At 45.0% G+C, this 72,089-nt stretch overlaps 1 protein-coding gene across 1 annotated transcript; it reads right to left on the minus strand.

Annotated features, from left to right (window-relative positions):
• Positions 1-25,228: 25,228 nt before the first annotated feature.
• On the minus strand, positions 25,229-57,426 carry STBD1 (starch binding domain 1). Its single transcript, XM_069626324.1, has 2 exons — positions 56,993-57,426; positions 25,229-27,017 (listed from the first exon to the last, which is right to left on the minus strand). Exons 1-2 carry the CDS (start codon positions 57,324-57,326, stop codon positions 25,372-25,374), a joined length of 1,980 nt encoding a protein of 659 aa, XP_069482425.1. The 5' UTR covers positions 57,327-57,426; the 3' UTR covers positions 25,229-25,371.
• Positions 57,427-72,089: the final 14,663 nt, after the last annotated feature.

Genomic DNA, 72,089 nt, shown 5'->3' on the forward strand with positions numbered 1-72,089 from the left:
TTATCAGTTTTGATATTGTAAAATTTTGGGTTAGTTAGAAACCAGTTGGTGTATTCTAACCTCGTGCACTAATTTAGTGGTATTCATTTATCAGATTAGATGCTGTAGATACCTTTTGGAATATTCTAACAGTTTATATTTTTTTACTGTAAGTTTACTTAAGGTTTAAGTACAGTTTAGTTAATAAATTTTGGTTTTAACAACATTAAATAAGCGTAAGATTTGCTGGTTATCTCTGCTTTAGAGTAATGGTACTATCATTACATTAAAAAAATCCACCTTTCTTTTTTATATATGCAGTGTAGTGACCTGAATTGGTTGTGGCTCCTGCGTGGTAGATTATACCTATTGTTGTGAAGGTTTTCTTACCAAGTGATACTTGACCATGTGTGAATCCAGTCAGCTTGCAGTTGTTTTTGGTACCATCTGCATTGTAACGTAGAAGGATTAGTATTACGTATTTACTATGTGTTTGTATTAGTAAGGTGGAGTGATTATCCGAATTGCAGGTAGTACATAATCTACCATGGTTTGCATTTTGTACAAGATGCTGAAATGGAATGGATTCACAATTAAGTATTAATATATATACGAAGCGTTCATTGGGGATTTGTTCTTGTGACACATTGTGTCAGAGAGTGCATGTATGTTTCCACATGTATGAAATCTGGTAGATTCCATTTATAGGTATGTTTATTTTCCAGTACTTGTAGTAAGTACATTAGAAATTCTTGTGGATCTTGTGAGTGTATAGTGAATTTCACCATTCCAGCACAGTAGTCCAATTGTTGTCTTATTCCATAAACACTATATGTGTTATCAGGATTGTTTGTTGCATTTCTGTGAAGTACTAACATTTGCAAACACAATTGGTCTGTACTGTGTAAGTAAATGTTGTCAACTATTGGTGGTAATTGAAATAGAACATTCATTGCTACATTTGCGTAGCAACTTACTCCAACTATATTTGAGGACCAGGTAGTTCTGTATCCGATTGTTTTTTTTTTTTAGTTTGTCTTCCTTCTTTGACGAAGTACCTGGTTTACTTGCCCTAATGGGTTCTTTTATGTTTGTGGTACTTGATGAAGTTTTAGTTTCTTTTACTCTCTTTGGAGGATTTGCAGTGACACCCTGTTGCATTTCTGTTTGATTTAGTTTTCTTTTACAAAGTTTTACTTTTTGTGGTACAGAATATGTGTTTAGATGGGGGGTGTATAGTGAGCGAAGTCTATTGTATTCTAAAATGCAAGGAATATCAGCGTTTACTTTACTTGCATCAAAGTTGATTAGAAATAGACCGTCTAGTGTACATAAGCGTGATAGTGCTACGTAGCTCCTGCCTTCTTTAAAGACTGTGTTGCCAATGTATCTTTGCTTTGTCTAGGGTAAGACCTTGTGATTTATGAATGGTAACTGCGTATGCAAGAGTTAGAGAAAATCGTTCTCTGTGTACATACATCTCTTTGAAGAGAAGGAACCGAGCTGTTGAGCGTCCTATCCTTTTTACTTCTGAAAGTTTGTCAAAGAGAATATTGACAAACTGAATTTTGTTGTCACATGGGTATGTTTGAAAGCAAACAACTATACCCAGTGCTCCATTAACTAGTCCTTGGTCCCCCTTAAGGTTACGTTTAAGCATTACTCTGCAATTTAAGGATAATTTTAATATCTTTTCCAAGCCAGCTGTGTTTGAGATTGAATTTCTAAACTATTTAGTCTTGTTGTGGCTTGCTCACACATGGGTAGTGTCATACCATGTACATCTAGTTTGTCTGTGGCGCTAATTTCCATTATTGGTTGCATTTCTTTACTTTATTTCATTGAATTTGAAACAGCTTGCAAGAGTTTACAATTGACATTTTATGGGCTAATTGTTCCATAACATCTGTAGAACATGCATTATCGCCATAAAGTGCATGAATGTGCCGGGTTTTCAATATTGCTTCTGCTTCTTTAGAAAGTATACCAACTCTGATACTTTAAGATGTTGGCATAAGTGAGATCTGCAGATTGCCGCATGTTTTCTGTTAATTCTCTGTATTGGAAATGTTGCCAAAGGTTGACATTTCCAATGCTGCCAACTGTTTTATGGCAGAGTTTGTGTCCTAATGTTTTAAAACTAGACTCACCTTTTACTGGTGTCAATTGAAGATCTCCGAAAACAATACTGTGTTTTCCTGCAAAGAGCTCTTCGTAGTTTGTTTCGAGTACTTCTTGTAATCTGAGGTGAATCAAAGCCAACATTAGGTTGGACACCATGCTCACTTCATCTATTAGTAGCATTTGCATTTGTTTTAATACTCTGCGTAGTTCCATTGCAACTTCTGTAGAAAGTTTGTAATAGTCTAATTTGTTTTGGTGTTCTACTGGCAGGAGTAGTAATCGGTGTAAAGTGACACCACCTATGTTGTAGGCAGCTAAACCTGTGGGGGCAGTGACAACAGCCGACAGTCAGTTGTTTGTCAATTGTTGAAGGAACTTACTGATGATTTTGATTAGGAATGTTTTGCTAGAACCAGCTTCACCAATGACGTACAGTAGTATAGGTTTGTAATTTTGGCAGGTGCATTCTTTGTTTTCATGTTGTACACCATGTGCAATTTCTTTTGTTACTTCTTGAGAAATGCTACGTTGCTCATTGTTTAGTTTTGATTGTAGTATAGTGAAGTCTTCTTTATCTTCATACTGACACATGGTGTTTTCTACTTCTATCATAGCCAATTCTGCCTCATTTGTTATTAGTGGTTCTCCCAGTGGTTCTTGGCTTCCTGTTACAGAAGGTTGACTACTGTCAGCAGTGTCCTTATCTAGTTGGGCCTGGAGTTCTTCGTGTTGCTGTTCATTGTGCAATATTGTTTTGTACTGTGTAAAGTTTACATCAGTTACAGTGCTTTCATTTGCTTTGAAAGCATCTTCATACGAGTCATAGTTATCTAGTATTTCTTCTTCTTTTCTCCATGGTTTAAAGAGTTGTAGCAGGGACAAGTAATATACTTCTTTATGAGGCAGAAACTGAAACAAAAACAGGAGCATTAGGTGTTTCAACAGGATTTGTATGAGGTGAAGAAGGGATGAAGTCTCATCAAAACGTTTTGGTTCATGGAGAGGGTTTGGGGATAATTGACTGGGATATGGTGAGGGGGACAGGTACATGTGGGACAATGGTACAAGGTTTTTGGTTTAAAATGATCTTCCTCAAAAGTTTTCAATTATTAAAATTAGCCAACAATAAATCCATTATTTGTATATATCAATGACATTTGGATTGTCATATTTGATGTTGTGGGTGCTTAGCTTACCATAACAGGCGAATTTCAGGGGCTTTTTGGTTTTACTTCAAACCATAACGTCCCTTTAACAAAGTTTTTTCACTATATATATAGCCAGGAGAATGGCTCAGGTGCAAGGCGCTGGTCTTGAAAGCAAGACCATGCAGAGCAGCACAGGTTCAAATACCAGCCCACACTAGAGACTGGTCTCCAGAATGGAGCACGTTATAACGCTGCTGCTCCTCCTATGTGGGGAAACCCACATTCGTTCTTCTCATCACAATTGTTGATAGTACAGTTCCCTCATCGTGGACTGCCACTCATCTTATTCCCATGTACACCATTCATAAATACACTACAGATTGAATAGAAGTACTGTTCCACTTTCTCCTTTTTAAAAAGCTGGATAACATTTTTGCAAGTGTTTTATGATGGCAAAACCCCATTGGAAAACACTCTGTGAATTAGGCCCTTTATCTTCAATGCAAATGCTTTCTTGAAGGCCACTGGTATAGTATGCAATTAACAAGTCATTGAATGTCCCAAACCACTGATGTATACTTCAGCATCTGTCCAGGAGGGTATAAGTGCTGTGGCAGAAATTAAAATCATCCAATCTGGACACTGGCTTAAAGTGGAAGTTATGGACAAATGCTGGCCAGATTTAAAAAAAAAAAAAGATTAGCATTCTGTTTTCAATTGCCTATGGAAAATAAGTTAAAATGGCCCTCCAAGCCCATCTTTCCAAGGACTAGTAAGCAGTCATTTCCTAAGCAGACCCAGTTTCATGTGTTTGTTTTAATAACTGTGCTCACACTGCAACAATCGAGCAAAAACACTCTTCTGGGAGCTTGTACTTATTGATGCTAGGGTGCAGAGCACTTTTCAGCAGGCAGGCAGCAGCGTTTTCGTTCATCGGTAAGCTTACTTGAAAGGGGATTGCTCGGGCTTTTTAAAAGCAAGATAGTTAACTCGAGCCCAACCCTCCATTGCCAGCCTCAGTGTGCGTTATAATTTCTGCCCCCAAAGCAGAAGCTGCACATTTTCCATTTTTTAAATGTCCTTTCAATGCAAGTGTGCCAGGGTGTGTAGACATAGCATGCCCATTTATAATATTAACAACCTAGGCAGGATGCACTTGACCCACCTGCCAGATCAGATGGCATTTTACCGCGCTTGCCCAGCTGGGTGTTTGCAAAATGCTCCTGGTGCCATGCCTGGGTTTGCATTCTCTGCTTGCTCGGATTGTGTCTTTTTATTCAATGACTATTCTGTGTTGTTAGGCAAAATCCAGTGCAGTTCCCTTCGGGAGCAGTACACCAGATTAGGAGTACATGTGAGAGCAATAAATCCCCTTTGGTATCAGTCTGTACCACAAAGATTAACAGGCCGATTCATGGAATTAATGTGCGTGGAAAAAACGGCGCACATGTGCGAAAACGTGCGATTCACAGTGAAATAGCGAAAATCGCAGTGAAAGTGCGATTATCGCACATCTATTCATGGAAGTCCGTGCACGCGCAAAATGTGGAATGTGCGCTGAAAAAGTGCGCGGCGCACGCTGGCGCACAGGTCATCGAATGCCGTGCGATAAGGCCACAGCGAATTCGCACATAGCGCGGCGCACATAACAAAAGTAGGCGTAACACGGGCCGTCACACGCAGAATGGGGAACAACTCATGAAAATGTGGGCGTCACGGGGGAAGTAAAGGAGGCAAGTGCGCAGAACGCCCACACGCTCGCCTACAACACGTATTCATGGAATCGAATAGGGAAAAACAGCGCACGGCCAAAGAAGAGCACGGCCCATACATGTCCACCACACGAAAGCAGGCGGTAGCGTCCCTGCGCAGGAAAAAAATGTGCGCCAAAGTTCTACACACGCGAGAAGGCCCACACGCGATCGGGCCTGGGGGAGCGTGTGCGTGTATTTCAGAGGTGCGTGAGAAGTTTCACATGCGATCGGGCCTGGGGGAGCGTGTGCGTGTATTACAGAGGTGCGCGAGAAGTTCCACACGCGATTGGCCTGGGTGCGTGTATCTCAGGGGTGCGCGAGAAGTTCCACATGCGATTGGCCTGGGCGCGTGTATTTCAGAGGTGCGCGAGAAGATTCACACGCGATCGGGCCTGGGGGAGCGTGTGCGTGTATTACAGAGGTGCGCGAGAAGTTCCACACGCGATTGGCCTGGGTGAGTGTATCTCAGGGGTGCGGGAGAAGTTCCACACGCGATTGGCCTGGGCGCGTGTATTTCAGAGGTGCGCGAGAAGTTCCACACGCGAATGGGCCTGGGGGAGCGTGTGCGTGTATTTCAGAGGTGCGCGTGAAGTTCCACACGCGATTGGCCTGGGCGCGTGTATTTCAGAGGTACGCGAGAAGTTCCACACGCGAATGGGCCTGGGGGAGCGTGTGCGTGTATTTCAGAGGTGCGCGTGAAGTTCCACATGCGATTGGCCTGGGCACGTGTATTTCAGAGGTGCGCGAGAAGTTCCACACGCGAATGGGCCTGGGGGAGCGTGTGCGTGTATTTCAGAGGTGCGCGTGAAGTTTCTCACACGCGATTGGCCTGGGCACGTGTATTTCAGGGGCTCGCGGGTGTTTTCACACGCGATCGGGCCTGGGGGAGCGGGGTACGTGTATTTCAGGGGCTCGCGGGTGGTTTTACACGCGATCGGGCCTGGGGAGCAGGGTACCACTCACTGTCTGCCTTGCGTGTAGAAGAACGCGTAGCCAACACCCACCCACTGTGAAGTAATAGCGTGTGAACCCCAACGCCTGCAAGACACACGCACCACACCCCACCCCACGAAAATCAACGCCCGTGCGCGATACGTCACAGACACGCATACGCGCTAAGGGCCTTTCCTCGATTCACACGCTGATGTGCAGAATTTTCACGTGCCAAATCACTCCGTATCAAGCTGGCCACGCGTAAGCACACGGAAGACCACGCTCCTGCCCAGAAGGCCGAACTATTGCCCCCCAGAGCCCCGAGCACGCTCCCACCTGCCATCTGCTGCTGCCTGACTGCATGCTGCCCACGTGCCCTGCCATTTGCTGCCTGCACATCAGCCAGGGGTGCTGTTGCTGTGACCACCCCTGCTGGAACCGAAGACTCCCGACTGGGATTCCATCGCTCCACAGCCCAGCCCCAGGACCCAGTTGCCCACCCACTCCTGCCTCTGGGGTTGTCATGTCGGGCACTGCAACATCTGGCACCACTGACAACCCCCGGCCAGAGAGGCAGAGGGGCACCAGCTTCAGTGCCACCAAAGTTGGTGTCCTGGAGGAGCAAGTCCTGGGGCAGTATGATGCCCTCTTCGGAAGTTCCGGCGCCGACAAGGAAGGACGGACTCAGATCTGGACTGACATCATGACTGCCATCAATGCGGAGGGGGTGGCAGTCCGCGACTTCCAACATGTCAAGAAGCGCTGGGAGGACTTCAGGTCTAGGACCCTGAACAAGGCCCGGCGCCTCTTGAAGGCAGCGGATGCCAAGGGGCGCCGGGGCCACTTGTCAGAAGTTCAGATGAGGGTCATGGAACGCATATCCCCAGCGCTCCACGTCCAGGTCCTTGAGAGGCAGACCCGTCTGGAGTTGAGCGTTAAGTGTACATGCATCCTGATTGTGAGCTGTGCATGTGGTGATGTTTCAGTAGTGTGCAGGTTGCACATCTGTTTGTATGGGGTCGAGTATGGGTGGGGGTGTACAGGGCCGTGGGGCTAACACATGCGAGGGCTGTAATGTGTGAGACATGGATGGTGCTTGTGTGTGTAGGCTTGCATGCCAGATGCAGTTGTGTGGGCACACATGTTTGGATGAATGTGTATGTAAGTAGACATGTCCGTGATGTCACGCATGTATGTTGTTTTCAGCTGCATGTATCAGCACTGTGTACATGTGCATTTGTGTGTATTTGACAAGGGTGCAACAGTGATGCAACATGGATGCATGTGACAGCGGGATGTGGAAGCCTGATTGGCAGATGTGACATGGATGCCCATCTGTACACTGCGACACTTAGCAGAGGTGTACACATGCATGCAAGTGTGGTGGTGTGTGTACATGTGTGGTGCACTTCCTGTGTTGCATGTGATGTCTGGCTCAGCTTTGCCTGCTCATGCTGTTATGTGGGTATGGATGGTGCTGGCAGTTGCATTATGGCTGTGGTATGGCTCATGTGTGCGAGTTGAAATGACGTGTGTTGGGGATTGTGATGGCATGTCTGAGGTTTGCCAATGCCACTCATGTACAACTGTCATGTGTGTATGTGTCCATTGTACAGTGCCCTGATGCCTGTGTTTTATTTCTCCCTGTCTGCAGCGTCAACTGATGAAGAGGGCGGAGAAGGTGCTGTGGAGCACAGCGGCGGGGATCCCACCGCCAGCCGGAGACGCAAGGCCTGGCTCCCCTCCCATGTTGTCATCTCGTCGGGGAGTGAGGAGTCCGGTGCCGCGTCCCAGGCCGCAGCTGCCGGGGGGAGGTCCAAGAGGCGGAGGTTGGAGTTGGACTCCTCGGCAGCAGAAGGGGCTGCTGGGACCCCACAGGGCCCAACGGGGGAAGATGGCACGGAGTCATCCAGGTTGGTGGGGGGTTTGGTGGAGGAGGAGGCCGTGAAAGCAACAGAGACGGGGTCTGGAGGTGGGGATCCCACTGGTGCTAGTGGTGCAGTGCAGGACCAGGGACAGGAGGCAGCACAGGCCGCCGCGGAGGTGCCTGTGTGAAATCCTGTCCCTGATCCTGTCCCTGCATCATCTTGCACCAGCAGGGATGCCTACGTCCAGACCCGTTTTCAGGCAGGGGATGAGCAAACGACAACTGGCCTTCCTCTGCCTGCGGACGTGGCTATCCGGGTCCGGGTTGAGCCTGTCCTGACTGGTGTGGCGTTGCATCAACGGGCCATGCGAGGTGACCGGCAGTCTTTTCATGAGGAGACTGCACGTCATCTCGAATGGCTCGTTGACCACGTCAGCCTGCTGGGACAGGTCACCCAGGCCGGATCCCTCCGTTTGATGGGGTTTGCTACGACCCCCTCCTCAACTGAACCCCCTACGCGCCAGTCGTCCTCCGTGCCATCTTCCCACCCATCAGTCACCTGGGTGCCCTGTGGAGCTGCCTCTGACGGTGCGGCCAGGCTGGTGGAGGAGGCATCCCTGCCACAGTCGGGAGACGGACGTCCAGCAGGGGTGGCCACATCAACGACGGCGGAGGATGTGCAGGCAGCAGGAGGCAGTGCACGGGCAGAGGCAGAGCAGCAGCAGCAACGTGGTGGGAGCCATGAAGGCTCGGGGCCTTCAACATCGGAGGGGCAGGCATCGGCCGGAGGGCAGGAGGACGGACCCAGGACAGAGAGTGTCTTCCGTGTGGCAGCGGTTGGGCCACGCCATAGATGCGGAGCGGCAGCGGGCGGAAGAGACACGGCTCACAATGGTCAGGGCGGAAAACTCCATGCGGAGGGCCCCGAGGCGGGCCGAGTGCCTCGAGGCAATCCGCAGGGGGTTGGAGGTGGACATGTCGACGGCCCTGCGGACCCTCAGGGCCATGGAGGAGGACCGCCTCCGGGACATTGAGCAGGAGTTCGATGATGCCCTGGGCCGGGACATCCAAAAGTGAGCCGTCAGACTAGCCCGCTGCCCTTGTACATAGTTATATAGGTAGTGTTAGGTTTCCTTTGTTTTTTTATTTATTTTGGACCTTTTGGACATTGGCCACATTTTTGTATATAGTTTATTTTATTAGTTAATGTTGTTAGATAGGTTTAATTTATTTTGTTGGGATAATGGACCCTGGCTTGTTCGTCTGTACATAGTTCACTGTTGGATTTTATTTTTCTTTCACAATTTACCCATGGAGCAATGGCTTTCAATTATTATTTCCCATTGGATTTTCTTTTGTGGACAGTGACTTTGGACACCATTACTTTGGATTATGATTTTTGGTTTTGCTTTCTTTCACGGACATGCTTCTTTTCATTTTTGTACATTCACATTTCTGTTTCTTTATTTTTGAATCTATTTATGTTTCCTTTAATACATATTTTTTTATCGAACTTCAATGTGTAGTATCATCTCATTGGTTTCATGCATATCATGATATGGGTTTTGAGATTCACTGACACCCATTGGGTGTATGTGAGGGACATGTGTTTGTTTCGAAACTTACAATTGGTGTTCTGTCATGTAATTGCCATTTCTGAGTGGGTGGATGCAATACTCGGGTGGGTATTTTGCATTTGGAGGCTGACCATAGGGACCAGGGATCTAGATTGTGATGACATGTTGGCTGGGGAACATGAGTTGGGGCCTGCTGGCAGGTGCCCCACAGTGCTGGGGGGTGGGGGTGGTGGGGAACATGAGTTGGACATGGGTGGGGGCCTGCTGGCAGGTGCCCCGCAATGCTGGGGGTGGGGGTGCAAGGGGACATGAGTTGGTGATCATTAGTGCAAGGAGACATGTGCCTTTGCTGGGGGGCATGCCCATGTTGGGTGGGCTGCCTGCGGGAAATAACCAGGGATGCAGGGTAGTCCCCTGTGCTGTGGGCTGCCTGCAGGGGCCGTGGAGGGTGTACAGGGAACACCTGGGAGGGCCCACACTGCCAAATCACATGTAGGACTCCCCGGCAACCCTGAAATACACGTACCCTGCTGAAATCGCGTGTGAAACTTCCCGCGCACCCCTGAAATACACGCACGCAGCCCAATCGCGTGTGAAACTTCCCGCGCACCCCTGAGATACACGCGCCCAGGCCAATAGTGTGTGAAACTTCCCGCGCACCCCTGAAATACCCGCAAGCAGCCCAATCGTGTGTGGAACTTCTCGCGCACCTCTGAAATACATGCACACGCTCCCCCAGGCCAATCGCGTGTGGAACTTCTCGCGCACCCCTGAGATACACGCGCCCAGGCCAATAGCGTGTGGAACTTCTTGCACACCCCTGTAATACACGCACGCAGCCCAATCACGTGTGAAACTTCTCGCGCACCTCTGAAATACACACGCCCAGGCCAATCGCATGTGGAACTTCTCGCGCACCCCTGAAATACACGCACACGCTCCCCCAGGCCCGATCGCGTGTGAATCTTCTCGCGCACGCGTGTTCCCGACACCCGTAATACGCGTTCCCCGCTTTGCGTTTGCCAGTCTGGTAAACTGGTACAGTGTTGGCGCAGCCCTTTGCAATGGTTTTGCGATCTTGATGGCTTTTCCTTGCGCGAGGGCGTTCTTGGGGGCGTAACTGGCGCTGCTGCAGGGTCGCTGCGCCACTCTGCTCCACGTCTGCTTTTGGAGGCGAGAATCCATGAATACGCTGTGCGCAGAAATTATTTTATCGCACGCGGCTGGCGCAGACATTCGCACGGGCACGCTGTGCGCCAGCCGCGTGCGACACTTTTGTGAGGGATTACATGAATCGGCCTGTTAGTTGGTAGCTGTGGCTGAGCAGTCAGACTTATCTCAAGAGGGTGATGAGCAGTATTCAGGGTTTACACAATAGGTAGTACAGTACTATGGAGCAAGGAAACACGGACCAAAGCTTTGTATTAAAAAGAGAATATATTTTTTATACACTTCTAAGACAACACATAATCACAATTGGTAAGGTAAATTAAAATTCAGTCAAGGAAAAGTAAATACAACTCCCTGTTCAATTGTAGACAAGTTTGCGGTAGAGTGAAAACTGAGTAAAACGGCACAGTGAAAACCAACTACAAATGGCACTAACTATTCAACGAAATGGGGGTGGGTGGTCGGGGGGGGAGGTGGAGACAAACCGAAATCTCTTCGGACACCCCCTAGCAACACTTCCCTGAAGTTTTGTGAACAAGTAGTGCACAGTAACACTTTAGCCAAAAGATAAGTGAATGTAAACTGAGCAAAATGGCACTCCACAAGTTAAAACAGTAGGAAGGAAAAGGGGTTTAGAAGATTTAGGTGCATCAACACATTTCTCATTGAAAACCAATCTAGTGAAAGCAGATATAACAAATCAGCCAGAGTCAATAGGCCTGAGCCAGTGGTACAGGGCCAAGAGCTTAGGAGCAAACATGTTCTTGTAGCTGCAGTCAAGCCTTTAGTAGAAAAATATTAAAGAGGTAGATGCGAGGAAAAAGACAAAGAGAGAGGGCGGCCAACCCCACAAGTAGTTAAAGGATTTAAAACACCTTTAGGGCTACCACGGAAAAAGGGCGCCCTGGCGCGACAATGTTCCTTAAACGGGAAGAAGTGGCTCCTGCGGTGGCGGTTGTTCCTGGTAGTTCCTGCAGGTCGAGGGATCCAGCAGAGGAAGAGAGGCTCTCGTCGTGGAGGAAGGTTCGAGTCGCTGCACTACCGAGGCATGAAACCGGCCGTGGTGCTGCCAAACGAAGGTACGCTCCTTTTAATCACGGTCCGGGTCGATGGAGACGTGCTGGGCACTGTCGATTCAACCAAGGCAGGTCCGAGGAAGCGAACTGGTTGACCCCACCAGTTCAAGGGAAGGAGGCTCTTTCGCTGAAGATCTCCTCTCGTCTTGTGGAAGAAAAGTGGTGAGACGATCCGGCAGGGCTTCACCGGTGGTGTAGATGCTGAAGAGGTCTGTGACTTCTCTCCCCTTCGGTACCGTAGTTCCAGTGGCGACGTCTTGCTCTTCCAGTCCTCAGGACCCTGCTTTTATGCAGAAAGAGACCCATTCATTCAGCCTAGCTGTCACTCACACAGTGGAGTGGTCTTCTTGGTGGGAGACCCTCCAGCCTATCAGGTTAGAGTGCGACCTGAGTTGCTGTGGCAACTCTGTCCAGGGGTTTTACTCCCCCTCCCAAACAGACCCACCCCAGACTCGGAGGCACCGAAAGGAGGGCTTCTTGGCAGAAGCCCGCCAAAAGAGCGAACAAAGGATCCCCGACCTGGGTTAGGAGTTTAGAGTAAGACACGAGAAAAATATTATATCAAAGTTCTGGCAAATAAAACCTACCAGAATAAAGTTAATAATAAAACAAACAGAGGTATGTCAGAGGCTGTCAGTAAAAGTATTAGCCTCGAACAATGGGAAAATCCCATAGGAAAAGATTTGCGGTCGAATATAAAAAAAAGGTAGTAACCACTGCCACCAGCCAGAAACTTTGTAGAGGGGGACTTGGCACCCTCTCGAAAATGAACATAGGGGAAAAACTATTAACCCCTTCCAGTACTTCCATATTAAGATGGGGTGTACTGGTTTAGTTCATAGAGATCGACTAGTAAAGTCAATGGGAACTTTACATGCCCTGGGAGACAGTAGTCAGTCCCAGGGTATGGAGTCTATGTTTGGGGGTTTCTACGACACCCCTGTGTCACTGCACAGAGGGTGCTGTGTTACACATGTGCATAAAGATGGTTCCTATGGGTGAGAGAAAAGATCCCATAGGCATTACACACAAAATAGCCTAGAACACACATAGCAAAGTTGCCTAAGAGTGGGAAAAAGAGTCTCACTCTTAGCAGGTAAAAAGAAATAAACCCTTCAAATCCAGCAAAGCTGCTGGGAGAGTCTATAGGTAAGGGAAATTAACCATAAGTGAGAATTCTCCCCAACACGTGTTCAGAAAGATACTGTGGGATATATTGACCCACTAAACGGCATTGCCCCACATCACTAAGCTGCATTTGCGCAAGAAACAGCAATCTGGCTGCTGGCTCCTGTGTGCACCAGGACCTCACAACTGCGTTTTTCCAGCAACAAAAAGATGGCTGCACCATCCTGCCAGCACACTTTAGGCAAGATGGAACAAGGGGACACACTTTAAGTATGCCAGTGTCTTCTGAAAGAGAAATGGGATCAAGTGAAAAAGCAGCGTACTTTGCTGCAAAAGCCAAAATATCCATTGAAAAGAAACCCTTTCTCACCTTTAAAAATGCTGCTTTGACGCCAATTCCCTTTGTTCCTTAAAGCCACTGTGATTAATAAGCCCTGCCATGCCCATGCATATCCCCACTGTCCCTCAGCAAAACCAAACCTTATTCCAGAATGACAGGCTGTGCCAGCCAAAACCTGAAAAACAACAAAAGCTGTACTACAAACACGGAAAAGCATCAAAATCACCGTTTGAAAAGGAATCAGAGCTGTAGGTACACATGTCAATTTTATGGAGACCTTTGCCTTGTCCAGACTGTTGTGTAAACCATATTGGAAAGAGATGCCAAACCAAATTTAAAGGAAGAAACGCTAGCAGTTTTCAACACGTGTAAAAATGCGCTTTGCCGACTGAAGAAAACTGTTGAAGGAAAACCTGCCATTACCTAGCAATGTGAAGGGGTTTGTGGCTTGATTTTTTCCACATGTTTGTTTTAATTCAAGACTTGAAATAAGAAAATAAAGAAGACAAATGGGCTGAGTTTGCAAGCGTCAAAAAAAATAAATAAATCTATAAATACACAGTTATTCAAGTGCCAGCCCTGAAACTTCCCCCGAGGAAGGGTGGCACACCATGAACTTCCAGGACACGAAAGTGATAAATGCCAGCTTTAAAAACTTTGAATGGGCCAGGACAAAAAGTCAACACGCTCGTCAGACATTCGTCTGTGCTCCAGGCTGGGACAATGGAAGTCCTAGGACACTAACCTGTGAGGTGTGAAGGGGCAATAAAAACTTCAATTAAGCTGAGAAACCCCCACCACGCTGAAGGAAATGACAGTTGGCAGCAGTTGAAGTTAAAGAAGAAAAAAAAAAATTGACCCATGAACAAAGACTGCCATTTGCTTCTAAAGACTATTTTATAAATAAACTTTAGACATCTCTGCAGCAGGACTTTGGAAAAATGTAAATTTCACCGTTTAGAAGTAATTTATGGCCTTTCTTTTAAGACGTCATAGGTTTCCTTTCTGGATAAGGAACAGAAGTAACAAAATATTGCAGATTACCAGAAAGTATACATGTTCCAAAAGTAAATTTGTATACTTATATATGCCTTATGATTAACCCCACATATGCATAAAGTTATGGAATTTTAGGCTGAATGTTTCATGCTTAAAATGAGTAGTAACCATCCAAAATAATGTCTCACAGATCGCAGGATTGGACGGCTGTCCTTTACACAAAACGTGACCCGATTATGCAAGGTACCACCATTGTACAAAAGTGTAGATACTGATATGACAGATTTTTGGCAAAAAAGGTCTGTGGGAAGTTTCTTTCCATCATAAACTACAACCTCATAAACTGGGTACAACCCAGGTGAGGCAACCAACATTCATTGTCCAATCCAGTTGTTTCAAGGCATGCTTAGCTATGCCCAGCGATATAGTCAATGATGTCACTATGGTCTATATAAAGGGTCCCTGACAGGACTCCACACACACTTCCGATTTCCTGCGCTGCGTTCCTGTACCCATCACCTTCCAGATTCAGACTCCAACTACAAGGCCAAAACATTGCCGATCCTGCTCCAGGGTCCACTACAAAACCCAAGCATTGCTGGTCCCTGTGATGCTGGAAATTCATTGGACGGACAGGGCCTCCGTATCCTTGTCCTTTACTGCCTTTTCATCGTGTATTCTGATGTGTTTTCCGCGCAGGAGTTCATGTGGGACTCCTGGTGGTGCAGCTCTCTCCCTTTTGGTTTGGTGCACAGACCCATAGGATACCCTTAAGGCACCCATGGGTGGGGGGGTACAACCCTGTGCCCTTAGTGTATGTTTTTGGGCACCTGTGGGTGGCCCGCAGAGCAGGGTATGGGCTGGTGGCAGCTCCATGCTGAATTTGACAGGTGCGCTGAGTATCTTCCATTTTGGGATACCCAGGCCCTGCCATTGGAATCAGTTGATCCCTGATGGAAAACAAGATGTCCCCTGTGGCCTCTTGCTTTATATTACCTGTTACCTTGTTTTCCCAAAGTCCTGGGAAGCCCTGACTCTGTCCCTTGCCCCTGACTGGCTGTTGGGTGGAAGTTCCATGTATGGTGTTGTTGTGAAGTCCAGTCCAGACTGACTGGAGCCTTCCCAGTGACTATGTTGTGGGTGGGACCTTGGTGAATGGAGTGTGACCAATATGCACTTCTTGCTGTGGCTGTCTGGTTCCTGGTATGAGAGACAAAGACTGAGACAGCCCTGCTCGAAACTGGCCTGAATGCAGTGTGTAGTGTTGAATGGCTGGGTGCTTGTCCCAATCCACATTCCTTGTTGTGAGTGTCTGAGAGGGAGGAGTGTGGCCTGAATGCACTGTGTGCCTGATTGGCTGACTGACTGCATGAATGTCCTTCTGTATGATTGGCTGCCGAGAGTGACCCAGCAGTATGGATGAGAGACAAGATAGTATATCTGGGGACCTCTCACCACTGGAATTTGTTCAGAAGCTGTGTCTACACTTGAAGAGTAACTGGAACTGCTGATCCTCGACGCCCAGCTGGAAGAAGACTTGCTGTTGCATTTGCTTTGACCCGATCTGAAAGCTGCCGAATTCGTCAAGGACTGATCCGAGAGAGGACCTGGTAAGGCGCCCTCTTCCCGTGCTCCGAGGAACCATCGAGCACCGCTAACCTTCGCCGAAGCTCCCTGGAAGTCAGACCCTCGAAAGGCTGCCAACCCGAGACGGGACCGCTGAGGAGAACAAAGCAAAGCACCCGGACTTCGCCGCTGTCGAAGTCGATTGCTGTCGACCAGGGTTCGGAGGTTTGTGTAACTGCTGGAGGCCTGTCGAAGTTGTGTTGCCCAGCAGTGGGGACCAGTTGACGCCGTGCCGCCAACAACCGGAGCCACCCGCTCCTTTGCCTAAGAACATTTGAATCCAAGGACTCCCTTGTCCGCAACGTCGACTGCTTTGTCCCGCCGGAGAAAGTCGAGGATGACCAACGCGCCGAGGAGAATCAGCCGGTGGGTTTCCTGCCACCTGAAGGCCACAAAGACTTCGACGACTCAACGCCCTTGTTGGGCCACAGTTCTTCTGAAACTCTCTGCAGTCCTGAACAATCCATCACTGAGGTGCCCCGCAGGACGTCGCTGACGAACACCGCCTGGTTCAACGTCGTGGTCTCGGCACCCTTGAACTTCTCATCGCCGCCAAGTTCACCATCTTCGACGCCTCTCGACGATCCGTGGCTCCTGCTTTAAAGGGAGTTACTCAAGAGGGATCCTTCAACACATCTTCGAAGAACTCTACTCCACCAGGTACATTGGGGGTGGGGGGGGTAAAATCTTAATAGGAGGAAATAAGGCTATTGAACAATATATGGACTGGGCTTGTGCTATATATCTTTATTTTACAGGTTGCCCAGGTTGGGGGGGGGGGGATCTCCACACAGAACTGTGTCTATCGGTAGGGGCCAGTATTCTGCCTATTTCAACCATCTTGAGTTCCTTCCCATCTCTATTGCTGGTTTCCTTGTTATTGATCCGTGTGACATTTTAACCGTATAGTTGATGCACTTTAATGAGATTTGATAACATTGGTGGTACCACTTTAGAATTGTATATATTCCTGAGAACAAAGTGCGTTATTGTGATAGTGTACATACCTTTGAATAAAGACTGTTTTCACTAATACAGTGTGCGGACATTCCTTTGTGGGGGTTCAGGTACTACAATGTACTTAAGAACCTGCCCGCATCACCTCCTGAGAAGCTAGGCCTTGATTGCTCGACTACGTTACCAATAATAGAGAAACTTGGCTGGGGTCCTCTGCCTCTCCTCTACCATATAGAGAGCAGAAGTACAGACACCCCCCCTCCAGTCTTTACAGTCCCATTCCGAGTAAGGCCTCAAATCTGAAAACCACTAAAATTCCCAAATAAACAAAGGGAAAAGCTGTGGTGTTTTTGGGAAGCATCCTGATCCCACTCACTGCATGCTGCTGCCACTCACTGCAGTAACTGCTTCCAGAGGTACCTGTGCCATCCGGTAACCAGAACTATCCTTTGGTATCTAGTCCGTTAGACCAGATCCATGTGGTGACCAGAACGCTGACAGTCCCAAAATCCTAACTAAAGTGGACTGTGAGTACCAATGGTAATCCATAGTACATCTAAACCCATAGCCTATCTTGTCTTTAGTCTCATCCCTTCTCTAAGCTATCCTGTTCAGACCCTGATATCTTATTAAAATTGTCAGCATTCTTGCAACACGGTCTTGATAGTGCTAGCGCCATCTCTTTAGTAATTTTGTCGAAATCCTAAACTACTAATCCTATTTCGAGTGATCGGACTCGTTCATTGGTGGGGAACTGGGGTTGAAATTGCGAATCAACCCTTGAGCTTACTGTGTCCCTCTTTGGTGGCCTAGCCTGAATACTCTAGTGTAGAGTAAAACTGTTCTTGTCAAAACTGATTTCCTTTCCTACCGCTCAAAACGCACCTCACCATCTTGCATAACTCATTCAATTTACCAGCTAGAGACCTCACTTCCATATTGTACCTATGATATATAGCTACACCCCAACACAAAAACTGCATTGCGATTTACAATATTTCACTCATTTTTATTAAAAACAGTTTGCGATTCCTGCCTGAAATTACCCAAAGTTTGCAAGTTTCCAAGTGTCATTTGCTGCAATCTGTTTTAAATCTTCCACTCACTTTTCAAACTGTAAGCTCTTGGTTATCCATTGCTTGCGATTGTTAGTACCTTTACATAGTTCTTTACTAAAGCAACAATTTGTTTCAAGGTTTTTGTACACATTCATTATTTCATTCATCCATTTCCGAGTCATTTTTAGCATTGCCAGGGTTTAAAATCCGTTTCTTGTTTGGGGAGGGAAGGCTGGATTTCAATTTTGTTTCCAGTTTGTCATTCCCAATTACCTGCTGCTTCTGTTAATCCATTTAGAATCGATTATTTGTGGGTTGAGGGAACATTGCAGGGGGAAATTCTAACTCAAGTGCTATCTTGCCCAAAATCAAAAAGTGCTCCTATTCCCTGATGTTTTGTAGATGTGTCAATAGAAGGTTAGACTAAGTGCATGGCTTACATTCCTATTGTTATTATCACCCCATTGGTGATTGCTGCACCATATTAAAAAAGTGTACGATTTTTATTTTAAAATAAATATTGTATTTTACCAACCAGACTGGTTCATGGTCCATTGTGCCCTGGGGCATTTGAAAAGGGGGTGTGATATGAGTGGTGTACCATCTCAATATTGAATCTAATATAAAAAAAAAAAAGCATTTCAGTTGTGCGCTGCATACTGGGCCGAGACTAGGTGTGCGTCGCCCGATTGAAATCCTCAACAATACGACAAGACGGTTTGGGCATTCTTATGATCACAGCAAGGGTGCATTATAGAGGAGTGAATGGTCCTGCGACAGGCTCAGGTGTATTCTGTGCATTGAAATCTATTTAGTTTGTTTGTATTGACTGAAACGCAATCAAGGTTGTGTATATTCAAATACTGCGATATCCGCTCTGCAGGCTTGAATTCTGTTTGTGTGGTGCCTCGCTCAATGTTCTTATGCATGAGAAATGCGCACCCAAGAAACAGTTCTAAAGCTGCAGCAGGGCCCGCCTCGTGCACGCTGGGAGGCACTACAGATTCAGCAGCTACAGCCTTGGCAATGGAGGCTGGGCCGCAGCAGGACTGGCCCCCAGCGAAAAGGAAGTGAGAGTAATTACTTTCATAGGATCGGGGAGCTCAAAATACACAGGACTACATTTTACAATCACTGGTGTCATAGCAAGGCCTTTAAAAGTCGACTGCCCAAATCAACATGTTCAGAATGCCTGGCAGCAACTGCCTCCACCTTCCCTGCAATACTGTCCTTCAAGGATTCACTGCCTGCTTTGTTTAATATGCATTAGGGCAGCTAGGGGAGAGGGGGGCAGTAAAGTCATTGCACCACTCAGTGGGCAAGAACTACAGCTACTAGCCAAGTCACTTGCCACCTCAACACCATTTCTTCACGCCAAGGGTCAGAAATCACTAGCCAATGACATGTGCACATTTTTTCCCAGCACCACATGTAGGTAGAGCATGCTGGTGGAGAAAGGTTTCTTTTCAGGTTGATACTCGAGCATCTTGCTCAACTACAAATGCTCCTGAACTTCCACATTATCCAGATCAGGTGCTGGCTATTTGAAGTCACCAATACCCCATCGAGTTACATCCAGGACTGTACCTGTGGTTCCATTTGTGAACATCATTCATGCTTTTATTCGGGTAGGATGCGCTAAATGGGTTGTGCTACTTATTTAGAACATGTCCCTGTAGATTAGGAACTGGACATTTAGGGCCTCATTACACGGTAGGCGGTGGACCAAGGTGCTGATCATGCCGGTAAAATACCGGCACCGCCTTGGAGGAAAGGGGAATTACCGCCCTATTCCAAGGTTGGCGGGGCAGTAATTCCCCCATTGCCCTTCCCCATTCTCATTTTTGCCCCATAGGGCGGAATGGGGAAGGTGCTAATTACGGCACCGCAAATTGCGGTACCGTAATTAGCTCCCTGGTCCCTTTGCGGGTTGGTTTTTAACCAAGTCTCCAACCCACAAAGGGACCTCGTAATCAGGCGGTAAGGGTTAACGGTCACCGGTACCATTAACGGTGACCGTTAACCCTTACCGCCGTCCGTGTAATGAGGCCCTTAGTCTGTGTTCCAGGAGTCTCCAAACCCGACGGATGAAACCAAATAAAAAGGAGGGACTGTTTGTCTACGTGCCTCCTCGATGGTTGTCCACGCATGCAGATGAAAGGGACACATTTAATGTGAAACCTGTGCATCTTAATCTGTGAACCCAGACACATCTCAGCTGAACTAAAGATACATTCCATTCCCATGGTGCAAAGACCACCAGCATCCTGTAAAGCTCCTTGGGACAATGTACAAAGCACACATCTAGGTGTAACAGATCAGTGTACATAGTGGGCACCCAGGGATACATCAGGCTGCTGGGATTCTGGGGGGCAGGCAAGCGTGAGTGGATTCTAGAAAGGGGCGAGTGAAGCAATTTGCAAAATATTCATTGAAGGATAGGGTGCTTCCGGAAGTGTATGTAGAATGAAGGAGAGCGTGCCTCCTCTGTGCTCGTAACTTGTGATGGAGATCCACAAAGTAGCAGCAAAACACCAGTTTCCTGTGCCTTTTGTTTCAACTAGGCAACGCAGTATTATACTCCAGAGATGCAGAAGATCTCAGCCAAGGACAGTGGGAGGAAACGCCACCAGTCAAATTATGCAATGAATAGCACAAGGTTTACTTGGTAACATGCTCATACGTTGGAGTTATGTAGCAGACATGGACATCTGAAAAACCTCATGTGGCGATTTTAAAAGGATTTCAAAGCCAAAACAGTTCACAAATGATAGAAATTGTGGATCTGCATAACCAAGATTCTCAAAACAACCCCACAAAGGCAGGGTCAGACATCACTACACAACTCGGGGGAAACATGCAAACATTTAGTGCTGTACCTTTAACAAAGGTCTATGATGCAGTAATAGGCTGAGCACTCCGTGTGGTCTCCACTTCCATCGGACAACTTATCCCACACACAGCGGAATGGAATAATGGGTCCAACGTCAACACCAAACTAAAGTTAACTGCCCCCCAAAAACTATTGTGCAATAGAATATTTTTAAGGTCATGAGTTTAGTTACAAAGCCAAGTCTGCCAAAGTGATGGGAGTCCGGGCCCACACCTTAAAATACCCTTTTCACTGGATCAACTTTCAGCTGCAGATGAGATCTCAATAGTGCAATTTAATTTGAGTAAAAAGCGGGCCCTTCAAAAAGCACTCAAAATCAGATGGGATACCCGTTTTGGGCATTCATCCCTTTAGACTGATGTATCGTTCATGTGGCATGTGTACTGGCCACAAAGTAAGGCACATTCAACATTTCATGCAGCTGGACATTTGGTGGGGAAGAAGCCAAGGACAGAAAAGCATATTAGAAGCCAACATCACACACAGAGTCCAATGATCCGCTGCAAAACAATGGTGGCATGGCAAATGTGCAGTACAGAAATCTGTGCAACCAAACTGGGTCTGCTATTTGACCTGGAGGTAATTGTCAGAATGCTGCTCAACTGAAAACTGATAGTATAGATCGCACAGCTGAAGGCAGAAGCATGGCAGTCCAGTCCAACAGTGCTCCAACGAAAGAGGGCTCATTGAACTCGGGAGCAACACAAAAATAAAAGATAGTGTTCGATAGTCATGTGGTGAAAAGATTAGTACAGATCAAACTAATCTCAGTGTTGAAGGGAGCGGTGCTCCTCTACTTTTTAAAATGTACGTTTGACTGTTCCTAAACGTTTATTTTAAAAAAGAACCCGTTCCAGAATGGTTTCCTTTTTAAAAAACGATCAGTGCACTAAGTGCCCTTAAACAGCAGGTACAGGTTCGTACTGTGTGGGAGGCGGCGTGGCAATGGGTTTGTGGGGAGTGGGTGCAGGCCAGCAGGGAACATCGTTCTACTACTTTTCGTACACTTCAACCACTGAAGCAATGACATTTTACTTCCCCCCAAAGGGCCTGGATTCAAATTAATTTCAAAAGGCGGATATGTGCATCGTGGTGCTACAATTTCGCCTTACAGCAAATGCCATCAATTTGCTGTGGACCAGGCCAAGTTCTCCAGTCTGAGGAACACGTCTGTTAATGGCACAAGAGAGTTCTGCAATTGTTTTGTGCTGCCATGGTCTAGCCGCAGTTTGCAGGTGGTGGGTTGTAGGTTCGGACAATGTCGAACAAGTGTACCAGCAGCAGGTCTTTTCCAGACGTGAACCCTTGCTCATTGCTCTTAGAGAGCCACAGCTTTACCCCAATGATGATGCCCAACTAGGCTGAAACGCGTGTATGGGGTTGCTGTGGTACTCTTGTTCAGAGGAGAATTGCCTAGCGTTTTGGTGCTGGACTGCCCCTGGGCAGGACAAAGACTGATATGCGGGGACATTTCTTCTCTGTGAAAAGAACAGGGAGCTAAAGACTTGGTTGAGACTCTCCCAGGGGCCATTCACCCAAGAACAAGGCAATGGGCTGTGTTCGTGCTGGTAGAGAGTTTCCCGGACCCCCCTCTGTCTCAGGCACACAACATGCAATTCAGGGAAGGACTTGGTTATGGTGCTACTGTGGAAATGCAACAGAGACTATTTGTGTACAGCCATGCATCAGTTTTCTTCTAGGCATTTTCAGGAGCGTGTGCAGCATTGCAGGAGCCCCCACCACCAATACAAATGCCACAACACCATGTATGATCAGATCACATACCAGCTAGGATTACTGTGGACTCAAGACGGATTTCCATCACCTTATCTAGTCTATTCTAGTTACACTTAAGTGGCTTCCCTATGTTCAATCCTCTTAAATCACAATCCCCTCTGTGTAAAGGCACAGATATATTTTGAGGAAGCGAAAAGAAAGCCACCACAGACACTGGGCTCAAGAGCTTTATTAATAGACCCATAAAACTAATCCCATGTACAAGCAGGACAGCATAGTAGCAGCCATCATTAACACATCTCGACGCTCATTGAAATCCTTCCATCCTACACCACATGATAATGTCGTACCATTCTTATACAAGCGGAGAAGCAGAGACATAGGTCCTGTGAGCAAACCAGCAAAAGCTACTTACTGGCACTGCGTCCATGATTGAATACCAATAATCGTGTGCAAGCAGTTTTCTATTGGCTTGCGACAGCTAAATGCAAAATATGGCTTTATAAAAAGGTGCTATTCATTCAAACGTTATCTGCAGAAATAACCGAATCAAAAAATACCCAATGAGAAATGACCGAATTTATTTGGTCGAATTTGTTGGTATTTTGTACATTAATATATAGAGGTGCAGTAAGGCTATAGGTGAAGGTGAAGTGTGTGGGGGTGCAGGGGTCTCCCCCTGCATTATTAAAAACAAAATTCAACCAAAACAAATTCGGTCATTTCTCATTAGGTTTTTTTTCCTCGGTCATTTGATGGTAAACCCATTCAAACTACGTCAGTAAATGTTTCCTCCGAACTGTTTCCCATTCGTTCGTTAAGGTGCCTTAACGGGTTCATTCTGGCAGATGGCAACAGCACGCGGAAGCCAGTATGACAGACTATGAGAGTAGCCACAACTCAGCTTTACAATAATTTCACGCTTTCATCATCCGCCAGCGCACCGGATGCCGCCCCACCTTTACATAATGTCGGCATGAGTCAGCAGAGCGCCTAATTTCCCGTGAGTCATGTTCCAACTGCACGGTTTCCTCAGGGCACCTATTCGGTGGACAAGGAACCACTTCAAAGGAGTTTTCCCACTGAGAAAAAGAAAAAGTCCAAGACAGCTGGATATACCTACACTTGCACGTCTTATAATCAAATGGAACTTGCATAACGTAATATACAAGGTCTATTGGTTTGCATTTTAGCAACGCACGTGTGAGAGCGGGAACCGGTATAAAAATTAGTATTGATGTCTTCCCGTCCCTATACAACAATTAAAGTTTCAGTATGTGATACGTTTAGGGGTGGTGCAGGGTCCCCAAGAAAGGAGGCATGGCAAAGGCCGATGGGTCATTGACTTTCACATGACTGTCTTCAAGGGATCGGAGTTGGCAGCCAATGTAACCGTCAAGTAGGCCTGCGCGCCTTCCTTACATAACTGATCTTCCATTCTCGAAAACGTAATGAAAACATTCCCACATGCATTTGGGCCCTCGTACATCTGATCTAAAAAAACGACTGGGGTTTTTCTTTTCGGGAAGGCCATTTTACAAGCAATTTCCTCTTCCACTCGCTAGGTCACTTTTGAGACATTAGGCCCATTTCAGCCATCAGCCCATTTATTCTATGCCCACCGTCCTGCTAAAGTGCACAAGCAGCATAGGACTCACAGCTACTAAACAAGATGCAGGTTTACAATTGTAAGCTGGGGCAGGAATGTACAGCAAACCACTTCCACTCCAGACATCAGCCTTCTCAGCAGAGAATTTGTTGAACAGAGGTGATGACAGCAAGGTGACTGCCACAGGACAGACAAGCATCACAATGTCTTAATTAGCCCCTTGGGTCATATATTGACATGTGTGCTAAAGTATTGGGGACGACCTATGAGAAAAGTCAAGTTTCCATAGAAGGTGTCATTTCTGGAACATGAGTGATCATATTTGATGGGTCAAAGAATACTGTTCCAATTGTAAACACTTGATCAACGCAAGGACCCAAGTAAAAACGTAGATCTGTTAAGCCAGCACCCAGCCAGACTCACCAGATGCAGCTGCATAGTGCGTGACCCACACCAACAAAGCCAAGCCAAATTTGAATATGGCCAGATTCAGCTATTTTAAAGACGATCCGTTCCAGATCAAAACAGAAAGCCCACTAATATTTCAGACTAGACCTCGCCTCCTACCCCAGTTTGATCACGTTCAGTGTTCTGTCCATTGCTCACTAGTTAGACATCCCTCGGTGGAGGAGGGCACAGTACAAGGGAGTTGAAGATGTACACCCAAATTAATTTTGCCATCTTCCAATTGCCTGGGCTGACTGCAGTCACCATTCCCTGATACCTGCCCATTACTTACAAATAAGAGCACAGGACCACTGGTATAAACTACAAGCCTGGCTCCTCCAACAGGGAACCAAAAAGTGCTGGTGCACCACAGTGGTCCCAACTAACCGCTACCAACAAGCTATAAAGTCCCAGGTCACTGCAGACAATAAGCAAAATTGACAATTATGAAGAATACCGAGACCAATTCTGAACAGCTGCTCAGGTAATTCCAAGTCCATCACACTAGGGTACACTGGTCTTGCAACAACACTGCCCAGCCAGCAATGACTAATATAATTGAATGCAACAATTGGCAATGAGGGCAAACGGAACCAACCACCATGATCTATTATTTTTTACAACCTCACCTTTTAATTCATTACCAACTACTAGAAACCATTATGCCAAGTTTGGGGTGTACATGTAGTTAGAGCAAAAGCTCACTTGCAGACAAGTTAGGTTACTCATGTTACCCCAATTCACAAGCTGAATGTATTGTTGGAAAGGCACCCCAATCTCGATCAACCTCTTCTCCCACTTTAAAGATGCTTTCAGTTGAAAGCCAGGGCACTCCACATGTGTGTACTTTATCTGCCACTACAATAGTGAGGCTGCGTCTACTCAGTGATGTTTTAAGATTATGCCAGCCTGGCCAACAGCCAATGAATTACATGTATGAAAAAGCCATTTAATGATAGCCCCACCACTGGTGGGCTTCTGCATCATCATGCCCAGTCTTCAGAGACCTATTGCCGCATTCTTCCCAGCGCTTGATCTTGCCATTGTCCACCATGACAAACTTCCACTCCACACTTGAGTCCACAGGTAGAAGAACAGCATCGGACCAGAAGCCATCCTTGTCAGACTGCAGGGGCACATAGACCTCCCATTCACCAAGTGACTCATGATTGCCAGTGACTGCTATCAGCTGCGAGTCAGAATGAGTAATATAATGGACTCTGAACTTCACACTGACGTGTTGAGGCATTGGCGTTACAGCCGCGATCTTCCTCATCCTCGAATCCCCTTCCAGAGATTTGGGCTGTGGCTCAGGGTGCAAGCATTGCTCAGCGTTTTCATCTCCTAGCTGGCCTTGGTTAACGAGTGTATGAGCTTTCTCATCTGCATCATCATGGCATGGTGCACTGCCATCTTCACAGGAACCAGAAAGAGGACTCCCTTCTGGACCATCAAAATCTGCCAACTTCGGAAAAACAGGCTGCAACAGTCTGCTTGAATCAAGTGCTTCAATTTCAGGAGGGGTATCCAAGTTTCCATTCAATTCATCTGCCAGTACACTTGCCAGTGCAGCTTTGTCTTCCCAAACAATGCATGGTGCCGGTTCAGTTGTGGGCAAGATATCCAGGAGCAGCTCTTTAACACTAGATTGAACAGCCCCAGATGTGGTAGATGCATCAGCCTCCTGGTAACTTGGTGGTGCTGCCACAGCACGGTCAAGCTCTGGTCTATCGGCAGAGAAGGGAGCTGAAGTACTTTCCACACTTGCTGCTGTGGTTGCAGGAGAAACATTCAGCACAGGATACTGCACACTGGATTGTGTTTCAGAAGCAGTATTGGAATCTAGCACAGTCTTCTGTGCTATCAGATCTGGGAGATCATTCTCCACAGTGTTGCACATAATGGATTGTGCCGCTTCAACAGCAGGGTTAGCATCCTGCAGAGAAGGCTCCACTTCCGACAGTATCCCATTGAGAACACGTTCCTGCATTTTGGGCTGCACGGCCTCAACGGTGGATGGAAACTCCAGCACAGCATCCTGCAAGCTGGGATGTGTTTCAGCAGTGCTTCTAGCATTCAGCAAGGCCTCTTGTAACTTGGATCGCCCAGACGCATCAGTGGGTAGATCATCCAGCATAACCCCCTGCACAACGGACTCTTCTGCAGGGCCAGCGGCATCATTAAGCACCACAGCCTGCAAAATAGACTGCACTGCATCAGCAGTGAAAACATCAAGCACAGGACCCTGCACGTTAAAATGTGCAGTCTCCTCATCAGTGGCTGGCCAACTCCTCACTGATCCTTGCAAAACGGGCTGCGTTTCCTCAAAAGGGATGGTATCATCCAGGCCTCCCTCACAGGTGCTAGACGACACTGATTCTGTGGCGGGTGGAATCTGCCGAGCACAGTAGATCTGGCATGGGGCGAATTGTTCTGATTCCAGGACGGTCTGCTGGGTTTGAACCTCCGCCATGTCTTTCTGATTTGGATCCCGCAGACGATGCAGCTCCTGTTGAGCGTCAACCAGTTTATTGCACACATCTTGAGAATATGAACTTGTTTTGGCGTTACAAACAGCAGCATCTCCAAGATGTTCTGTAGAAAGACAAGAATAATGATTTAGATGACAATGAGCTGATATCTAATACTGAATTTCATAAATTGACAATGTGGCCATAAACTACCAAATGAAACTACACATTAAACACTGCATTAACAAGTGGGCAATAAAGGCACTTATTTTTAGCTGAGCATCAGATTCACTTCAGTAGCCTTGACGCATAATGGGTTAAAAGCTTTCTGGCAACACTATAGATCTATAGTGCGAGCAGACTGCGTGCCCCATTCAATCAATTCAGACGACCTGCTTTACTATGTCCACCCATGTCTACACACATGCTTGAAGCAACACACTTTCAAGAGGACACCTAGGTTCGTGGAGCCTCCCAGTGCCAGGTGTGGTTGTTGAACCAGAGGGAAGGAGGCATGGGAGAACACGTACAAACATTCACAATTCCTGGCCCCCTAGGTTATTTCCCTGATCTTGTAACTGTACAATGGCTCGATGGGAGTGGCAGAACAAGAACCTTTACAGGTAGCAGGAGTCAGCATGGGGTTCTGAAGGAAATTGAATAGCAAAGGGATTGTCCTACCCAGACGGATGTACTTGTTCACCAATATCCCAGATATGATCAGGCCTTTTTAAAAATAGATGGATACCAAGTTCTTTGGGTCAGGGGTCGTTGTAGGGTGGCACTCAACACTACAGAGAAGGCATCAAGGGCTGGCCCTCCCTGACTTCGAACATTACTTTTTAGCTGCCAGGGACGTTGGTATGGATAGGTCTCTTATGGGTAAAGCCCAAAGAGATTCAGGGATGTAAACACTTGGGAAAGAGGAAGCATCCTGTATAAAACGGGTAGTCCGACAGGTGTGCCCAATTAAAAATGCGCAGGATACAGCCCCGATATACCCTTGAGGGCTGATGCAACAGGAATCATAGGAGACACTAGATGCGCCCAGATAGGGTTCCACATTTAGTTATCAAATGGAGCTGCATACCGGAGGAACCCCCACAGATTTAAAATCAATACAATTCAACATTTTACATTGTGTCCACATGACCCCTCAGAAACTACATACGATACAGATGTAATAGGGGAATTAGCAGGGTTCTGGTACTTGGTTTGGGAATGCTCAGTCGGCAAGTTCGAGTCAACCTACTAGGGCAACAACTTCAGCTTTGTCTCCTAGGGTTTCTCCCAGGGGGAGAACAAATAAAAAGTAAGCATACGAAACTGGCTTCCTACTCGTTGACCAGACATCGACTGGCCAGTGAAGTGCCCCAAGGGGCCTTTATGAGAAGAGGGTAAATGCAGAGAAAGTGATAATGCATGAGCAAAGGAGACTTGAGGAATCAAATACCCTGGAACTACAATGGGGAACTTCACTACCGCCAGGAAGGAGTATACAGATGTCAGAACTATGTCAAACACCAAGATAGACAGGAACCTCCAAGGAAACCATAACTTTTACCTATAAACACATGAGCGTAACAGTGCTTTTACATGTGTCTCGGTTGAACAGAAAGAAGGGTGGAGGGAGGAAGGGACAGGAGTTTCTAAATGGGATTGTTTTTCAATGTTTTACCGTTCTTCTAAAAACTGTTGGTGGTCATGAAAGGTCCCAATGAGAAAGGGGTTCACATTGCCATATTGCGATGAGAAAGCAGCAAAGTTGGCGTGGTGCTGCAATTTTATATGCATCTAGGATAGTTAAGGAGATGGGGTGTGTTACTGTAAGCCACACTGCAAGGTAAATATAAAAAATAGTCAATGATATACAGTATGGTGCCACAAAGTGCCTAGAAACTTGACAAAGATCCATAATGCACATGCAAGAAAGGAGATCTCATAAGTAACCACTGAAGAGGACAGTAGTTATGCGCTGACATACATGCACAGGGGTCTCAAGGGATATATGTTGGGGTACATACGGAAGGGACAAATCTGTATGCAATGTGCTTTTCATAGTTTGGCCAAGCCCCGTAGTGAGGGTTTGCAAGGTCAACTCTCTGCAACTGGGAAACCGTTTTGCAGGGTTGGAGGCTGAGGGACGGCAAGGAGTAGCTGCAAAATTATCAGATGGTCCATTACAGCCAAGCTGGGTTTTTACAATTAGGTTTGCGTTTAAATGTGTAACGGTGATGTCATGACCTACCACAGACAAATTACCAAAAGGGGTGTGCTGCAACTATGAGCCGACTGTAGTTAGATAAAATGTGACCTATTAGAAGATTACGTTTCTTTTGCATAGGTTTGTGAGAGGAATGATATGTAATAAGTCTGTGTGGTTCATGGAGACTCTGGTTAATTTGACTATCATCTAGCCCTTCCCGGCTGATTGTACAAACGTGCACTAGCGGTGGGCCTGCTTTGGGTTAAGGTGATCCCACCTGTACAAAATCAACATGGAAGGAAAGTAAAAAGCAGCAGTTCAAGCTCATGCAGTTTCACTATGATAGGGCACAACATTATAAGTAGTTGCTTCCTCCCTCCCTTCTTACTTACTGCCCCCTGAAAAGAGCCTCCAACGGCAGGGACACCATGACCAAGATGGGCTATTGGTACACGGCCAGGCATACAAGCAATACAACTTCACAAAGCTCACCACGTCACAGTCACACACATTGCAAGCACAGCAATATGCTTAAAGGGCAGCCTTGTTGCTGGAGATTACAGCCATTCTGCATGCAATGTTCTATTACTGCCCATATGCAAATCATAAATGGGCCAAATAACTTTCTGCAAAGCATAAGACGCCAACACTGATGAAATGCCGGCTGCCCTGCAGAAGTACAGGGACGAGCAGGGCTTAGTTCTTACTCCGCCCGCACTACTAGAACATCGCTGGTATCAGAGACACAGGAGACATAGGGACAGCATGACTTTAAAACCTCCTTTGCCTCCAAAGTAGCATGGGCCAAGGGCAGTCTAAACTGGTTTAATGTTATGGATACCATGGGTAATCATGTAAAATTCTAATACTAATTTTAATTAGTAAGTAAAATATAGGTTTGATAATTCTTGGTGCTAGAGAGTCAGAGGGTGTCCCTAGCAAAACAACCCGTTAAGCAAGCCAACTGTGTAAGCGAAAAAGACACCGGTTGTGTACCCTCTGAAATCATGAGTCAAAGAATATTCTTTACCTGTTTGATTTGAGACCAAGTACTTTCATTTAATATTTCATTAAAATCAATAATGTCAAAGCAATCAATACATTTGTTGCGTGTACAAAGTTTACAAAAGAAAACGTTCCATAGATTTTTCAAGTAGAACTTAAACTAACAAATATGTACTCTAATTCTGAGAACGCTTCTCAAAGTAGCCCAACGCATTTTGAATATAAATATATTTATTCTTCGAGGGAAGGATTGTTTCTTCCCAACAAATCAATATTTAATTACAAACTCCAGAAAAACGGTAGTCTGACTTAAGGTATACCACTAACCTGTCCACAGTGCATAAGATCTCGCACTAAAGAGGATGTGTTATATCATATGTAATCAATAGTCACTACCACCTCTGCTGCGCCACCATTTAACCCAGACAGCACACAAATCGATAAGAAACACATTTTAACATTGTGCAAGTTTTCATAAATTATGAATCACAAAAATCAGAATGTTCGAGTTTTTCTGCAATTTTGCAACCACTTGATCCACAAGTAAAAATAATGTCCAAAAACATTGACGTGTTCGCATAGCCCACAACTTTACGTCAGTGGGGGCCAGGGAGCTTCATCTACAAACAAACAAAAAATAAAAAATCAGTATGACAAAATTATGCTGCAACTAGAGCTAAAATCACCCAAATAAATCTAACAATGTAAACAAAAAATGTCAAACTAAAGCGTTCCATCTTCATTAAGTGTGGATTAACTACAGGCAGTGGCATAATTGCAACCTTATAAACAACAAACTGTCTCTAGCATGGCATAGGATACAGTATTATGATTGACCCTGGTACCCGTTGCATAGTTATAGGATATGTATAATTTCCAGAGCATTGTGGAGTGTAAATTCAGACCCCCGAGTGAGGCTCGGGCCACGCAAGTCCTAGTGTCAGAATGAAGCTGGAGGATGTTGATATCTGGAATAGGCAGGCCAGTTTAAGGCCCAGTAAAGGAACAAAAACTGTCCTATTTCAACTTTCACCAAAATGGACAGGTGCTCAAGTTAAGGAAAATGTGCCCGAGAACTTTTGGATGTGCCCAATGCATGGTAATCTGTGTGGCTGAAAGTGTTTAAGGAGACAGACATTGAAGTCAATGCAGGTCACATTGACTTCAAGCACAACACTGTTACAGAAATTGTGACGCCAAGCACTTGCATTTAAACACTTAGGTTTCCACATTCAAAATGACAGATCTACTTGTAGAAGTGAACACAATTTTCCTATGTTAACTGTGGCCTATGTTACACTGAAAGGGAGATGTAGAGATTATGGTGCTCGTGAGCATGTCGTCATGCGAGCATCTTCCCTTGTTCAGGGAGCGATGTTCGCGTGACGACGGTTACGGTTGTGAGCGGAGGAAGAGGCGTACAGTTTGCTGGAGGGCCAGCTACTACAAATAAATATTGCCGTGTCAGCTTGATCCTTTTAATGGCGACGAGGTAACTGCTGAGCGGGCCCGTCACAGCGAGGAGCTGCACTATGTGATCATGGGCAATCCTAAGGTCTGCCACTGGCGAGCTCAGGTGCCTACAGTAACCGGAGGCAGAGGAAACGAAGTGTGGCGCGCACGCGCAGCCTTCACTGTCGCTAGACCGCTGCCCCAGCTGATGTGGGCGTTGGAACCGCTCTCCCTCCAGCAGCAAAATGACGAGGTGAGGAGGGGCAGAGGGAGAGAGCGGGGTTGCGCCGCACTTTCGAGCGCATAGAGTACGAACCACAGCCATAAAGACGAACTAAATCAAGGGGGCGGTCCACTCAAGGATTTCGTAGGGAACAAAGTAAGAGTAAAACGGGCAATCCTGTTTCTCATTAGCTCCGCCCACAGGACAGGAAAGAAACAAGCCCAACCAGCCTGGGAAATAGACTCACGCGACACTTAGAGAATGTCACAAAATAACTCTCTGCTCTGAGCTCTAGGAAAAAAAAAAGGGTTTAAAGTGAACACACACATGCTGCGAGTGTAAAAGGAGTCCCAACGTTGTATTGAACTGTGCAGTCTGGATTATTAAACATTTAAGTAATTTTGAGTTACTTACACAATAATGGCTGCAGCTAGTATGCCCCCCCGCCCCCTTTCCTTCCTGAACCAGGAGCTCCACCAATAAGATGGGACAGATGGAAAAAGATCTTTGATACTTATTTAGTGGCAATAGGGGGGAGGGGAAGGGGGACACATTTACTGCAGCAAGAAAAGCTATACTATTGCAAAATTTGGGCATGAAGGTCGTAGTGTCTATGATGGATTGCCTCAACCTCCACAAGAAGGTCAAGGAGAAGTAGACCAATATACACTAGCGGAAAGGAAGTTAGAGATTCAGTTTGAAGCAAAGAAAAACGTAACTTTTGAAGTTTTTTCAGAGGGCACAAGATCCTCAAGAGCCAGTGGAAAACTTTATTGCAGCATTAAGATCCTTGAGTCACACATGTGAGTTCGGCCAGTTGACGGATTCTCTCATATGTGACCAATTAGTACGTTGTACTAACAATATGAAGATTCAAGAAAGATTGCTGACTAAGGATGTGCCTTTGGAAGTAGCAGTAGATTGCTAGAGGGATGGAACAAACTCACAAGTATATGTCTACCATGAAAAACGATAAGGAAGAAGGCAAAGTAGCGGCAGTGAGGATTCAAAAGAATGAATATGAATAAAGTTGTAAAATGAAGTGCGGTAGCAATCGCCATATTTCCACAAGTGTATTTTGTCCTGCGAGGAGCGTTTTTTGCTTGAAGTGCAAAAAGAGGAGACATTTCGCAAGAGTGTGTAGAGAATCAAGCAAAGTGCATAGTACTGAGTCAGGAGCAGGAATACCAGAATATGAAGAAAACTCAGTAATTGCTCAAAGCAAACATGTGTTAGAGATCTCAGAGATCTAACAAAAGTAGTACTCCAACCGTTTCTGGTGAATATCAGAGTCGTGACATTAAAAGTGGATAGTTGTTCGCCCAGGAATTTGATGTCGAGAACAACATGAAGGATGTTTGCAAGGCAGGACCGACGATTTGAAGGAGCACACAATAGAGCCTTATGCATATGGCAATGTAAAGATGCAGATATTAGGAAAATTTAAAGCGGCCATCAAATACAAGGGAAGGAGCTGTGAGTCTAAAATATATGCGACAGAGAAAGGCTTCTCTATTGGGGTGGGGTGAACGCAAACTGGGAATCAGGATTCAAGCAAGTGCAGAAGAACCAGTCTCGATTGCAGAGATTAAGGACAAGTGGGAAAAAGAATTTCCCAGGATGCTTAAAGATTTTGAACATGAGATTCGTTTGAAAGCAGGGCCAATTTGAAAGTAGGGGCAATTCCGAAAGTGCATAAATTGAGACCAATACCGCACAATTTGAGAGAAAAACTAGAGAGGGATCATAGAAGAGAGTGAGAGCTCTGAATGGTTGTCGCTGGTGGTGGTAGCAGCAAAGCCGAATGGAGCCATAAGACTGTGTGGACATGAGGGACATAAATAGGAACATTCTAGTAGACAGACATCCTTTGCCAATACTTAATGGCAAGTTGTCAACTCTTAAGGATGCAAGGGTGTTCTCTGTGATCTTTCTCAGGCCCATCACCAGATTCCTTTGAAAGAAGACTGCCAACACCTCACAGCGTTTATACCACCATTTGGTACATTCAAGTATCATAGAATGCCTTTTGGCCTTGCATCGGCAGCAGCCGTTTTCCAAAGGGTTATGGATACAGTTATGCAGGGAGTGAAGAACATTGCGGTGTTCCAGGATGATATGCTTATTTATGGAAGCTCTAGAGCAGAGCATATGATATGATTTTAGCCGAAGTGTTGAGCACATTTTCTGAAGCAGGTTTGACAGTGAGAAGAGACAAATGTAAGATTGCAGTAGACCGAGTGGAGTATCTAGGACATGAGATTGATGTGTGGTGTGAGACCAAAGAGATGTTTAGTGGAAGCAGTAAGAAATACACCCATACCTACAGATAAGGACCAAGTGAGATCTTTTTTGGGTCTTGCTCAATATTACCATCGGTTTGTGAAGGACTTTGCTTCAGTATCTACACCCATAAGAATGATTTTAAAAGAAGGGATCCCAGTTTGTATGGACTTCGGAGTGTGACATGGCATTCGAAAACATTAAGAAAGCAATCAGTGAAGCCCCCTCCATTGGAAGGTTTGATCCCATGGATAAAACAGTCTTGGTGGTGGATGCTAGCATGTTGGGGATAGGGGTGGTATTAATGCAATATGACAAGGAAAATAAGGAAAGGGTGATTGCATTTGCATCAAGGGCCTTGAGAGCAGCGGAGCCTAAGTACTCGGTTATTGAGAAAGAGACTTGGGCATTTTAAAAACTGTGTGGGGCAGGCATTTTGTGGTTCGCTCGGATCATAAACTAGTGCAATTGTTTGAAAGTGGGAGATGGGCTTTGGGTTCACCCCGAATAAGTCTTTGCTTTGAGTTTTCTGCCTGGGAAAAAGATTGTGGTGCATTGCCTCTCCAGGATGCCCATCAATAGGAAAGAGGACGCAGGGGAACATAAGTGTCAGTGGTAGCAGAGGTGGAAGTGGCAGTGAGTCAGGAAAAGTGGATGCAGGAAGAAAGTTCTAATGAAGAACTCAAGAAAGTTAAAGAATGGACTGTAAAGGGGTGGCCTCTCAAAAGGGATTTGGATAAGAAATGTGAGATATGGTGGGAGGTCAAAGATAATTAAACTTATACAAGGACAGACTCAGGAGAAGGCGGTGTGCGATTCCCCCAGAGTCAATCAGACCATGCTTAATTGAGTTGGCCCATGAGGGACAACGAGGAGAAGGAGCATTAAAGAGGAAACTACGCCAGAGTTATTGGTGACCGCGCATTGATAAGATGGCCGAGAGGTGGGTGAAAGGCTGCATGATTTGTCAAAGCAGTCAAAAGTAGTATGGGAGACTCCTTGGATTCCAAATGTTGTTCCAGATCAGCCATGGTCCAAAGTTTCAGTGGACATAATGGGTCCCATTAAGGGTTTGGGAGATGGTTTGAGATTCCTGTTTGTGCTAGTTGATTTTCACTCGAAATGGGTCGAATGGGAGGCAGTCAAGGAAGTCACAGCTAGAGAACGGATTGCATTTTTAGAAAAAGTATCTTAGAGAGGGGGTACCTACTGAACTTGTCTCAGATAATGGGGTTCAATTTGTTTCGGAAGCCATGAAGAATTTCCTTAGCAGTTATGGTATAAAACATAAAAACAGCATTGTATCATCCCAGGGCCAATGGCATGGTGGAGAGGGTCAACCGTTGGTTGAAGGAAGGACTACAATTGGCTATGAGGGTGAACAGCCATGTAGAGAGATACTAAACATGTTGACCTGGAATTATGTGACTACGCCACATTCGGTGACGGGAGTGTCGCCATTTGCATCTCTGAAAGGGAGGGAGCCTGGGACCTGGTTGTGTCCGGGATGGTTGGGGTTGGCCAGTGTAGTCCAAGTTAGTCAGAGTGCCAGGAGAAAAATCAAAAGGGCTTGACAATCGCGAAAGAGTGAAGGAATGTGAATGGAAGGTGGGAGAGATGGTGTATGTTATAAACCCCAGATTAGTGAATAAATGTTTGGGAAGTAAGTTCTTGGGACCAAAGAGGATATGTGCTGTGAAGAGGCGAGGGTAATTTTGGAAGGAGGAGATGTGTGGTAAAAAGGAAGAATTGCTAAGGCCGATGGGGGAGTGAAGTAAGAGTTTCTAAGGAGGACAGGAAGGGAGAAAGTGATTAGCTCAAGTATCTTCAAGGAAGAGGTTCATGCCAGTGTGGATGAGGGACTATGACCTAGAATTTTTTATTTATTTCCAGCAAATTTATTTCGAATTTCAGTTCTGTGCTGTTAGCTATGTTTTTCAACGCTAATACACATTTTTTTAAAGTTTTAAATTCATATTTATTTCAGAAATGTTTTCATTTATTGTGTTGGTTTCCCATAGGGGAAAGCTATGTAGAGATTATGGTGCTCATGAGCATGTCGTCACGCGAGCATCTTCCCTTATTATTGTTCAGGGAGCGATGTTCGCGTGACGACGGTTACTGTTGTGAGTGGAGGAAGAGGCGTATGCTTTGCTGGAGGGCCCGCTACTGAAAATAAACTTACCAGTTTAATCCATATCGCCGTGTCAGCTTGATCCTTTTAGGAGACTTCAATTATTGTATTAAAGAGGTCATTCCTGGACAGTTGGCCCAGATGCAATACAAAATGTTACATGTAAAACACAGGTCGTCTTATTTAAAATGCCATCCTTTCAGCATTATGGATGCAGCTTGTTTTCCACACTGAGCTGAAAGGTCTGAGCCTCTGAAACTTCCAAGACCTTTGAGGGCAAACATAAAACGGGTCGGTTTCAAGAAATACAGTATTTGAGATCGAATCCATGCAGGGGTTAGATTAGGAAAATCAAGGCCTGACCTCTTCCCATAAAGTGTGCATTAGCTTCAGACCAACATTTGAAGGCACTTCATGGCAGGTCTGGAATAACATGGAGACAGGCAGATGTCGGTCATGGGACTTGGGAGAAATGAAACATCTGGTTTGAGTTAGATGTGGAACTCATTGGCCCATATTATGCATTGCCTAGACTTTACTTCATAAAAAGTATTGTGCGTCCCGGTGAGCTCATCGAGGACTCAAGGATCACAAAACAGTACGTTCTATGTAGGACCATATATTAAGATAGAATTAGGAAGAAAGGCATGACCCAGGCCTTGATTCAGAAGAGCTTGAAAGTCGGTGACCAAATAGAATGCAAAATTAATGTTTGGACTGTGAAGTGTCATTTCAGCTCAGGAACAAACCACAAAAATAGCTTCTCCCAGGAAGGTTGAGTCGAAATAAAATTAATATTCCTGAATTGCCATAAAATGTAGAATTCAAAAATATATTCTGAAAGAAGATAGTCGACATGTGACATTGAGAAAATTAACATAAAACATTTGAAATTATGCATTTCTCTCCTCAATAATCCATAAATCCTGGGCCCATCGGTTGGCAGTGGTTGCATTAGTGAGTGGGGGTGAGGGAAGCACATGTCCACACCGTAGCATGGTAATATTCATTATGTGTCATCAGCACTATATAATCAGCTTTCAAAAGTGGGGGGGAAAGCAAAAAGGAGAGCAGCTTACAGTTGGCAAAAAAACACCCTGGAGATCAGACAGACAGGAGACCCTGGGACACTTGCTGGGGACCTTTCCCTTGGAAAGCATGGGAGCCCCATCTGAGAGGCATACATTCTGGCTGGAGGGACCTTGCTGTGAATAGAGATCTGAGGAGTGAGCTGCCTACCAAAAGAGGTTCCTATAATCTGGCTGGCCTCCTGGGCCAAGAACAGATCTCCCATGTTAAGCAGATATATCCCCAAAGCTATCAATTGTGTGGGAAACTACCTGCTTTAATCCCTTTCCATTAGTGGGGCTAGGGACAAAAACTGTAGACTCTGGCCATATTAGACCAAAAATATCACTTACACCATAGCCGTTTTAACCTGAGGGGATGCAGTCTATTTTAACCCATTACGTTTCTTCAATGGGTGGTGGTCTTCCATTAGTGGAAAGAGGGCGGGGTAAAACATTCTACCCTTACTTAACTAAAAATATAATTTAATTGCCATAGAGTCATCTATCAAGGGGTGATGTCAACATTCGAAATTGTGAAAGATGACCCCAGTGCACAGTAAATAGTCTTTAATGTAATTGGGTAACCTGGCTGTTCATTGTAATGTGCTAGTTTCCCCAAAACGGAAATTCACAACACCCTGCATTCCCTGTGAGAACTAATTGTCCCAAACCTATTCCCATTCCTTCCAAACTCCTCAAAGCCTGCATTTCATTTGAATGTGTTCCCCAAACGATTTTCCCCATCAAGTTAATTTCCCAGACATTGCTCTAAAATAAAAAGCCCAAACGAAATGTACTTTATTTTCCCATTCCCTGTACCTTGCCTTCAAACTTAAGTGGTCATATATAACTGTAGAAAGAAATCCTAAGTATGTTTGGACTTCAAATTCAACCGGTCTGTTGTGGTAACTGAAAGTATATTAAAGAATACGTGTCAGTCAATTGATGCCAGTAATTTGCATTGGAGATTGTGTTGTGCCACAGAGTTGGTGGCTGGGGTTCTTGAGATGTATTAATTATTAATTGTAATAATTTAAATATACACTATTTCTATACATCAGCCTGGTTTCTAGCTTATTGGTGATACAGATGGTATCTGCAGAATCCGGGTTAACCAAATCTGTTTAGCTTGTGAGAAACCTTGATCGGGTGGTGGGGGGACTCAGTTCAGTGACCATCTAATAAAATGTGAAAGCATACATAGACCCATAATAATTCTTTAGTAATGACACTCCTGGATACTACACTCACCCGAATGATTTCTCCAAGTTGTTTTCACTATGTTCACGACAAGTGTCGATTACTGGTAATTTATCTGTTGATTGACAAATAATTCTAATGAGTATCCTTGCAAATAATTCAGGTCTTTTAATTAAGGTAGTGCAGATACATGGAGAGGGCTAGCCACTAATATTCTGATCAACGCCTCATGCTAAAGTGCACTGTCAAACCTGTAAATGCAAGCCATATCTTATTACAAGCTGTTCTATCAGACCTTGATCATAGCGATTCAAACTTCTTGGCTCTTAATCCAATCTCTCACCCACACAAAAGTTATGAGCTGACTTGCCAGGAAAAGCCATTTGGCGTTAAGTGTTTTCGTCTGTTACACTGACAATTGGTACGTCTATGTGTTCCTCCTCTGTCTGCCATCTTGGCAGAGAGAACATTCCCACACAATCACTTCCTATCATAAGCATGTGGCCTTGTTGGGGAATACTGCTTATCCAACCACATCTGTACTCCATGTATAGACCTTACAATTTCATTTCTCTGAAAACGTGCAACGAACTGCAGTTTGACCATAGGCCGCATTTAGACCAACATTCTAGTGCATCCACAGCAACGGACATCTTTAAACATTCTAGTTAAATCAAATCATGCAAGAACAACCTAATCTGTTGATTCATAACTTCCTCATGTGTCGTGCTTGTTTGGTGGATTGTTTGATAGGTTCACATTTCCCATATACTTTATAAACACACACTGGAACCAGGAAAAATGCCCTTGACTAGATGAGACTTCATGTTAATGGGAAGCCAAAAATTCCTGAAAAACGTTTGAATTCCAATAAATGACTAAAATATTTCTACAGTCTTTTACCTTCTGTCAAGCACAAACAACCGATTTCCTCACTGGTCTAATCCCACAGTGCCACTGACCTGAACGTGAATACCATCCATTTGAAGACTGAGGAGTAAATTAATGAATATAGAAATATGACTATATACCAAATGGAACATTACTCAAGGTGTTCTATGGGTGTTCTTTAAAGAGGTTTAATTTAGGTAGTAATGCAGTCACAATATACCCAATCCATCAATTCTAGACCAACATGGTTAATTTAAATAAGGATCTACAATATGTTTATCAGAGACCAAGGTTCTCAAACATTACTACGAAAGACCAAACACTTGTCCATTCATTCTAATGGCATGAAGATAACTTGTCCATTCATTCTAATGGCATGAAGATAAAGTATAGTACTAAACACTTAAACCCTGTCATTCCACATAACTACTAGCATGAAAGATTCATCATATCCAGCATATGTAAATATAGGTGCGCTTTCAAAAACTTAGTGGACATAATTGAACCATAATGGAATGAATTACGCAATCAGAAATAAGGAAGCAATTACTTGCAGTCCTATTCAAATAGACAGCAGTATTAAAAAGTAGTTTAGGTCTACCAATTTTATATTCATGTTTAGATGGCACATAAGTCGATAGTTAGCCTGTCAAATCACAATTAAACCAGTGATGTTAACATGTCCCCTACCATCTTAGTTCATCAACACAATGACTGAATAACTCTAGAAACTAATTTAATGAAATTGAACATCAAGCTATTGAAGTTATAATTTTACAAATAATTCTCATATGAAGCTAGATGCATCATACTCAAATTCATACCTCTTGGTTTCAATGAATCCAATTTCTTAATCTGGAAAAATATATTCTAACATTGTTCCCACCTCTACTAGGTAATGATAGTCATTCCAAAAGAACAAATCTAATCTGTGAAATGTGCCCATACATGACCAAATGCTCTGCTACTGGGGAACATATTTTTTTAGTTCCAATAATATGTTCACACAAACGTTTGCTTTTCTAGTCAAACAATATAGGCCAAAGGGTCACTTAATGCCATATACCACATTAGCAGCATCACAAGTAGAATTTTCTTTTGACCATTGCATGGATGAGTCACATTGTGGCCTAAAAGTATATTACAATTGGGACAATTATGGGAAGGTAATGTACCCTTCATTTCAATAGAGTCTTCTGATTAACTTGAAAAAGTTGCACATGCTAGCATTTGATCGCTTTTCGATAAGCAAACATTGTAAAAGTGTAGATCCAATATTTAAAGCTAGCTCCATGCCCAACAGATTGCAATTTTTTATTAAGTTAAGAATGTGCTTATTGCTTAGTTTGTTGTGAGAATGTGGTTGCATAAACCAAACTGGTTATATTTTTAACCTTATCCAACAAGTTTGTTAGGTCTGAATCTTATTTCCAAGTCAGAAAGGTTTTTCAATTTCCTGTGTTTATCTGCCAGTTCCATTATGTCTGAGAACACTTTTGTATCATGTGATCCGACTACAAGGGATTCCCTTGATTTGACTTGGTGAAGGGAGACTGACAATAAGGTACTACATCTGTTCGATTAGTGTGGATTGTAGTCTACGTTCAAATATAGCATAACTCACCATTGCTATACTCTTCAGTAAACTTGATGCAAGGATGAACATTGAATATATATAAAACATTATTCCAAATACAAAAGAGGTCATTGCACTGTTTATAAAATTGCAAACCATCCTTCCATTTCTCATGTTGTAGTATATATGGTGTTCAAAATCAAAAATGTGCATATAATGGACATGGTGGACCCCATTGAAGTTCACAAAAAGAAAAATTTGAAAATTCCATTTGGTAAAAAGAGTTCAAGTACAAATACTCCGCTTGCTCCAATATCTCCAGGCTTGCTCCAATATCTCCAGACTTAATAACCATTCTATTGCTTCAAGACCCCCAATGTGAATGAAAGTATATAAACTGGCATGTGTTGTACACATGCTCATTTTTGTAAAAAAAAAAAGAAAAGTGACCCATTGTCTACGATGTAGGTAGCATTCTGAATCAAAGGTTGGACAATATTATTGATGTATATTGCTTGAGATTTAATGAGACTAAATGTGGCAGCAATGATGGGTCTGCATGGGGGTTGTCAAATTTGTATGCATTTTTTACATGTAAAAGAAATTATAGGTTACTGCTCGGTAAGTAATTATATGGATTTAGAAAAACTCCAGCCATTTAAAAAAAAAAAAATCAATGAATTCCTTAACTTGATATGCACAATTCTCATACAGGCATCTATCCTCTAGTTGTGATTGTGTATTATTTCCACAAGATCTGTCTTGTAAAACAGCAATACCTTTGTCCATCTCAGTCGATAGACTTCATAATGTCAAACAGTCACCACTAGTTATTTTGCAAATATCGTGTCATTCTAACAAACATTTCCAGAAAGGAACGCTGTTAGGAAAAAACTGCTAATATTGTAATGCAATTGTCAAATCTTTCAAAGAAAGGTTTACATTTCATAATCAATTTCTTCCTGAAACCAGATATTAGAATATTTTGCAACAAATGGTATACCATTTAGTAATACTGTTGAATAGAAGTCAACCCTGCTTTGTTGTAATAGGTGTAATATCTATTGCTTCATCATTCAGTTCCTCTTGGTCAAGACTAGAGATGTCAGAAGACGTACTGCTCAATTCTTTAGATAATGAAGTGTGGGCCAGGCAGGCAATGTCGAGTCCACCTGGCTCAAATGTTTGGCAGGTCAAGCAAGGAAAGCAGAGCTTCAGTAGCAAGCTGGCTCAGCCAACAAAGCAGCCCAGTTCAATGAGCATCAACAGCATGACTCAAAGAAGCTTTAGGCAGGCAATGTTCGAACTGGTGTAGCTCGAAGTTTAGCGTCAAAGGAGCTCCTTGAACAGTGCAGCTCAGTTCAGAGCACGCTGCAGCTCAAACTTGCAGAAGGAGCAAAGGCAAGTCCTTCACCAGGTTCCTGAGGAAAGCTGTCCATCTTCTACCCTTCCCAACAAGGAGCATTGCCAGGCCACCTTTAGGCCTCGTCATCGCAGGAAGAATGTGGGTACTAGTCTCCAGCAGCAGATAGGCTTTACTGCCAGATAGGCACGTCCATCATGTCCCCCTGATGCAGTTTGGGTGAGGGTATGCACCCTGGGCGTGGTTATGCACCCTCATCGGAGTCCCCCCCCCCAACCCAGTCTTCACCCAAGAGATGCACACTTTAGGCAGGACCACCCCCCCCTTCCCAAGAGGGTAGTGAAATGCTCTGCAGTTTGTTCAAAGATGGTCAATTCACTGAAAGGGGGGGGGCTTAGTCACGCTGACAGAGGATGGGTCCATTCCAAGCCTTCTGTAATGAGGCGATTCTTGCTGATGTAACAAGTGTTATTTCTCGTCAGGTCAACTCCCAGAGTGCCTTGCCTGGAGGAAGTTGGGCCTGGCAAATCCAAGTAGACTGTTTTCTAGAGCAGTGTAAAGGTTCTCTGAGCTACAATGTCCTCCCACACCCCGATCCATTGTTCCTCAAATAACTCCAGTAATTACCCTGGTGTGGCTTCCCAATTATGTTGCAGAGTCCCCATTGAAACTTCTATCCCTGGAGGTATGTTCTGTTCTCCAGGGAAAGCGGACTGCTTTCCCTGGAGAACAAAAGGCTTCCTTACCAAACCACCATCTATTGGGGGACACTCCATAGGGAAGACCCAATACAGAAATGGTTCGGCAAGTGTTAGAACCACATGCAGTACCATTTGGGAACACTACATGCAATTAAGACTACAAGTGTCAGTACAATTTAACCTTTGGTACAAGCCTGTACTACAGTTTGGTAGCAGTGGCTGAGCAGCCCGACTTATCTCAAGATTTGAGTGAGCAATAGAACAAGTTACACAAAGGACCAACAAATACAGTGGTTCAAACAAACACTTACTCAAAGTTCCTTGGTTAAAGAATATACATTCACACAATCAATTTGAACACATTACACTAGCAAGAGCAGCTCAATATCATACCAATATACCACAAATACACAACCAATACGTTACTGAGCAAGTTCAGCTCCCCTGAAGTGGGAGCAAAATGTCACTTCAGATACTATAAGAGAAAAAAAGATACGGCTATAAGAATCAGTAGCACAAATACTTTCATAGTCAGGGCAAAGAGTTTCAGTTAACTACAACCAGCAATTCAGTTCATAGGCCTGGGCCAAAGTGGATGGAGTATTTGTACAGGATAGCACAGTTCTGGTAGTAAACAGTTAAGTATTTGCCATGGATCTCAGAAGAATTTGGTCAGATGAAAAAGGGAAGGGCAAGCCTTCGAAGTCGGGAAAGTTTGACAAACTTTCACCGTGGCCGAGAAGATTTCCGGACCACGTTTGCACAGTACCTTTGAAGTGAAGAAGAGCTGTAGCTGAGGCAGTTCAAGCAGATCTCGCTGTTGCTGAGCTTAAGTAGTGGGGACAAGGACGACGTTGGGAGGTTCATGCACTACCCAGGGAAGAGGCCACAAGCTTGGCAAAAAGTTGGTTTAAGGTGCAAGGGCCTAAAACCACAAGCTGGTATCCTTCCCACTGGCTATCTGGTTTTCCACAGCACTCTGCAGAAAATGTCCAGGCGGCTTACGAGTTGGTTGTTCCCACCAAACTCAAGGGAAGTTAACCGTGAAGGGCTTCTCAGTCGATGGAGTTTCAGGCGATTCGGACCTGCAGCAGGGCTTCACCAGTCGTCCAGGAGTTGCAGTAGTCCTCTTCCTTCAGCTTGTCTTCGTTTCTTTTGTTCCAGTGGTCGACTCTGCTTTCCAAGTCCCAGAGACCTGCTTTTAAAGCATTTCCCCCCCCCCATTAATTCCAGCCTGGCTTTCACTCACACAACAGGGTGTCTGTCCTTGCCAGACAGCCAGCTGGCCAATCACGCTAGAGTGCATTCAGGTCCCCTAGGAGACTAAGCACAGGGAGTTTGGGCACCTCCCTCACATCCTGTCCATCCCAGACACTCAGGCGCCAGAGGGCTTCAGTACTGAAGCCAGCCAAAAGCCAACGAACAAAGGGACCAAACCTGCTTTGGCACGCAGAGAAAAACACAAGGACCTTTCCTAAAAGAAATGATGAAAAAAGTTGACTGGAGTGTTTTTTTACAGATAGGTCTTGGGCGTCATATTGAAAAACATGGCTGACCCGATTTTTAGCTACCATTGTTCGTAGTTGGGGACCACCAGCCATTTTTAGATGAGTTTTTTGACTCTGGGGATGCTAGGCAACCCCTCCAGCACTCTAGAAAGATAGTGTGTGCTGGGTCTGTAAATTTAAAGAGACTAGTAAATTCAATTTAACTTTACATGCTCTGGAAGACAGTAAGTCCCAGAGAAGGTATTTAAACTGGAAAGTCTGAAAGACATCCCTGTGTCACTGCACTGAAGGTGCTGTGGGACGCAGAAAAAGATGCCTATGGAACTCCATAACCAACACAAAACATCAAAATACATGGAAGAGTGGGAAGAACAAGGCTCACTCTTCTCAGGTTAAAAAAAAAAAAAAAAAAAATCTAGAAATCCAGCAAAGTTGCTGGGGGTCTCAAGAGGTAAGGGAAATTAGCACATTCTTGATAATTCTCCCTAACACAACTGCAGGTCACATTACAAACCAAATGGGTAACAAAGGACACTAGATGGGTCTGGCAATTCTAACTGCATTTCACCATATGCCACTATATCCAACCAGATATAGATGTATATGGAACCAAGGTACTGCCTCTAGACATGTGCATGTCCAGTTAATGTATTATGAACATGGGTGCCAACACATAGGCAGCCCCCGATTCCAGCAAGCAGTTTGTACGGCATGCGTTACTCTGCAGCAACTATGTTGCCAATTCAGAATGCAACTGCTAGCGTGTCAGACAGAGCCGAGCATACAGGTGCGCCCTCTATACTTCAGCATAGAGCGCTGTAAAAGCTACAAGTGCTACTGATACTGGATTTGAAGTCATTGCTTGGTCTCTAGTTTATATGCGGAATATAATCAAAACCTAGCAAATTCAATGAGCAGATACATGGCTGGTCTATGTTTTTGTATGGAAAAAAGCATCAATAAACTGCAAAATTAATAAGAATCACACATGTCACACAAAGGTTCAACAAGATCCTTCAAGTGTACACTTGCACTTATATATTTCTGTGAGTAGTCCTGGTCTTGCAAGGGGAAGGCGATATCCCTCCTTGTAAAGGCTACTAAAACAAACTAAACCACCTATCCTCCTATGCACCCCATTTGAAATGCTTACGAAAAAGGATCTCAAAACCTCAAAAATCTGTTCAATCTTTATATGAACAGCCCAAACGGATCTGGGCAATTACTACAATTGATATTCTCCGTCAATGAATTGTCATCTCACAAATTAACGGTTGCTTTAGCCCAAGGCGTATTCACTTGAAGAGGACATCAATTGTTGCCCCTTGCAGCAAGCTTCAGAGGCTAGACAATTATCCTTAACAAAAATATTACTCAAAGAATCAATGTTAAGGAAGATTCCTGTATAAGCAAGACAAGGAGACGGACATCGAAAAAATAGAACTGAAAAAATAATGCAAGCTTAACCTATATTAGTATTAGGGTATTTTAGTTGAACTAGCTTCCATTGTCCCATATACATTTAAAGTCCCAATACATTTCGTTCCCCAAATATTGGAAAACAAAGGTTATATCTGGGCCCATTTGAAACCCTCTCGCCCATTGTGCAATCTCTTTGCTGCATTTGACATTCTTTGAATGTACTGCAGGTCAATAGATTCTTCAAGAATATCAGTTTTAACTAATCACTCGCCGCTATATTCGTCAGGCAATATCCTATTTTGATCCCTGCCGCTATTGAGCATTTAGTGTGGTCAATCTAAACCAAAGATACATTTTCTATTAGTTTCTAGAATGTGCTTGGTAATTCAGATAGCATGGTTGTCCCCTGAACAGTCAAAAGTATCTACCTTACGTTCACAGGTTAACGTATCCGTGTTTGTTGTACATCCCTCATCCTTTCTTGTGCAGTCATACTGCATCACGCTTCTGCAAAGGAAGCGGGCAATGTCTTATCAGTATCTTACCCTAGTCTTATGGCTATGTTTAGGTTTCCAACTCACCTGTTAAACTTTTACACCTGACAATTGTGTGTGCAGTGTTGCGTCAGAAATTAGTGCCATTTTTGAAAGTTGTATAGTATCGCCATTGAAAATTACAAAGCACTAATGATGTATCCATCTTGTGCAGCCGCCATCTTGGATTGGACCATTTCTCTAATAAAATGTATTTTATTTATCTTACAATTCTTGTTCTATATAGCCCTGTACTTTTAAGTTCGTGGGTTGAGCAAATTAGCACCAACATATTAGCAGGTTAAGCGTAAACGGCTGGCCGGATATAGCCTGCATTCATGTCCTCATACTGAATACATTACAATAATGGAAGTTCCAAAACGTGATTGTTATAAACCACCAAAAACGTTAATTGGAATCTTTTATTTATTGCCCACAAAGGCATATATCTCATGATCCGAATTTAGTCCAGAAAAAGCTGTTCTAAAGAAAAAGATTTGGTTTCATGCAGTCAAAGAATTCGTTCTCGGTCTCATCCCCTTTATTCTGTTCCATCTTTTTGATGCCACAGAAACAGATTCCATCTGTATTCTCTTGCTTGTTTTGGGCATGCCAATGTACAGCATGCGTCATTCTGTATCTTCACTGGTCTAGAGTGTTAATGTAGTTTTAGCGGTCTTAGTGCTGCCTATATACACAATTACATATGCACGTGATCGCATACATCACATATGAACTCATTGATTTTCATACGTTGTTAACATCAGACAACACTACTCACAAATGTACAGTAATCGCGCACCATCGAGTGCTCTTAGGCTGGGGACTCCCAAGGAGATGGATGCGTGGAAAATCATTTTGCCAACTCAATATTGCGAATATTCTTTCCGGCTTTTGGATCAAAATTGAGGCCATGTTCACCGACCTCCAGATTTCTTTAAAAAGACTTGTGCATGCGCACCAGATTAGTGCACCATCGAGTGCTGTTAGGCTGGGGGACTTTGCTACGAAGGAGATTGATGCGTGGAAAATAGTTTTGCTAACGTGAGCCATGGCTGGAAGCAACATGGTGGACTATTTGAACTCTCAGACTAAGTATATCAAATCAGGTTATCTTTTTACCTTCTATATTGTGACTGTATCCTTAGCCACTTTTGGATCAAAATTTAGGCCATGCCCACTAATGATAAATTTCTTTAAAGACTTGCGCGCACCAGATGTGTGCACAATTTGAGTGCCGTTAGGCTGTTGGACTTCGGGTGGTCGAGGTGTATCCTTATGTCTGCTCTCCCCCATATTTAATGCTATGTTGAAAACAGTTGCAATCAATGACAGGAAAGGGCCATCTTGTCACCCCGAAGTAGGACATTACCCTGTCAGCAACACCCTACTACATACTTGGTCTCTGGCTAAGAGTGTCCATAAACATGGTGACTTGATTTACAAAGCGTCTTTTCTCCTTACATTGCAAATCAAATAAATTGTTTTGATTAGCAGAAAAACATTTTCTGCTAATCAAATTTTCAAAACGAAATGTATGCCTTGCCAAGAACAGGTTCGATTTGCATTACAGTATGCACACATTGGTAGTTTTTACAAAGGCAGGCAATACAAACCTTGCTAGTCCCCATAGTCGAGTCATGAGCAGAGATTACCAATGCTAAACATGCACCACTTTTGCTTAATGCCAATGTGCTTAAAAGAGTGGATGAGAAAGATTAAGTGCTTATAAGAAAGGATTTGAACAGGTTATAGTGAATAATTGTGAGGAAAGCGGTGTGGGCAGGACATGCCTAGAACTAAAGCTGGACTCCAAAGCTTTACATCTAAATATAAAGCCTGTTGATCTAGTCGTGGTCTTGGGAGTCTCATCCAATTTTCCTCGGCTCCACTGGATTCTGCTAATCCTGTATCCTAGAAATATACCATGTTCTCTCATACTGCTGTCAAACATACCAATTTTGTTTGCAGTATTAGACGATTTTACTACAAATCCAACTGAATTTGGAGTTTTCCAGATGGCTCCAAGCAACTGGATTAATTGGATCTGAATGCCCACAATAATAGGTGTACATATAAGTATTTCCCATTGTGGGACTTCTTCCTTTGTCCCTCTCCATTGGGACTCAGGAAATCTTAAACAGCCCACAGTTCATGAACAGCGTGTCCATCTTGGTATACAATGTGACAAGGGAGCAGAGGAGCATGCCCCAGGGTTTTCTTACTATACAGTTTTGTAACCCCATTTCCAGTCAAGCTTCAAATAAAACTGGTCATGTACACAGGGCGCTTAAAAAAATTAACCACTGTCATTTACCCAAGACTGCTTTTCTCCAAAAAAAAAGCAGTTGCTTTTCAGGCCTGGGGATGAGAGGATTGGTTGCAGACAGTTAATTGGCGCAACCTCTAAAATCGGTAACTCAAATTTGTCTGAAAGAAAGATCACTATCAAGTGTTCAGGAAAGAGACCTAGAAAAACCTTAGTCCGAATAAAATAGATTCCTTCAGCGATTTGCTCGTTTCTCAGTGCAGAGAAACCTTTGTGAATGTGCGTTTTATAAATGCACCCCCTCCCCACAGATGAACATGGACAAGACACTTATCATAATGGTTAAGAGTCCATTAGGCATCGGTTTTAAGCTAGCCTTCAAACTCCTAAGCTCTCTGGAGTGCTCATTGTCTTTTGGGTCGCGTTTCCAGTTGCCCTACAGAAATAAAGTGTGCCTATCCGACGCTGCTTGCAATCTGAGCAAGAGCCTTTGTGGGCTGCTTCCATAGACTGATCCAGAGGGGGGAAAATGTAGTGTGCCAATTTTGTTAATGTAATCTCGGAAAAAGTAATCGGCACCCCATTTATGCACTCACTATGTTTGGACTGATGAATCAAGTTGTTCGTTACGGTTGGCTGCACAAGTACCACTTAATTTCACAAAATCCATGCCAAGGAATAGTCAATGTTAATGCCGAGAAAGTAGAAAATATCATTGCATTTTTTTGTCTACACCAGTCAGGGTGCAATAGGTTTCCAGGAGGCCCACGTCAATCATGAAACGTAAAATGTATAGCCATCCACTGGATTCAAAGTCATTTAAATCAAACATCACCTTTTACCTTAAGGGTAGGTTCTCTGTGCGATTGTGGCAGGGCTGGGGCTTGAGCTTGGCACACCTTTGATGGTTTTGTCAAAGGGAAGTTACTTGTTGATGGATTAAGTGTTGATGTTGCAATAGGCTACACTAAGCACCTAGCCTGAGTCGCCTAATGGCGTCATTGCAACGTATTGCTGCCAGATCTTTAATTGCAAGGGTGTAAAAGCTCTGGCTATTTACCTTGTACTAATATGATGAGAAAGGTAATCTTCTGAAGAAATCCCACTTTCAGGCAGTCCATGCCAGGAGCCTGTTGCAGCACCTGCCATACAGTGGCACAGAGCAGGTTCATGTCACCGGTGCCCGCTTGACAGTCGACATGACAGCCAAAGTCACTGTGGCACAGTGGCGGCATTTAAGATATGCCTCCCTGCTTGAACATATTAGGATTATCCCAGGATGGTGGTGAGGTAAACTACATATGAGCCATGCCAGAGTTAGGGCATGGTGCACCACACTATTCAATCATGGCAGCCACATCCAGTTTGATATCTCATGTGTCTGCTCCTGTGAGCTGGCTCAACTGATGTGTATTCTGGCCAGACAGGCTGATCTTCCCAAGTGACAGGACAGGAACCTGTATGTCCATGCCTCCTCTGATCTGAGGTGGGCGATGCCCTCCTCCACAGAGGGCCACTCAACAGGAAGCTGTACTGAGCCCAGGAATCGGAGAAGCACACCAATTAAAAGGGATTCATCCAGGGTGCGCATACCAAGGGGATCTTTTGAGAAGGGGGTGAGGAATGTATGTGATGAGAGAGGGCTCTGTACAGTTAAACATTCCACCCATCGTTTCTCTGCTCCTCCTTCCGCTTCCTCTTACAGAAACTTTGGGTACGACTTCCTATGGCAATGTACACTTCTTTCAAGAACAGGGATTAGAGACCAAAAGGCCATCTTTAGTCCAATCGCCTGTGGGCTTTGCCTTTAAAAGAGGGGATTTCATACCACTTTGAATGATCTTTTGGACTAACCATTCAAGAACATTATTGGGCCTCTGTTGGGCGAGTTGATCTTTCCAAAGTCCTCATCCAGTGAGGTGAAGGTCAGGTGTCCAAGGCTGAAGCAAGCTCTGTCTCAACCCCCCGCCCCTCACACACATCCCCCACATGGACCATTCAGGATGTGTGACTGGGATAAATACCTGCCTCTCTGCCAGACACAATGGTACCCTGGACCTCACTGTTGTAAAGTTCTAGAACCCCCTAGTGCTTGGGAGTATAAGAACCCATCATTGAGCCCCTGGCTTGCGACTCACAGCAACCAGGACCAAGTCAGCCAGGAATCCTTCGTTCCCAGTCAAACTACGTTGAACCATGATTTGATTCTAACTGCAACTTCTGCCTCAACAGGGCTAGAAACCGGCTCACTGCCTGAGCCAAGCAGCTGCTGCCCTTTTGACCCAACGTGTTTGCACTGGTCGAGCCACTTCAACGCTGCCTCCCTGAGCTAGTCACCTGCCCGAATCAAGCTGCTCCTTGCTAGCTCTCTCAAACCAAACTGACTTCCTCCTGGCTGTTACCAAATGATATTCCTGTTCGACCTGCATCTTACTGAATTGCATATTGTGATAAGGTTTCAAACCCATACTGGACCTTGATTCAAGCGTCACCGTACCCAGCAGATACACCAGTGTAGTCTGTAACTGGTTGGACTTCAAACCAACCCATTACACATTCAGATCGGCATCCCTCAAGTGCAGACTTTCGAACTTGAGCACCCCCCTATTCAACCCGACACCAACTCTACACTTTGTAGAACTACAATGCACATCCATCAAACCTGACCCACTTGCACATCAGCTTGAAACCTGGTGCGACACGGTCGAACCACCAAGAACTGCAAAAAATGTACTATTGGCTATTAACTGCCCCCTTTGCTACAATTCTTGGCCCTAGAGACTAGTGAAGTCCAATTCCATTTTGCATCCAATAAACTATCTTTTTTTACAGACCCCCGATTACACACGACCAATTCATTATTGAGTGCAGCATTGTGCTATCTTTGCTTAGTCAGTTTTTTCATCAGGGGTGGGTTTGGTGTAGTTTTTCCATTTAGTTATTTTGCAGATGGTGTGTTTTATTAAAGTATATATATTTTTAAAGATCCTTGATGGGACATTCCCTTTATTTTGGACCGATATGCTTTGCTGTTTAAGTTGCTACTGGACAAAATTCACAATTCCCTTCAGCCCGCGTCACCACAAAAGGCAAAGGGATATATCTCTAAACTGTGCCCGTTTTACCTTTATACTTCTGTTGGTTCTCGGTTTGTACCAGTTGGACAAATGAGTGGACATTTTAGCCTCTACTCATCCATGACAAATGAGTGGACATTTTATCCTCTACTCATCCATGTAATTCTGCAGTGCAGAATCCAAAGTCACAAACTGATACCCATTTTTAATAAGGAAGTTGTGTTAAAAGTCACTTGCCTACGATCATACATAGGTCTATAACACGTGGATGCTGACAGTTTGGGCTTGTTCACGTCATGTGTGCAATATGCAGGCAAATGCAAATGAAAATTGTCAACGGCATATTCAGAAAGAAAATTAGAACGGTCAAAAAAGGAGAAGAAACCATTACACCAGAAACCCCTCCTTAGTCTTCAGAAAATAAGCATCAACAATCGTGACTAATAATGCAGGCAAACCAGTATGTTCCATCTAAGTGATATTCTAACACCTGCATGGCCAGGCAAGCCTAAGGGGACAAGAAGTCAACTGATTCCAACATTAGAAATTGAATTTCTAGCCTTTAAACCTGGCTGAATGATGGCCGCAGGAAGAACAGAGGGGAAGTGCAAACGACACCAATCTCCTTTCTTCCGATAAATATGCCTGCTCAGCACAAACTACAAAACCTATTTAGTAGAGACGCTCAATGCGCATGGATATCTTAATCCCAGGAGTTCACAGAACACCATGACTGGCCAACCCCCTCCCAGGCTATATGCAATCGAGGGCTTCCACCCTTGAAACTTCTGCATTTTCTCATTTAACAAAAGAATAAGAAATCCGATGTTTAGTCAGTTCCTAGAGCCTCTTTGAAAGTCAACCTTTAGATTGCAAACTGATATCTGCAGGGTGTATATGTTTATCAAGTTGCACTGGTGTTCTTTCTGCAAAGAAAGTCGCGCTGTGATTTTCCCATACCCCTCTTCTTGTGATAATCAGGCATGCTTGAAGAAAAATACATGTATCCCTTATCTGTAAACAGAGCAAGAACTATTTAGCATGCTATAAGGCGACAACCTTAAAATAAATCACCCTCCCTTAGAATATAGTTATCAAAACTGATCTAGCAACAAAAAAAAAAAGGTTACTAAGCCCATAGGGTTGGAGGGGTTGACCTTTTTGAGGACAAGGCTATAAAGCTAGTGGTCTTCAAACTCTGGCCAGAGGATGTCTGGGGACGCAGCGCTACGGGCGAGTATGCTCATCCTGAATTCCCATAGGAAGTCATTTTAGGCTCCACCCACTCCTGCAGCTATGTTTAAAAGGAAGCATCTATAAGAGCATGCATAATGATCCCAAATACTATCTCCTACTGGCAATGCTGGATATCCCCAGCAAAATGTTTTGCAATATTCATATTAAAGAAATAAGGCTATGAGCGCAGAGTAAACCACTATTGCCCTAATCCAACGGGATTTCACCTGGGCTACAGCACTTGCATAACATCTGGACAGCCCAACTGGTAATTAGAAACAATCACAACATGGCTCAATCTACATTATCTATGGCGTTCACCGATTACTCAGCCGCCACCAACATTGTCAATATTTATTGGGCATTTACAATACACCTATACAGCAAATGGTGTTTCAAGGCACAACAAGACAAAAGGGGGTTAGGGAGGAAGAAAAACAAAAATTCCTACTAGGCCTTGTGTCATTCAGATCATGAAAGTGCTGAGGTCCAAATGAGAAGGATCTCAGTCTTACTGGCATTAAGGCAGAGATTGTTAGCAGCACACCAAAGCTGAATAGCAGTCAAACAGTCGAGAATAGCAGTGAGACAGTCGAGGGGAAGAAGCAGAGGCAGTGGAGGAAGCTTGAAGGAGAGCTGAATCCACATAACACTGGAAGTGAGGAGAGATGGCAGAGGTGAAATGGGCTAGAGGGGCAAGGTAGATGTGAAGAGGCATGGTGAGAGGATAGAGCCCCAAGGGACACCGCAGGTGGAGAGTGTGACAGAGAAATGGCCCAAATTGAACCTGCGATGGTCGGTCAGAGAGGAAGCAGGTGAACCAGTCCATTGTCAGGTCCGTGATGCCAAGGGTATCACGAGGCCAATTTATAACTGGTGGCAAGATTGACCAATTTATAACTGGTGGCATGATTGACTGTGTCAAAGGTCAAGAAGAATGAGAAGTGAAGAGTTGGAGTCGAGGTTTGAAAGCAAGTCTTCACAGGTGTTTAGGAGTGCAGTTTCCATGCATCTGGCTACTCCGAAGCCAGGCTGGTGGTCGTGAAGGCAACCAACAGATTCAGTATGGTGGATCAGCTGGCAGATGGCCAGCTTCTCCAAAGAGTTTGCCCAAAAAGGGGCGAATGGACAAACAGCAGAAGTTAGACAGGCATGAGGTCGGCCGAAGGCTTTTTGAGGAGAAGGTGCACAAGTGAGTTCTTAAGGAGGGCACTATTATGGCAGAAGTGGGGGAAATGGGGATTAACAGAATATTGACTTATCATAACAGTTGTATAGCAATACCTCAGTTAGCAATCGACTAAATATGGGTGAGTTATTAGTGGACACAGGGTTGAAGCTGGAGTGCATGCTAGCAACCAGGGCCGGTCTTAGGGCAGGCATGCCCCCCAGGCGCCATTAGACCCCTGGTACACCAGCTTGGGGGTGGGGGGGTGGGAGGGAGTCTTTCAAGTGCTTCCCTGAACTTGCTTGGTTGGAGAAGGAGTGGCAGGTGCCATTTTGTTACTAAATGCGCCCATGGCTAGAGGGGCACAACAATGGGGTGATTATGCTTTGCATCAGCACCCTATTCACATGATTACCTCCTTGCTCTGACAGGGAAGCAAGGAGGTTTGCATTGGAATAGGGCACTCATGCATGAGCGTCCTATTCCAGTGATTAGCTAGCAAGGAGGTGAAAAAAATGTGGCTCACCCTGTCCCACCCACCACCTGTTGACCAGGGACGCCAGTCTGCCAAGGGCATGTTGCCGCTAAGGCCGGCCCTTCTAGCACCCCTTCTATTTAATCTACATATCGCCAATTTAGATCGGGGCACTTACCCCAGCTGACAGATCAAGGATTAATTTTAAAGTGCATCATGGCAAGACCCAAAAATATGAGTTGCGGTAAAACAAATGAAAAAAACAAACTGGGTCTGGATCTTTGATGGATGCATACTTCAGCAAGTGGAGAAGTGCCACCCTGGGAACTTTGCTGACCTTCCTGAGAAAGCATGCAACTGTTAAAAACACCACAAATAAATAAAGGGGGTGTCCCGAAAGAAGAAGACTCCCACTAGTAGCGAGTTAGCGGGCTGTCACCCTCGAGTGTTTTATTGCGGAGTAGTTACGCGTCCTTGTACTTTCCTGCCCTACAGCAATGCAGTCACAGTTGGAATGATGTCATGGGTCACTGAGTGAAATGAAGAGCCGACTTGACCTTTACTTTAAATACACCGCCTCGGTGAGTGTAGGAAACGGACCCTTTACCAGGAATTCCCTAAATGGAGGCCCTCGAGAATTCCAAAAATGAGGCTCGGACGGACCTATAACGAAGTCACTCGAGAGTTGCGCAGGGGACTGTTGGCCAACTCCTGAGAAGCATTTGAACTGCCATTCCACTATCAGTTGGCTAACTCATGCACAGCTGATGGAACGGTTGACCAAGGGCGAGGAAACGCATTGTATTTGCACATTGCGGTCACAATGTAGCAATATCACGCGCTGTCTGCACTCGGGAGGTTAGGTATGATGTGTGCTCCTCTGACTGGATGCGTGCTGCGTGGACATGAACCCTCAGAGGAACGTGTGACAGGGGCGGTCGCCAACAGCCTCCAGAGTAAATAGCGCTATCTCACTCGCCGTGCCACAGGGCACCCGGGCATAGGTAAACCCAGCCAGTAGATTAACAAAAAACAACTTAACCATCCACCCACCGGCACCCCGCCCGAGAAACTAACCTAAGCTAAAAATAAAACCAGGTTACACAGTTTATGGCGGCTGGCTGATGGCTTCCAACATGTAAACACGCCGAAAGAAGTTCGCGAACGCTGGCCCTCTGACAGGGCTGAGAGGCTTTGGCAAGCCCGAGTTTGGTTCCTGATTTGAGGCTGCAGGGATCATGCGCCATGCCCTCTACCCACCGACTGTAACCCAATCAGTGTAAGAAACGACAACACATCAAGCAGAGCGGCCCATGAAATGCCCGGGGTGGACTCGGTGTGCACGGCGATCGCCTCAACCTGCAACTAGCAAAAGAAAAAAAGGAACGCGCCGTGTTACATTCATTTCCAAAATTGGGAAACTGCTGCAAGCACAGCGCACTGATATATGAGGCTGGCCTTGCCCCCCCCCAAACGATATCCACCCGCATCATAGAACAAACACGGTCTAAGAAAGCCAACAGTTTCGGATTCGTACACACATGAGAGGGGCATTTGCCAGGCACTCCCAAAACGTACTACCTAGCCATGAAATGTAAAGAGCTCCACCATACGTGATGACATCATATGATGGCAGTGGCTGGCAAATGCCTACCCCTACCTTCACAAAAGTCGAAACGGGTGGCTTCGTTAATGCTCGTTTTTAAACAGGACTTCGGTGCAAGGAATAGAAATAATAAATAGGGTGGGTGATGAATGCAGATGGTGAAGACATTTGTATTGCACCACTAGTGCAGCTAGGACAACTGCAAGTACGCCATTAACTCCGCGGACCAATTATAAAACAGTAGCTCCCAAATATCACAGGAGAATGTGTTTGGGCGGGTAATGACTGGAAACGGGCACTGGGATTAGCATGGCAGTCAATAGGAGAATAAATAACCCCACACCCACATGTGTCCCTCCTTAAACGCCATCTCCTCCCTAGAGGTAAAAAAATAAAAATAAAAGTGTATGGATCCCATGAAGTTATTTTAAACGAGGCTCTAGGCTACCGGTTCGCCGTATTAAAAGTGCGCAACAACCTGCAATGCCAATATGCCATCTTACTTCAGTCACGCCCGTAATGAGGGCTCAGGGAACATTCCAGTCGTGCATCCACGCGCTCGGCCACCATGCAGGTGACCTACATACGCGCTCCTAAAGGCTGGCCTGAGAAGGGCCAATAAGACCAGAACGAGACCCCCCAGCCCCACGGTACTCTTTCTATTGGGGTTCATGGATGGACCGCCCGCCAGCTCTAGTTACCTGCTTCGTCTGCTTGCCTGTGGGACTGCAAGGGGGCCGCCTCACCTGCAGTCATCTTCTCCTCCGGCCCCCCCTCTACTCCGGAACCGTTGTGACTGGGACCCTGATCGCCCGCCTCCACTTTTTCAGAGACTGGGAGGGTCTCTGACCCAGCAGGGACCCCCGCCTCCTTGTCCTCGCCCTCCCCAGAGCCTCCGAACCAGAACCAGGCGAAGATGGCAGCCAGCAGCCCCAGTACCAGCGCCGACCACATACTTCCCACCGCCTCGGCCAGGACGCCCTTGCCCCCGGCGGGGGAGCTTGGAGGCTGTGCCTGGGGGTCCCCGCCTGCCATGACCGCACTAAGTGACCCGAATCGCACTTCAGACGCTGCCTGGAACAGCGTCCTTCTCCCCGCCCGCACTTTATGGACTGCTGGGACTGGGCGGGGCGCCCGCTGTCACTCCCCTGCCCGCCTTATTACACGAACGCAGTTAAAGAAGACACGCTGCCAAAATGAATTGAGTGAGCCTTAAAACCAAACTATTACGTGAATAAGCATTTCGATTCCGAAATATTTGATGGTAAGGGTGTAACATTTTCCCAACGCCGTAATGCGATTTTGTACAATGAAAGCGGGTGTCCACCTCACCCAGTGCCAATGCTTGTTTTTAACAATGCTTTAGTGAAGGACACGCACAGTGTTTATAAATCGAGTGTCTGAAGGCATACTTGGATTAGAGATTTTTTTATTATACCAGTAGCGAGTTTGTAGCGTCAATTAAGTCATTAACTCTCAGATGACTGTTTTAAAAAGCACACGTTTGATGGTAAGGCTTGATTAAAGCGAGCTGAAAGAGTTCCCATGAGGAGGTGTTTTGGGCATGGAGGGGCAGGAACTCGGTGTACATGGCCCTAGGGATTAGCATGGCCATGGGCAGTCAATGGGTGGGCAAATAACCAAGCAACACCTTCAAGCTTTGTGTCCCTCCTTATATACCGTTTCTCCCTAACCTCAAGTAAAGAAACATTTAGTGGGTTGGGGGAGGAGGACAGGGGCAAAACCCCTAGACACAAAGAATTTGTGGGAGGTGGTGGAAGGATTGTAGAAGATTTGTTCAGACAATAATGAGGTTTTGATTTTCAGGAAAGTCTTCCTATTTGCATTTTATGAGGCATTTAGCATCGGGGAATTAGTGCTAAGTAACAATATTGACTTTGGTGCGCTTGTTGAGGGAGAAGGTCAAGGTAACAGATAGGATGGTGAGGATCTGGTTACATACATCTAAAACTGACCAGAAAGGGAAGAGAATAAGGCTATTATTGGAACAGGCTCACGGCCCGGGCATGTGTCTGGTATGGGCAGTAACAGAGATTTGGGGAGTGAGACCCAGCAAGAAGAGGCTCCATTGAGATTGTAGCAGGATTAATCATTGATGTCCCTTTTTCAGTTCAGGCGAGTATTTTAGAAAGTCATTTTGCACATCATGGGAAAGGACCTAGTGGCGCTGTGGTGTAAATTACTGCAAGAGGAGCTTCTGGCAGAGCTTGCCTGGACGGTGAGGTTTTGTCCAGAGACGATCATGTACATGGTCGGACTGCGCCATACAATTGTCAGGGGCACCAAGAAAAAAGTGGCCATTAATTCCTATTGTGCCACTGTTTGAATAGTAACCAAGGGGGAGTTTCTTGACGAAATGTGTTGCAAATTGTGCAATTTAAAGAATTTTTATTGAGCAACACTGGTCAAAACGATTAGCCGCATAATGAAGTAACTCATCAAACCTGCCCACATTGGCCAAAAAAGGGGCCCACTTTGACCCAAAAAACTGGGCCAGAGCAGCATTTTGCATTTTTGATTTGGCGTTGGGCCTTTTGCCCTATAGGCCAGTCCAAGCCTGTTTGTGTATGGCTTTTCTTTTATTTCCCAATATCATCCTCAGAAGTTCCTTTTCTCTGCATGCCAACTTGTCCTTTCTGTTCCTTGCCCACATGTGCACCTTCTCCGCTTCAGTCTTTTCAATTATTAGCTCCCAAACTTGGGAATTCCTTTCCTCGGGATATCCGTCTCTGTTCCAATGTAGTCGTTTAAAAAAATAAACGCTCAACCTCCATCTATCACGAAATACATTTTCTCACAATGTTTTTTTCTTAATTTATGGCTGTGCAGTAACTTTCCTTCATTTATTGGTTCAAGTGTTTTGTCATTTACTATTTTTGTACCATTTGGAACATTTACAGCACCTTGGATAAAGGCATTATATATGTGGAATGAGTGCAGAAAATGTGAGCTGTGAGAAAACTGATGGTGTCTCACCCGCTAGTCCCTGGGGATCTGTCAGCAAGGTGGCCAGGACACAACCAATGCTTTTGGATCCAGTTCTTGGGGGTGAATGAGTGCGGGAGGATCACCTGGGTGAGGAGTCTTTGGGGAGTCGGAGTGAGACGCCGGATTGCGAGGTGTGGTATCCCCATCCCTGTAACACCTCTACCCCCATCCTACCAGGTAGGATACTTGGGAGCTCAACCACTCCCCCTTTCACAACACAAACACCTTCTCACAGATAGCTTGCTATGAGAGAAAACTGACTAACACCCGAGCTGTATACCTGACATGTCCCAATACAATGGTCAGGCAGGTTCAGGCAATTACTGACGATCACACACAGCTGGCTCCCATTACACTTCCTTACACAGATAAAAGGCAGAGCACGAGAGCACACTATGAGTGAGGCAAAGCACACAAGGAGACAGCAGTTCCAAGATGGCAGTTTAACACAAGGAGAAAGACGGTGAAACAGACGGGAATTGCGAGGAGGGAAGTCCCCTTTATCTCTCTGACAAGGAACTGTTACTTTCATGAAACCTCAGGTATAGAATGTGGAGGACCAAGAAGCTCAGCTGAAGAATCCTGATTGTGGGTCGGAGATACCCAGTGCCCTCCCGCGTTGATAGTCAAGGCGGGGAGAGTCACCTGCTACTGTGGTAATTTCCTTGGTTCCCACACCAAAGCAGCACCAGTAAAATCAATACAACCGGTGAGTTGACGTAGCAGATAGCAGACTGGCCTGTGTTGAATCCAAGGTTGCAAGCGGCACGCAACATTGTATGGTGAGCGATGAAGCAAACAATGTATGAAACTTATTGAATGTCACAATACTTCATTGAAGACAAGCGCCAAATTCTTTTTACATTTCACTATTCATTTTCATAGAGTAGTGCCCTTTGTGATGACACGTATTTCGGCCTTTGGCCTTTTTCAAATCAGGTCATTGTCATTTAGTCCATTGGTCTTTTAGTGATTCGATTCACTTTGATGAGATAAAGGGTTAAATCCCTAATTCGTTGAAACTGCTCTGTCTTACACGTTGGCTCTCTTCGCGCGTAAGACACAGCAGTTTGAACGAACTAGGGATTTAACCCTTTATCTCATCAAAGTGAATCAAATCACTAAAAGACCAATGGACTAAATGACAATACCCTGCTTTGAAAAAAAACAGAGGCATAAACATGCGTCATCACAAAAGGCTTTTTAGCTTTTTTACTGCCATACTTCAGGAAGACGCGACAACCGGATTATTTACAACACTGTGACTGGAAGGTCACCGAGCAATAACAGTAAAGCATAAAAACGCTCTCCTGCCTTTTTAAATACACAATGTATGAAACGTATGTGAAAACCAAAGCAAGTAAATTTGAACAACAGATGAGTGAGTGAACTTTGAAACCAAAATACAATACCTTTTGACAGAGTGGCCCGGCACTGTGTGCGTGCTCATTCGAAGGTCTCTGTACGGTATCCAACTGCGAGGTGACAAAAGCGAAAGAATGCAAAAGGATTCCGAATCCAAGTGGCCCTGCAATGGTCAAGCAAAATCCTGTGCACAATCAAAAGTTATGAAAGTTGATGCAGTAAAGAAAATTGATGACAAAGTAGATTAAGATTGGTCTGAGCCCAGCAGAGGGAGACTGATTGAACACTGTGTTAACTTTGTGTTGAAACGGATCTGAGGGGGATCGGGGAAGCGTTGGAAAAGCAATTTCGTATTAAAGTGAATTAATATTGATCCGAGCCCGGCGGAGGGAGACTGATTGAACATTTTGTTAACATGGTGTTGAAACAGATCTGAGCCCTGCAAGGGGCATCCGGGGTAAACTGTGAATCACCTGAGAAATTGGATACATATAAGTTCCATGAAAATTGTGTTAAGAGGGATCTGAGCCTGCCTGAGGGGGGTCCGAGGTGAATGATATACTATGATATGATATTTTATTTATATCGCACTCGTACACAGGTGTTTCAGAGCGCAGCCAGGCGAAGGGAGGGGTAGAGGGGAAAAACAAAAAAACGATCTTACTAGGCCCAGTGACATTGAGAACGAGCAAGTGCATAGGGGAGGAGAAAAGGGGGAAAGTGCATGGGAGGGGGAGGAATTGGAAAGTGCAGAGCATAGGAGAGAACAAAATAAATAATAAGTCAAATAAATTAAATAAAGGTAATAAACAGTGGTAGTGCACCCGGTAGGTGGCAAAGTGCTAGGTTAGTCACATAGGGTGTATCTGATAAGTGCAGAAGAAGAGTAGGTGGGGGACTGTATGTGTACAGATACATGCCCCAGTGCAAGAGGTGGCCTGGAGGCAGTGCAGGAGGGTGGCAGGGTGAGCAGGTACCTGGGCCCGAAGGACAGGGTGTGGCCAGGTGCACAGTGCAGAGAGAGAAAAACAGATCAGCAGGGGAGAAGCGGGGCAAAGGCAGAAGCAAAGAGGAAGGTCTTGAGGAGCTTTCAGAACCATAGATGGTTCTCCTCAAGTTTCAAGGTGGCAGGGAGGCAGTTCCAAAGGGAGGCCCCAGCCAAAGACAGAGATCTACCCCCAGCTTGTTTCTTTGAAAAACGACTGACCCTGAGGGAGTTAGAGGTAGAGGAGCGAAGGGCTCGAGAGGTAAGGTATTTACAGAGGGATAGTCGAAGGTATTTTGGGCCCAGGCCCCAGAAAGCCTTGTGGACAATGCAGAGGGTTTTAAATGTAATCCTTGCATCCACTGGCTAGTGAATCGTGAATAGTCAATCTGCTGTGAAATTGAGTGTGTGTGAAATCCCAAAGAGGAAGATTTCTTTCTATTGTGGTTGGAAATCAAAACACAAATAAATACAAAAAGAAATATTAAAAAAAGAGGAAAGGAACGTATTATTTGTTTGTCGCATCAGGCCTTTTTAGAGAAGAGACTTTGAAAAGCAAATAGACTTGGGCACGGAAGGCCCTGATGCTAAGCTAATGTTTGATGTTTGTGCCGCCTTATCCCATGCTGAAAATGTAGGGAAGGGAGACCAATGGCCTGAATATCCTGACATATCATTTCTTGAACACTTCTTTCTTTTACATAGCCTTGTTTTCCACACTAGAGGTAAGGATTGGCAATTTATTAGAACAGGCCCTTTTATTTTGCAAATACACCACTAGGACTGCGTTATTATTATTGGAGGGTCGTAGCTTGCTCCCATCGTTAGATTTAAGATTAGATAGGTGTTTTTCAAACCCTTTTATAAGTTCAATAAACACCCTTAAACTGTGGTTCTTGTGTTTGTCTTACTATTGTCTTACTATTGATACCATGCCTTCCTTACAGAGCACAGTTACTCTGGTCAAATTGTCTGCAAACATGACACTTGGAAATATCATTGCTGCAGCACAGTCAATGAATCGTGGGATTGCTCTTGCTTGAGTAATCTGTGCATTTTCTCTTTCCCTTGCTTCAGCCTGGGAGCCTCGGGTAGGCAAGCGAGGGACTTCAAAAAACCCAAATAAGCTGAAGCGCGCAGACCGAGTGCAGCGAGTGTGAGCACAGTTATGCAGTTGGGCCTGCGGCGGTGACCCCTGAATCTAAAGCACCCTTTTGCCCTCAGATCCTCACACCAGACAAAAACAATCTCCTGACTGAGCAATTGATAATTAAGGGCGCCTATTCCGGCTCTCGAAGGTTTCGGCTCCTGTCAGAAAAAAAAGAAAACAGACTGGAATGAGTGAACGGTGAGCAAGTATTGCAATACATTTATTCCTACACTGGCTGGCTACACTGTGTCTCATGAATTGAAAGCAATTGAACCTGTAACAATCCAGCCAAAAAATAATCACGCCGGTGGCCGCAGTTTATTAATTGATTTACAAGTAGCACGCGCAGAGAGGTAACTTGGAGACAAGGTACAAAGATAAAAGAGAAACCGAGTGCTTTGACGGTTACACAGTAGCACAGTGAACATGAACACTGGATATAACCTTCGAAGCAGCAGTCTCCAAGATGAACTAAGGCTATTGAAATAGATAAAATAGCCTGGTCGAGAGGAGCGAAGGGAGCCAGTCAAGGCAACACATTATTAATAATGTAACATGAAAAATGGAACCTAACCAGGCAAAGAGCTAAATGCAGACTCGAGCCCTCTCCCCAGTAGTGGCAGATTAAGACAGGGCTTTGAGACTGGTAATAACTATACCCTATCAGTAACCTCAATTAAATGAAAAATGACAGATTTCTTTGAAACAGGTGAAATGGACATAGCCGAAGCCTAGGGGATGCAGATAATTATGAGCTCATAAACTCACTGCACATGACAGAGACACATCTGCAAGGCGGAATTGGAGTTTATATACACACAGATCAAGCAACCCATATGATGCTTCCATAAACCTGAATGGGAAGGTACCCGAAATTCAGCTTAACCTGAGCTTTAACCTCATTCACTCCAGTGTAAAGAGACTCACAAGAAACAGAGGAACAGCTGAACGAGTTCACTGAAGTTACTGAATTTAACAACCATTCATTATCAGCTCGAATCCAGCCTAAAGTGTCTCAAAATGACCCCAGTGAAACTACCCTGACCGCACAGAATTTTGTCTTAAACTCCGTTTTTGATGTATTTGACTTGCTGAAGGGGGAAATTCAAGTCCACTCTGGCATTCTTTTTGAACTCACAAAGGAAGCAGAATGTTGTGACTCAGCCCTAGTGGGACTTAAATCTGTTATAAATATGATTGCTTCAGAAACTTGAGCACAACTAAAGGCAGAAAGGAGTCAATATGCAACCCCTCTAAGCAAACACCCTGAAAGTAAACAGTGACAGTACTGAGGCAAACAGGGTCCGAGAACAAAAGAAGCTCAATGAGGGGGGAAGACCATCATATCGATTGAAAAAAGTCAAATATATCTAAGAAAACAAAAAGCAATTCATAATCGAATACTTGTTTCATGGCGAGAAAAAACAAATTCTGAACCAGAGTACTGTCCTGTCAATTCTGCATGAGATCCTGGGCTGACGGATCATCGCTTCAAAGACTATTTCAAGAGTAGAACTCTTTCATGAGTATAATTTGGACATAGCAATAATTGATTTTCCATGCAGCCTTGTCCAGAATCCTCTGTTTTTTTCTCAGACCATTTAAGACAAGGGGACTTTGACATTCGGGCTTGAGATTATACTCGCAGGACCTCCTCGCCCTATGAGCCTAAACATTTTTTGGGACTTTCAAATACTGGGTATAAAGAAACCTCTTGTAAATCATCAAAAATATAAAACAGGAGGGATCTGGGTGTTGGTGCCAGAGCGTTAATGGCCAAGGGAAACAGAGGCACCTATGAGAAGATCAGGATTTTAACATTATAAACTGGAACTCACGATGAGTTACCCATCTACTTAGTCAGGAAAATGGCAGTACTAAAATTAGAGGCGCCAAATTAATCATGATCCAAGAGTTATTTCTGACAAAAGAGGTCATAATTGATGACTTTGTGATATGCCAACAAATGGCCCTGGTAAATTCATCTGGGAAGTCTCCTAGCGGAATACAGGTAGCTGTAAATCAGCAATGGATAAATACAATCGATCCCTTAAGCTTGTTTCCACCATGCATCCAAGTTGTGAGTCTTTCCACCAGATGCAACTTCCGGTCAATTCTGATTATAAATGTATATGCTAACTAGCCAATCCCAGTGTAACATACGCCATTCTAGTAGATCTTAAAGGTCAATATTGGTCGGTAATTCATAGGGTCACTTCTGTCCCTCTTCTTAAATATCTATTGAAAAGGCTAAACGTTTAGGCAACTGTCTTCTTTTCAATTTGAAAGGCATATTTGTATTAGATGGAATGAGAGATGTGTGCGGTATTAGAACAGTATCTAAGTTCCACCGATTGCACAGGCGTCTATGAGGTGTCTTTGTAGATGCGTAATTGTCAACCTTGTTCCATTGCAGAGTCCCTGTGGTGGCATAAGATTGCGTACTAGCATAATTACAGCACCTACTTTCAGTTTTAGCTTGTGAGGAGGCATTTATCCTTCAGCGTATTGCTGTTTAGAGACTGCAACGTTGAGCTGGTAATTAACTGTTCATTGACATTGGAACTGCCGTGCCCCGTCTGATGAGATGTGGGGGTGGAAAGAAGTAACTTGAAATTATTTTGAATATTTGCAATAGTGGAAGGTGAAGGTTATTGTGTAGAACTGTGCTCATTCTGTTTGTTAAAATGATAGCTGTTGTTGAAGTGGAAGGGCACACAGAGGTGCACTTTGCCATTTGGACAGCAGAGGCCAACCTAACACTGACGAATTTTATCAGCTGAGTACGGAAACATACCTACGCGCTTTATATATAGAGGGCCTCATTACGAGGTTGGAGGTAGCCTTGCCGGTAAAACCGGTAAGGCTACCTCCAAACTCGCAACCGGGTCCAGCACCTGTGAATGGGCAATTACTGGGGTATTCCGGCCCTGCCGGACCCGGTAATTGCCCTTTCACGGGTGCCGGAACCGGTACATCCCCATTCCCATTTGAGCCCCATAGAGCCCATAGGGCTCAATGGGAATGGGGACGTCGGAGGCACCGGGACCGTCTACAACGGTACCGGTGCATCCGACTTGCTGTGCTCGCGGGTTCCGCTCTACCCGCCAGGTCAGACAGGCACCCGCGAGCACAGCTCGTAGTATAGCGGTACGATAGCAATGTTGCCGGTAGCGCTACCGGCACTGTTGTTACCTTACCGCCATACTTATAATGAGGCCCAGAGATTATAAAGCAATGACTCAAGTTAATATTACTGAGCTACTGGAGCATATTTTAATGTATATTCAGAACAAGCACAAGCATAAGCACAAGATACTGGTCGGGATTTTAACACAGATTGCCTCAGGGGTGAATTACAACAAAATACAATCATGACTGGGAGAGCAGGAAGTGGAAATCCTTCTTAACGGAATATAATTTGTTCACTTTAAAGAGAAATGTAAAATGTGACTTAAAGGGTAGCACAACTTGGCATCAAGAAAAACAGTCCTCTAGAATAGATTTTATATACTTCTCACAGGGGCTGTTTCTAAGCGTCGCGTTATACCATGTCATAGCAGCATTGCCTAGCAACCACTCAATATTAAGAGACAGGTTTGCATGCTCCGATTTGGGCCAAGTAAATATTAACATTGTAACAGCCACAGTAAATCAAGCAAAAAATGGACCATTTTAGTACAATAGATGCTTAGTGAAATGTATGCATCTATTCGAAGAAACCTGTCTCACAAAGTGAAAAAGGCACGGGCAATCTGCCGCCCCGGATATTGCTTTTGTAAAAGTGTTACATGACACAATCTTGAGGGTAACATTTAGAGGCTTTTGCACAACGACAAGAACGAGGATTTATATGCCTGAAATCCAGGCAATAAAACGACTCATGAGAAAGAACATACGTTGTATAATAGGCTATGGGCCTCATTACGAGGTGGGCTTTAAGGGTTAACGGGCACCGGTAAGGAGACCGATGCCGGTAAACCCTTACCGCCCTATTCTGAGGTCCCTTAGCAGGTCCCGCTATGGGCCCCTGGTTTTACTAAGGTGTGTTGTACTGCATTGAGTGGGCGAGAACTGTGGCTGAGATGCCTTAGTTGAGTGTATTTGCCCTCTCCAAGTGTGACAGTATTATTTGTTGGATGTACATCCTAGAGTCCACAAGTGACAGAAAGGGTTTTATTTTGGACAATCCCCCAAAATTATACACCCTGTCCTCCAAAAGACACAATGGGCCTGATCATGAATTTGGCTGTAATGTTAATCCCCATTCCCCATTGAGCCCATTCCCCATTGGGCTCAATGGGGAATTTTCGCACTCTTACCGCCGGCGGATTTCCCGCCGGCAGTAATAGCGTGAATTTTCAGCAGATTTCCCCCCAGCTCAGAGCTGGGGCGAAATCCGCCGAAGTCCTGATTTGGCGGACCCTTAAATCTGGCGGTAATAGCGCTACCGCCAGATTTAAGGCTTACCCCCAAAGTCGTGATCAGGCCCATTGTGTCACTTTCTAAGACAGGGGCCTGCTATGAAAGCAGTTGCAACATAGTACAGGAGGTTAGCTGCTGAAAACATGCACCACGCAGATCGACATACTAAAGCCACTTTTGTAAACATGAAAAAGTCATTGATTGTGCAGTGTTAATATGGATTTCTAAACTCTGACCTGATGGGCAGAAGTTTAGGAGGCCACCCTCGATTAAGTGAAAGAGGGGGAACCTTCTGGACAACCAATACCAATCTAAGTAGCTTGGCAGGGGGTCAAGAAATGGCAGCATAAGTCTCAGGAGGGGTGAGAGTGATCGGAAGCCCACAATGAGCACACACAGCAACAAACCCCAAATTACTCTTAGACAAGTGTGTATGAAAAATATCTATACATTTATTATCGGCCGGACCAAATAGACACAAGTAACTTTAGCAAGGAGAAAAACAGATATCACGCACATCCTTAATCTATACAGTATATATACATTACATTTCCTTGTGCAATTTAGTTATAAGCTTCAAACATATATAAGCTTTCTTCGGCTGGGGCCTCCCTCTGGAACAGCCTCCCTGTCTCCCTGAAACTTGAGGAGAACCATCTCAGGTTCCGGAAGCACCTCAAAACTTTTCTCTTTGCTTCAGCTTATTCTCCTCCTCTCCCCTGCTGACCTTCTGGCTGAAACTGCACTGGTTACCTGGCCAGCCTCTGATCTCGGGCCCAGGTCCCTCACCCACCAGTTTCACACACCTGCACTGCCTGCCTGGCAACCTCCGCACTTGGGGACTGTTTCTGTATCCCTACAGTCACACTACCAGTACTTGACATCTGATTCTGCACTTACTTTTGCACTTGCCATCCGCTGGCCGTTACTTTACTTATTGTTATTATTCTATTCCTGTGTACTGCAATCTCCCTTCACCCTATCCCCCGCACTTTCACCTTTCCCCATCCCATGCACTTGCGTGATCTGAATGACACTTGGCCTAGTAGGATCGTTGTCTGTCCTCCCTTCGTTCCCCCTCTCTGCCTCGTCGCACCTTGAAATACTTGTGTATAGGTGCGTTATAAATGCCATATCATATCACAACCTGTAAAGAAAGGGTTAAATTAAGTATACAAATGGCAATAGGTAATCCTTCAGAGTTTGTTCCATAACTTTCAAGTCCAACCCTAAGAATAGGGCAGCCTTTTGCTCAACAGTACAGTTGTCTGGAAAAACGCACGATCGCGCAGATGAAAGAAAAAGCTGGTCTTCTTTGTAGGGCTGTAGCAAGTCAGGAAGGAGCTTGAGTCAATGAAGAATAAGTTCTGACTATTCGAGTAAGCCCTTTCGTGGAGGTAAAGCAGTATTCAAGTGGTGAGAATAGCTAGTGAGCGCAGGCTAACCCAACCAAGTTCGAGGACCTTTAAGGGAAACATATGCGTAAAAACGATCGGCTGTGCCAGGAGGCCACCGGTAAGTTATGCAAGTACTCACCATCCCTCGCACAGTCTGCACCAAACTTCACCATTTTAGACAAGGTCGCTTGTAGGTTCCAGTCCTGCAGTTTCGCATTGCTCCAGCTCTCAGCGACTGCACGGCAGAACAATTGTCTGTTGCCTTTTCTCAGTTTCCAAAGGAGGTATGAAAAAAGAACTGGTGCAGCTGGCTTCAGGGAACAGGAGAGCAGAACAGCAGGGAAACGATAGCGACCGTCACCACCAGGTAGTGACACAGGAATCATGGATGCAGTCAGCGTTACGCACTCTTCTAATTTGGGACCCAGAGGGGTTAGACCTGCACAATCTGGCAGGAGAATGCAAGGGACCACAAGCAAGCAATGTCTCTAGTCACGGGTCTGCGCTTGAGACGGCGGCAGAGGTGGGGGTTACCCTGAGGTAAAGCTGTACAGATTGCTGGATGGCCACGGACACTTCCGAAGGGAATCGTTTGGTGGGTTAGCAGGAGGTGCCGAGAGTAGTTGTTCCCACTACTCCAAAAGGGCAAAGCGCCTTGGCAGGCCTTCTCGATTGAAGAAGAAAGCAGGGGTCTGTCGGGACAGCAAAGGGCAAAGCGTGCAAAAACCTTCCAAAGTCTCTCTGGCAGTTTCACAAGTTTGTTTCTTCATGTAGGAGACTTGGCTCCTCCTGTAGTTCGGTAAGAATTCAGGTGATCGACCTGGTATGGCTGCAGAGCCCCTTCTCTTATCCAAGATTAGCTTCATGCCAAAATCGAGGACTTCCACTAGAAGATCTGCTCTCTTGCAGGCATCCTGGATGCGGACCAATCAATACCCACGGTTGCCTCAGTCATTCAGGCACTCCAGACGTCCTGGCACCGCAGTGTGGATTGGGACTAGACAGCCCCAGACCTCTTCTTGGGCACACATACGTGACAGGCAGAAGCCTGCAAAAGTGATTGGTTTTCACAAGAGGCTTCATGCCCAAATAAGGAAAACCCGGGTTACTCGACCTGGTTGAAGGCAAGGGACAAAATGGCCATGGGACAGAATAAAAGACTTTGTGGCTCGGCTATTTTATGACCTGGCCACTGTCTTGAGCCATACACAGTAATCGCGGTTTAACTGAGTAAAAAGAAGTAAAACATTATGAAAAGTAACTGCTGTCACCTGTACATCTCAGGCACACACTTACAATCACCAAAAAATCCTTTCAGGGTGTCTAGGGAGATAAAACAAAAAGGGACCCCAGCTCACGATACTGGAAGGTACATTGTGCACTGTTAAAAAGTTACCAAGAAATGGCAGCATAGTCAAAGACTGAGGGAAACATAGTTTCCCAGTAATGGCAGTCTGAAGGACGTGTCAGTTTCCCCATAACAATTGACCAAAAGCTCAGGGGAGTTCAGCTGAAGGCTGGGCTCTACTGGAAAAAGTCATCTTAGAATAGCCAAACAAAAGCAAAAAGTATGGGGGGTCCATAAATGGGGAGAAAATTGCACATAACTGAAATCTTTCCTAACACTAGCCACTTCCGAGACTAAGGAAAGGGCAAACTAATCCACCCCTTGGATAGGCCTCATGTTCAGGTTGCTTAAACATTCTGGACAACCCATCAGCATTGCTATGTTGGACACCTGGCCTGTGCTCAATGGTGAAGTCAAACCCTTGCAGGCTTATGGACCACCTGAACAACTTCGGATTCTCTCCCTTCATGTTCACCAGCCACTTTAAGGGCTTATGGTCAGTCTGCACAGTGAAGTGGGTCCCATAGAGGGAGGGCCTCAGCTTCCGTAGTGCCCACACAACAGAGACACATTCCTTCTCCACAGTGGACCACCTGAGCTCTCTGTACTTAAGCTGGCGACTGATAAATCCAATCGAGTGTTCCTTGCCTTTCTCATCTATCTGTGATAAATAATAATAATAATAATTTAGCATTTATATAGCATTTATATAGCGCTACAAACCCTCAGGTATCTGAGCGCTGCTTATTATTGCCCATGGTGTGTGGTGATAATACATCACTTATCCCAGTGTCAGAGGCATCTGTCTGCACAATAGAAGTACGTTTGTAGTCAGGGGCCCTGAGGACAGGGGCCTGGCACATGGAGTCTTTTAAGCCATTGATGTCCTTCTCACACTCCTCAGACCAAGAGTCCTTCTTAGGCTTCTTTTGGGGAAGTGAGATCAGTCAGAGGGGCAGCTATGGTACCATAGTCTGCCATGAAATTTCGGTAGCACCCAGTGAGTCCTAAGAAGGCTCTCACTTGGCTTTGTGCAGTGGGGGTTTGGAGGTCGGGTGGCAGTAGAAATTCAGAAGATGGAGGTTTTAATGCATGTTTTAGTGTAATGTTTGTGTGTTGTGGACAGCGTATTGGGAGTTGCACATGTTAGCACAAAATGTAGTGTGATTGGGTGGGAGTATGTGACGCAAGTGTGCGTACGAGAAGCAGCAGGTTCTGCAATTGGAGTGCAATTGCGTGTTAGTAGTGGTGCACGTGTAGCTTATGTGTGCATGTTTGGAGTTACATGTGCGTGAAGTTGTGTGGAAGTGTATGTTTTGGGGTGGAGTAATTGCGCAAAATGGGAAAGCATCCTATAGTGGGACACTATAGTAGGAGACATTGAGGCGTAAGTAGCACGCATGAAGTCATGGAGTAGGCTCTACACTACATTAGTGTTTCTGTTTTCATGTCTCCTGTAGAATGTTATAGTGTCGGGGTTAGGAGTGATTTTTTAGGAGTGAGTTTTTTGGACTCCTAATGTCTGTGGTGTTAGGAAGTGCAGTTCATGTGAGATGTTTTTTTTTTGTTAATGCCTAGTTAGGTTGAAGTTACTGCGAGTTGGGGACACAGACAGTTGAGTTTCGTTTTTGAGTGTCACTGGGGACACTATGTATTTATAAAACTTTCTATTATCAAACAATTTTAACATCGGAGAAGCACTACATTTTTTCCACCTTGTTGTGCTTACACTCATTTTTTAGTGTTTTTGTAGCGGGAACTTTCAGCAAGTACCACAATTTTACATTTTGTTGGTATTACCAAAAACGCGGCAATCATTTTTCTTCTTTTTTTTTTCAAAAGCACCTCCATGGCCACACAGGACCACAGGTCCCACAAACCTCCTTACTGCAAGAGCGCAACGGCGCTCGGTCCATCAGTGGCGGCACCGCTCGGCTCTTCAGTGTCGGCGCTACCTCCTCACAGCCGACAGCTTCTTTTAGGCACACAGCCTCAATGCCTTCTCCAAAGCTCAACACTTTTGCTTGGAATTCGCCAAATAGGGCGAATTGATGACTCCCCGTATCCACATGGCTGTACCCTTGCTTGGGACAAAACGTTGCACTCCTTCCCTAAAACG

This window comes from Ambystoma mexicanum, chromosome 6p, assembly GCF_040938575.1.
Source record: "Ambystoma mexicanum isolate Mex_15411 chromosome 6p, UKY_AmexF1_1, whole genome shotgun sequence".
Classification (NCBI taxonomy): domain Eukaryota; kingdom Metazoa; phylum Chordata; class Amphibia; order Caudata; family Ambystomatidae; genus Ambystoma; species Ambystoma mexicanum.

Excerpts from the sequence above, each read along its gene's own strand:
- STBD1 (XM_069626324.1), bottom strand. The coding sequence starts at position 57,326 with ATGGCAGGCGGGGACCCCCAGGCACAGCCTCCAAGCTCCCCCGCCGGG. Across the intron at positions 27,018-56,992 it reads CAGGCAAGCAGACGAAGCAG|AACATCTTGGAGATGCTGCT; the intron begins GTAACTAGAGCT and ends GTCTTTCTACAG.